Source organism: Salvelinus fontinalis, chromosome 30 (genome assembly GCF_029448725.1).
Source record: "Salvelinus fontinalis isolate EN_2023a chromosome 30, ASM2944872v1, whole genome shotgun sequence".
Classification (NCBI taxonomy): Eukaryota; Metazoa; Chordata; class Actinopteri; order Salmoniformes; family Salmonidae; genus Salvelinus; species Salvelinus fontinalis.
The window spans coordinates 26,089,798-26,161,886 of record NC_074694.1 but is presented as its reverse complement, the minus strand read 5'-3'; the positions used below and the strand labels follow the sequence as shown (position 1 = coordinate 26,161,886).

General features: G+C 42.6%; 1 long non-coding RNA gene across 1 annotated transcript; it reads right to left on the bottom strand.

Annotated features, from left to right (window-relative positions):
* Positions 1-28,881: 28,881 nt before the first annotated feature.
* On the bottom strand, positions 28,882-38,556 carry LOC129828481 (uncharacterized). The gene is made up of 3 exons (XR_008755246.1): positions 38,482-38,556; positions 29,804-30,071; positions 28,882-29,235 (listed from the first exon to the last, which is right to left on the bottom strand). It is a non-coding gene; the product is annotated as an uncharacterized LOC129828481 (long non-coding RNA).
* Positions 38,557-72,089: the final 33,533 nt, after the last annotated feature.

The window sequence follows — 72,089 nt, the reverse complement described above, 5'->3', positions numbered from 1 at the left end:
AATTCTTGCGCTCCTTTTCTTCGTGTTGCGCTGTTGGCGGTAGACACACTTGATTCAGAAGCCCTGCACACCGGGTAAGCAAAGTGTTCCTATTCTGAACCTTTTAATTTGTTTGAAAAGACAAACTCTGCCTACCAGGCAATCCGGGAGATCTGTGGCTAACTCGAGTGTGCCTACTGCGCTTCCACGATTGATACTATAGCCTACGTAAGATTTAATAACTTTTAAAACCATACCCACAGAGAGACTATCAAAGAATACAGAAAATAGCTGCTGTTTTTAAGAGTGAGTTCATGTAAAACTTTTTATTCAGCATTGTCAACTCTGTTTTTATTCAACGCTATTACAAAACACGCTTCTCGTTTTTTTCCAGAGTTCCCAGTTGTCTTGAAAGCACCATGACCATCAGATGCAGGTAAATCAAAAGCAAATTATTTCATTTATGTGCAGCTGTGCCTCGCAAGTGCTACACCATCGGATCTATTTTGTAATCAAAGCTTGGGCTTTGAAATATAATATGGTCTGAGAAGATATTGGCAGGCCAGGAATATAGCCAATATGCTGTAATAATCTATTAGGCCTGCTGCCGAAAAAAATTGTTCTGTAAGAATTAAGTTAAGTCATATTCTCAGCGGTAGACCTCGGGATGCTTTTTAACTGCGAAAGTGATCATGACTCTGCAGTGGTGACCACTGCTCTACTGCAGCTTCCATTCCTGTCAAGTTTCAGGCCTACGGTACACTCAAGTTTACTCCAAATATGCAGTGTAAATATGTCGTTCCAAAGGCTAGCTACGTACAATAGCTACGAACAACAATACGAAAGGTCACTGGGTGGGGCTACAGATGATCCTTTCAGGGTCATCATATGAAGCCATAACTGATGGTGTGTTCAGGACAACAAGGAACTAGGGAAAAAAACATTCTCTGACTGGGAAAAATAGTTTTGAACTGTCATCCAACTCGAGCTCTGACTTCTCTGACCTGAAGATCACCGAAATCTAGATTTTTCCTAGTCTGAGCTTGTTTTGTTTCCAATTTCCCAGTTGTCTTGAACACACCAAAAGTAGTATGTTTCAGTCGTGGTATAGTGCATACGTTTTACTGAACAGTATGTGACAAGTAGTACGATTAGTACACAGCATCCAGTTTAAGTAGTAGGCAAGTCAGATTTCGGACACGGCCAGTGACTATGTGTGTACTGTATGTGGTCACAGATACCTGTATGGAGCCAGCACTTGGGAGACTTGAAAGATGATGTGATGGAGTCCAGACTGACAGACGGCCTTGATGCTGATGTCTCTGAATGGAGAGAGACCTTGCACTCAGCAATAAAATGATACAAGACACATTTATTACTTTTTTTTATAATCAATTGTTATTATTTCATCTAATGGGGGGTGGGGGGGGGGGGGACCTATGTATTCTTCAAACATATCAGGGAACTCCTGTCTTATGCTATATGGTGTCATACAGGACGACTGAAATGTTTGGTAATGTAGCCCCAGCACCACCAGACAAAATGCAGATAGGTACAGTTTATGTATCGCCTGTGAATGACAATAAAAGATGACAGACAAGTGCAATATTTCCACATTGTTAAATTAGCAGAACACGGCTTCTGCAGTATTATGTGAAGGATGATTTATTCTTACATTACATGTAACTGTTGAAATTGAAAGTTATCAAAACACATTGTTTAGAATATTTACAGTACATACATTCAGCAATTGCATTCTCATATTACTCTGTAGTGCCATCCTCTCACATCTGCCTGTAGTTATTGCCTGCTGGACCCATGAGGCAAACTGTCATAACAAGGATGGAGTGTCATGCACTCCACTCCTCCTGCCACTTGACTGTACCTGTCCATTACCTGTAATACATTACATAGATGAAAGGGGCTTCATCACCCAATGGAGACTTGAACATAGAACCCAACCCAGAGCTGTTTGTCAGTGTGTTAGCAAAATCCTTAGATTTGGGCAAATGGACCATTGAAATAAATGTTATTCTAGTTCAAATAAAATTGGATTTGTCACATACTTCGTAAAAAACAGGTGTACACCCAACAATGTAGAGAGAAAGAAAGAAAGAATACACAATAAGTAATGATAACTTGGCTATATAAACGGGGTACCAGTATCGAGGTAGATATGTACATATACAGTACACTGAGTATACAAAACATTAAGAGCACCTGCTCTTTCATGACATAGACTGCCAGGTGAAAGCTATGATCCCTTATCAATGTCACTTGTTAAATGCACTTCAATCAGTGTAGATGAAGGGGAAGATACAGGTTAAAGAAGGATTTTTAAGCTTTGAGACAATTCCGACATAGATTGTGTATGTGTGCCTTTCAGAGGGTGAATGGACAAGACAAAACGGTGTGGTACTAGGTTCCAGGCGCACCGGTTTGTGTCAAGAACTGCAACAGCGTATATCAAGAATGGTCCACCACCTAAAGGACATCCAGCCAACTTGACTCAATTGTGGGAAGTATTGGAGTCAATATGGGCCAGCATCCTTGTGGAACACTTTTGACACCATGTAGAGTCCGTGCTCCAACAAATTGAGGCTGTTCTAAGAGGACAAAAGGGGGGTGAAACTCAATTAGGAAGGTGTTCCTAATATTTGGTATACTCAGTGTAGATATTGGGGCAGACCAGGGGGTTTGGTCAAGACGTTTACACAGACCAGACACTGACAGAGTATGATTAGCTCGGTTTCAAGGCTGTTTATTTAAATAATAAATCAAAAAGAAAAGGATAGGTCTCCCCCATGAGACCCTCTCTGGGATACCGTCTTCTGGGCACCGGGTCTTGCTGTATCCTGTCGGGATCAAAACTGCACACACTCTGGTTACCTCTGTAACCGTCCCCAACTATACGGGAGTCCTTTCTTCCCCCACTCTTCCCTATGTACTGCCCTTCTGGCTGCTTTATGGGCCTTACACAGCTGGTGAGAAATCAGTCCTTGATTACTCACCAACTCCCAATCAGCCCCAATTAGTCCGGGCCGGAGAACCCGTCGACACCTGGCCCGTCCATCGCCTCGTGATGTATACACCGTCTGTCACCAGAACTCGACGAGTCTCCCCCTGGTGGCTGACCTGCTGTACGCCACAATATGAATAAAGTGACTAGGCAACAGGATAGATAATAAACAGTAAAAGCTACTCATTTAATGAGTTAAAATACTTAGTGCAAAAAGAGTCCATGCAGATAGTCCAGATAGCTATTGCTTAACTATTTAACTAACTATTTATCAGTGTTATGGCTTTGGGGTGCAAGCTGTTCAGGGTTCTGTTGGTTCAGGGTTCTGTTGGTTCCAGACTTGGTGCATTGGTACTGCTTGCCGTGGGGTAGCAGAGAGAACAGTCTAATACTTGGGTGACTGGAGTCTTTGACAATTTTTAGGGCCTTCCTCTGACACAGCCTGGTAGAGATGTCCTGGATGGCAGGGAGCTCAACCCCAGTAATGTATTGGGCCGTACGCACTACCCTCTGTAGCGCCTTGCAGTCTGATGCCAAACAGTTACCATACCAAGCGGTGATGCAGCCAGTCAAGATGCTCTCAATGGTGCAGCTGTAGACCTTTTTGAGTATCTGACGGCACATGACAAATCTTTTCAGCCTCCTGAGGGGGAAGAGGCGTTGTCGTGCCTTCTTCACGACTGTGTTGGTGTGTGTGGACCCTGATAATTCCTTAGTGATGTGGACATCCAGGAACTTGAAGCTCTCGACCTGCTCCACTACAGCCCTGTGGATGTGGACGTGCTAGGCCCTACGTTTCCTCTAGTCCATGATCTGCTGCTTTGTCTTGCTGATGTTGAGGGAGAGATTGTTGTCCTGGCACCACACTGCCAGGTCTCTGACCTCCTGCATGTAGGATGTCTCATCATCGTCGGTGATCAGACCTACCACCATCGTGTTGTCGTAAAACTTTTTTGTTGTTTTATATTTTTTTTATTTTTTATTATTTATTACAAAAAACACAAGGAAGGGGTAACATTAAAGTATTAGAACATGATGGACAAACAATACAGCATCAAAACACTTTCAAACGTGTCAGTCTTTCCGCAACGGAGCCATCCTTATGTGTGAGGGGGTGTGTGCATGATAGTGATATAAAATATATGTCATAGTTTCCTTTTTCATGATCACAATCTTGTGAAACCCAAACCCTCCAAGATCCCCCCCACAGTACCCCAATAGCTGCCCCTCAACCAATCGAGACCCTTCCCACAGTCCCCCTCCCCCGGAAGAAAAAAAATACAATAAATTCCATTCCCCACCACCAAGAACACCCCAATGCACCAACAACCAAGAGAATGAACTAAAAAGAAAAAAGGAAAAGACAGAAGAAAACAGCAAACAACAATGCAATTTATTTATTAAAAAAATTATAACAAAGGACATCAAGGTCAACTGAAATCATAACAGCAATGCCTACTTTATATGTTAGTGTGCATGTCTGGCACTATTACATGTATGTGTGTGTTCTTGTATGTGTTTATTTGAATGAGAGTGTGTGTATATGCATGTGTACAAACACCTGTACGGCATCAGCCTCAGGCAAACCGGCATTAGTTGTAAAAACACTGCCACTTAGTGTCATTCAAATGTACTTTTATTATGTTTTATTTTGACTTTTTTCCCCCTTTATCTTTTGACCATCATTCTCTCTCTCACACAGCACCTCCACACCCACTTGTCTCCAATTCCACCAACCCTCACCTTCCCTCAGCCCATCCCATCTATCTCTGCTGGCCACCCAATTCGTTTTTTCTACGCAACACATATCTTTCAACTATGCTATGATGTTTAACGTACAATTTCAATCTATCTAATCGAATAGAATCTACTGATTGCGTGTTGAAGATAAATACTTTTATTAAGAGTATTAGTATATTAGCAATTGACTGACCCGGTCTCTCCAGATCTCCTAACATTACTATTTCTAGGGTCAATTTTAGATCCATGCTATGCATTTTCAGCCATTCCTGAACCTGAGACCAGAAACAGGCTACCTGAGGGCAATACCAAAATAAATGGTCTGTCGTCTGAAAACGTAATTATGGTGTTGGAGTTGTGCAGGCCACGCAGTCGTGGGTGACTAGAGAATACAGGAGGGGAACTAAGCACGCACCCCCGAGGGACCCCAGTGTTGAGGGTCAGTGTGGAGGATGTGTTGTTGCCTACCCTCACCACCTGGATCAGGAAGTCCAGAATCCAGTTCCAGAGGTAGGTGTTTAATCCCAGGGTCCTCAAATCAAATTTTATTGGTCACATACACATGGTTAGCAGATGTTATTGCAAGTGTAGTGAAATGCTTATGCTTCTAGATCCAACAGTGCAGCAGTATCTAACAGGTCATATCTAACAATTCCACAACAAAACCTAATATCTAACAATTCCACAACAAAACCTAATATCTAACAATTCCACAACAAAACCTAATATCTAACAATTCCACAACAAAACCTAATACACACAATCTAGTAAAGGAATGAGATGAGAATATATAAGTATACAATATATAGAGGAGCAGTGACAGAGGGGATAAGATGCAATAGATAGTAAAGAATAGATAGTGAAGGATACAGTATACAGCATATACGTATGAGATGAGTAATGTGAGATGTGTAAACATTCTTAAAGTGCCATTATTAAAGTTACTAGTGTTCCATTTATTAAAGTAGCCAATGATTTCAAGTCTGTAGGTAGGCAGCCACCTCTCTGTTCTAGTGGTGGCTGTTTAACAATCTGATGGCCTGTCCCAGCGTTGATGCACCTGCACTGACCTCGCCTTCTGGATGGAAGCAGGGTAAACAGGTGGTGGCTTAGGTGGTTAATGTCCTTGATGATCTTTTTTGCCTTCCTGTGACATCGGGTGTTGTAGGTGTTCTGGAAGGCAGGTAGTTTGCCCCCGGTGGTGTGTTGTGCAGACCGCACCACCCACTGGAGAGCTCTGCGGTTGCGGGCGGTGCAGTTGCCGTACCAGGTGGTGATACAGCCCGACAGGATGCTCTCAATTGTACACCTGTAAAAGTTAGTGAGGGTTTTTGGTGACAAGCCACATTTTTTCAGCCTCCTGAGGTTGAAGAGGCGCTGTTGCGCCTTCTTCACCACACTGTCTGTGTGCGTGCACCATTTCAGTTTGCTGGTGATATGTACATCGATGAACTTAAAACTTTCCACCTTCTCCACTGATGTCCCGTTGATGTAGATAGAGGGGTGCTCTCTTTGCTGTTTCCTCTAGTCCACGATCTGCTGCTTAGTGATGAGCTTGGAGGGAACTATTGTGTTGAACGCTGAGCTGTAGTCAATGAACAGCATTCTCACGTACTGTAGGTGTTCCTTTTGTCCAGATGGGAAAGGGCAGTTTCGAGTGCAATAGAGATTGCATCATCTATGGATCTGTAGTTGGAGTGGGTCCACTCACTGCAGCAGGATCGTCTTGATGTGAGCCAAGATCATCCTTTCATAGCATTGAATGGCTACAGAGGTGAGTGCTACAGGGCGATAGTCATTTAGAAAGGTTACCTTGGCTTTTTGGGGCACAGGGTCTATGGTGGTCTGCTTGAAACATGTAGGCATTACAGACTGTGTCAGGCAGAGGTGAAAATGTCAGTGAAGACACTTGACAGCTTGTCAGGGCATGCTTTGAGTCAGCGTCCTAGTAATCAGTCTGGCCCTGTGGCCTTGTGAATGTTAACCTGTTTAAAGGTCTTACTCACATTGGTTATGAAGAGCGTGATTACACAGTCGTCCGGACAGCTGTTGCTCTTATGCATGGTTCAGTGTTGCTTGCCTCGAAGCGAGCTTAGAAGGTATTTTGCTCATCTTGTAGGCTCGCATCACTGGACAGCTCGTGACTGGGTTTGCCTTTGTAATCCATGATCATTTGCAAGCCCTGCCATATCCGATGAGCATCAGAGCCAGTGTAGAAGGACTGGTCCCCTATTGATGCTTTGCTTGTTTGAGGAGGTAACGTGATTTATTATAAGTGTCCAGATTAGTGTCCCGCTCCTTGAAAGTGGCAGCTCTAGCCTTTAACTCAGTGCGGCTGTTGCATGTAATCCATGGCTTCTGGATGGGATATGTATGTACGGTCACTGTGGGGACAACGTCATCGATACACTTTGCGCTACACGGAACACCTCGCCAACAGCCAATGAAATTGCAGGGCGCAAAATTCAATCAACAGAAATCTCATAATTCAAATTTCTCAAACATACAAGTATTAGACACCATTTTAAAAATAAACTTCTCGTTAATCCAACCACGGTGTCCGATTTCAAAAAGGCTTTTCGGCAAAAGCAGAACATATCATTATGTTAGGTCAGCAACTAGTCACAGAAAGCATACAGCCATTTTCCAACCAAAGAGAGGAGTCACAAAAAGCAGAAATAGAGATAAAATGAATCACTAACCTTTGATATTCCTCATCAGATGACATTCCCGGGACAACATGTTACACAATACATGTATGTTTTGTTCGATCAAGTTCATATTTATATCCAAAAACCTCAGTTTACATTTGGCTTTGCCTCCAAAACATCCCGTGAATTTGCACGGAGCCACATCAATTTACAGAAATACTCATAATAAACATTGATAAAAGATACAAGTGTTATTAACAGAATTAAATATATACTTCTCCTTAATGCAACCGCTGTGTCAGATTTAAAAAAAACTTTACGGAAAAAGCAAACCATGCAATAGTCTGAGTACGGCGCTCAGACAACAGATATCCGCCATTGTGGAGTCAACAGAAGTCAGAAATACGATTATAAATATTCACTTACCTTTGATGATCTTCATCAGAATGCACTCCCAGGAATCCCAGTTCCACAATAAATGTTTGATTTGTTCGATAAAGTTCATCTTTATGTCCAAACACCTCCTTTTTGTTCGCGCGTTTAGCCCAGTAATCACAATTCATGTCGCGTGATCACTAAGTGCAGACGAAAAGTCAAAAAGTTCCGTTACAGTCCGTAGAAACATGTCAAACGAAGTATAGAATCAATCTTTAGGATGTTTTTACCATGAATCTTCAATAATGTTCCAACCAGAGAAATCCTTTGTCTTCAGAAATGCAATGGAACTCAAGCTAACTATCACGTGGTCAGCTCATGGCACTCTGGGAGAGACCTTACTCAATCCCCTCTCATTCGCCCCCACTTCACAGTAGAAGCATCAAACATGTTTCTAAAGATGGTTGACATCTAGTGGAAGCCTTAGGAAGTGCAATATGACCCCATAGACACTGTGTATTCGATAGGCCAAGAGTTTAAAAACTACAAACCTCAGATTTCCCACTTCCTGGTTGGATTATTCTCAGGTTTTCGCCTGCCATATGAGTTCTGTTATATTTACAGACATCATTCAAACCGTTTTAGAAACATCAGAGTGTTTTCTATCTAAATATACTAATAATGTGCATATATTATCAACTGGGACTGAGTAGCAGGCAGTTTACTCTGGGCATGCTTTTCATACAAACGTGAAAATGCTGCCCCCTAGCCCAAACAGGTTTAATGAAGCCGGTGACTGATGTGGTAAACTCCTCAATACCATATTCCAGTTTGTGCTAGCTAAACAGTCCTGTATCTTAGCATCCGCTTCATCGGACCTTGTAAGCAGGAATCAAGAGTATAGAGTTATGGTCAGATTTGCCAAATGAAGGATGAGGCAGAGCATTGTACAGTATGCGTCTCTGTGTGTGGAGTGAAGGTGTGTGGAGTGAAGGTGTCTAGAGTTTTCTTTCACCTCTAGTTGCACAGGTGACATGCTGGTAGAAATGAGGTAAAACAGATTTCAGTTTTCCTGCATTAAAGTCACTGGCCACTAAGAGTGCCGCCTCTGTGTGAGCATTTTCTTGTTTGCTTAATGTCCTATACAGCTCGTTGAGTGTGGTCTTAGTGCCAGCATCGGTTTGTGGTGGTAAATAGACAGCTACGAAAAACATAGGTGAAAACTCTCCTAGTAAATAGTATGGTCTAGTTCTGTTTAGACAGCTGTACTCTACTGTACACACAACTTATTTTAATTTGTTAGGTAAAGTGTAGGCACTCTGTCTTTATAAGCACATCAATATTATATTTAGAGAAGAAAATGTTTTGTCTTTGTAACACGAACACATCCATTGATTTTTTGTTGATGTATATATACTCAAGCTGGGCAATATTCGTGCAATGTCCACATGTAGCCTACACCTGTAGGGATATTAGTTCTGGGATTTGTCTCCTGGGAAAGATCTAACAGCGGACATAAATATAGACGAAACTGTTGAGCTGACTCATGACCGCAGACATTCAACTCACAATAGTTGATATCATTTCCACAGTAACATGCATTTACATGACGTGATGAAATATTTAAACTAAGTTGCAAGCTACTTTTGTAGCAAGGCGATGTAAAGCAAGTGTCTTATGAAACAAATTCCAGACACTGGCACTTGCTATCTTTCCCTGATTTATTTGACAGAAAAACATAATCTAGATAGAATAGCCAGCTGCAGCTATCACAAAGCTAAACTATCTAGCTGCTGTTAGCATGGCTAAACACAAGGTCAGCGCAGGCTTTAAACTACACTTAGAACTGAATTAACTACACTTAGAACTGAATTAACTACACATAGAACTGAATTAACTACACATAGAACTGAATTAACTACACATAGAACTGAATTAACTACACATAGAACTGAATTAACTACACATAGAACTGAATTAACTACACATAGAACTGAATTAACTACACATAGAACTGAATTAACTACACATAGAACTGAATTAACTACACATAGAACTGAATTAACTACACATAGAACTGAATTAGCTACACATAGAACTGAATTAACTACACATAGAACTGAATTAGCTACACATAGAACTGAATTAACTACACATAGAACTGAATTAACTACACATAGAACTGAATTAACTCCACATAGAACTGAATTAACTCCACATAGAACTGAATTAACTACACATAGAACTGAATTAACTCCACATAGAACTGAATTAACTACACATAGAACTGAATGAACTACACATAGAACTGAATGAACTACACATAGAACTGAATGAACTACACATAGAACTGAATTAACTACACATAGAACTGAAATAGCTACACATAGAACTGAATTAACTACACATAGAACTGAATTAGCTACACATAGAACTGAATTAACTACACATAGAACTGAATTAACTACACATAGAACTGAAATAACTACACATAGAACTGAATTAACTACACATAGAACTGAATGAACTACACATAGAACTGAATTAACTACACATAGAACTGAATTAACTATACATAGAACTGAATTAGCTACACATAGAACTGAATTAACTACACATAGAACTGAATTAGCTACACATAGAACTGAATTAACTACACATAGAACTGAATTAGCTACACATAGAACTGAATTAACTACACATAGAACTGAATTAACTACACATAGAACTGAATTAACTACACATAGAACTGAATTAGCTACACATAGAACTGAATTAACTACACATAGAACTGAATTAACTACACATAGAACTGAATTAACTACACATAGAACTGAATTAGCTACACATAGAACTGAATTAACTACACATAGAACTGAATTAGCTACACATAGAACTGAATTAGCTACACATAGAACTGAATTAACTACACATAGAACTGAATTAACTACACATAGAACTAAATTAACTACACATAGAACTGAATTAACTACACATAGAACTGAATTAGCTACACATAGAACTGAATCAGCTACACATAGAACTGAATTAACTACACATAGAACTGAATTAACTACACATAGAACTGAATTAACTACACATAGAACTGAATTAACTACACATAGAACTGAATTAACTACACATAGAACTGAATTAACTACACATAGAACTGAATTAACTACACATAGAACTGAATTAGCTACACATAGAACTGAATTAGCTACACATAGAACTGAATTAACTACACATAGAACTGAATTAACTACACATAGAACTGAATTAACTACACATAGAACTGAATTAACTACACATAGAACTGAATTAGCTACACATAGAACTGAATTAACTACACATAGAACTGAATTAACTACACATAGAACTGAATTAACTACACATAGAACTGAATTAACTACACAGAACTGAATTAACTACACATAGAACTGAATTAACTACACATAGAACTGAATTAGCTGACCATCTTGAGATGGCGAGTCAGTCAGGAGGGGAGAAGTCCTCAACTTCAACACTTTGTTCTCTCCATAGCAAAGTTAGCTTAGCTTACCTCGCTGACTTACTACTGCACTTGTTTGTTGTGATTGAATGGCAAAGACACACCCAAGAAATACCCACATCAAACCACACCCACAAGACAACTCTCATTTGCCTTCAGTCACGGGCGTTAGCATTTCTTAATGAGCATTGATGAAAAACGAGACCAAATCAACCACCTGGCTTACGTTAGCATTAGCCACCTAGCTAACGTTAGCCACAACAAATAACAATTTGTAACATATCATATGTATTGCAAATACGTAACATGTTGTACGAATTGCAATTCCTATCATATCACACCAATTGTAATTCCTAACATATCATACTAAACGTTGGTAGACAGATTTACATTTACTATGTTGCATCTACCCCTGAGTCCAGGTTGCATGAAAGGACCTAGTAATAAGTAACTAAATGAATGATGGAGTTTGTGTATGTGTGAAAGAAGACGAGAGACAACACAAGAAAAGGACAGAGAGAGGCTACAGACAGGAAGGATTCAATGCCATTTTCATCATCAACTCAGTAAAAATCCCTTCAACATATCTGACACTAGGATGACATTACTAAAACATCCCTGCAGCAATCTAAGACCTTGATTCTAGCATCATGTCGCTCCGTCACGTCATTCATTAGTGTAATGACCCATCTATTCTGCATTTACGTAACAAAACAAAAAGATGGCTTTGTCCCAAATTGCACCCTAATCCATGGTCAAAAGTAGTGCACTAGATACTTTCAACCAGGGCCCTGGAATATAAGAAATAGGGTGCCATTTGGGAAGCATCCAAGCTCTAATATTGAAAGTGGCCATTTGCCAAGCCAATCACTCAGAGAATAGAGAAGCCAGGGTGGCTGTGCATCCTGGAGACAGGAAGTGATTAAACAGACTTGGAACAGAGGAGCGTTATATTTCTCCTTTCACACTCTGCTAGCTAAAACAAGTTGGAACCTGCTTAGAAGTACAGTGGTTCCTCCTTTAAAAGTTGCAAGCTTACACCGCGGGACTTAGAGGCACCCAGTGTCACGGCTTCATTGCTCCAGACCACCACAAGGGGGAGTAAGAGCACTCATTATGCTTTTGGTCCCAAGGTTTTTATATGACCAATCATATCGAATGATAGTTCACCTAAGCGCAAACCAGATGGGATGGCGTATTGCTGCAGAATGCTGTGGTAGCCATGCTGGTAAAGTGTGCCTTGAATTCTAAATAAATCACTGACAGTGTCACCAAAAAAGCACCCCAACACCATCACACCTCCTCTGCCTTGCTTCACAGTGGGAACTATACATGCAAAGATCAATTGTTCACCTACTCGGTGTCTCACAAAGACAAGGTGGTTGGAACCAAAAATCACAAATTTGGACTCATCAGACCAAAGGACAGACTTCCACCAGTCTAATGTCCATTGCTCGTGTTTCTTGGCCCAAGCAAGACTTTTATTTTAATTGGTGTCCTTTAGTGGTGGTTTCTTTGCAGCAATTTGACCATGAAGGCCTGATTCATGCAGTCTCCTCTGAACAGTTGATGTTGAGATGTGTCTGTTACTTGAACTCTGTGAAGCATTTATTTGGGCTGCAGTTTCTGAGGATGGCAACTCTAATGGACTTATCCTCTGAAGCAGAGGTAACTCTGGGTCTTCCTTTCCTGTGGCGGTCCTCATGATAGCCAGTTTCATCATAGACCTTGAATGTTTTTGCGACTGCACTTGAAGAAACTTACAAAGTTCTTGAAATTTTCCAGATTGACAGACCTTCATGTCTTAAAGTAATGATGGACTGTCATTTCTCTTTGCTTATTTGAGCTGTTCTAGCTATAATAGGTACTTGGTATTTTACCAATTAGGGCTATCTTCTGTATACCACCCCTATCTTGTCACAACACAATTGACTGGCTCAAACACATTAAGAAGGAAAGAAATTCCACAAATTAACTTATAACAGGGCACACCTGTTAATTTAAATGCATTCCAGGGGACTACCTCATGAAGCTGGTTGAGAGAATGCCAAGAGTGTGCAAAGCTGTCATCGAGGCAAATGGTGGCTACTTTGATTTGTTTATCACCTTTTTGGTTACTACATGATTCCATATGTGTTATTTTATAGTGTTGATGTCTTCACTACTATTCTACAATGTAGAAAATAGTACAAATAAAGAAAAACCTTTGAATGAGTAGGTGTCTCCAAACTTTTGACCGGTGGTGTACATTTAAATTTAGTTAATTTAGCAGACACACTTATCACACCATAGTGCCGTCAGATTTTTGATATCAATGTAGGGTGAAAGAGGGCCACAACATTTTTAAACGCCAAAAAGAAATGGCTGTCACGATCGTCTTTAGGTGAATGAGAGGACCAAGGCGCAGCGTGATATGAATACATCTTCTTTTATTTGAAGATGAAAACGAACACGAACACTAATTCAAACTAGACAAAAAAAAAAAAAAACGACCGTGAAGCTACAAAACGAAAGTGCAGACACAAGCAACTAACGTCAAGACATAGACAAAAACACACAAACATCCCCCATTTTACACCCTGACCTAACTAAAATAATTTAAAAAAAAAGATAACTAAGGCCAGGGCGTGACAGTACCCCCCCCAAAGGTGCGGACTCCGGCCGCAAAACCTGACACAGAAGGGGAGGGTCCGGGTGGGCCTTCTTATGGCGGCGGCTCGGGTGCGGGACGTGGACCCCACTCTACCATAGTCAATACCCGCTTTGGTGGCGCCTCTGGAACGGCGACCCTTGCAGCGAGTCCCGGACTGAAGACCATCCCAGAGGGCGCCACTGGACGGAGGGGCGGCTCCGGACGGAGGGGCGGCTCCGGACGGAGGGGCGGCTCCGGACTGGGGGGGCGGCTCCGGACTGGGGGGGCGGCTCCGGACTGGGGGGGCGGCTCCGGACTGGGGGGTGGCTCTGGCAGCTCCTGACTGGCGGGCGGCACTGGCAGCTCCTGATTGGCGGGCGGCTCTGGCAGCTCCTGACTGGCGGGCGGATCTGGCAGCTCCTGATTGGCGGGCGGCTCTGGCAGCTCCTGACTGGCTGGCGGCTCTGGCAGCTCCTGACTGACGGACGGCTCTAGCGGCTCCTGACTGACGGACGGCTCTGACGGCTCGGGACAGACGGGCGGCTCTGACGGTTCGAGACAGACGGACGGCTCTGACGGCTCGGGACAGGCAGGCAGCTGAGATAGCGCTGGGCAGGCAGGCAGCTCAGACGACGCTGGGCAGATGGCAGACTCTGGCCGGCTGAGGCGCACAGTAGGCCTGGTGCGTGGTGCCGGAACTGGAGGTACCGGGCTAAGGACACGCACCTCAAGGCTAGTGCGGGGAGCAGCAACAGGGCGCACAGGACTCTGGAGACGCACAGGAGGCTTGGTGCGTGGTGCTGGAAATGGTGGTACTGGGCTGGAGACACGCACCACAGGGCGAGTACGTGGAGGAGGAACAGGGCTCTGGAGACACACTGGAAGCCTGGTGCGTGGTGTTGGCACGCACCAAGTGGTGGTACTGGGCTGGGGTGGGGAGGTGGCGCCAGATATACCGGACCGTGTAGGCGTACTGGCTCCCTTGAGCACCGAACCTGCCCAACCTTACCTGGTTGAATGCTCCCCGTAGCCCGACCAGTGCGGGGAGGTGGAATAACCCGCACTGGGCTGTGTTGGCGAACCGGGGACACCATGCGTAAGGCTGGTGCCATGTATGCCGGCCCGAGGAGACACACTGGAGACCAGACGCGTTGAGCCGGCTTCATGGCACCTGGCTCAATGCTCAATCTAGCCCGGCCGATATGTGGAGCTGGAATGTACCGCACCGGGCTGAGCACACGTACAGGAGACACCGTGCGCTCTACCGCATAACACGGTGTCTGCCCGTACTCTCGCTCTCCACGGTAAGCACGGGGAGTTGGCGCAGGTCTCCTACCTGACTTCGCCACACTCCCTTGTAGCCCCACCCCCAAGAAACTTTTGGGCTTGACTCTCAGGCTTCCAGCTTCGCTTCCGTGCTGCCTCCTCATACCGCCTCCTCTTGGCTTTAGCTGCCTCCAGCTCTTCACGAGGGAGGCGATATTCTCCCGGTTGTGCCCAAGGTCCCTTCCCGTCCAGTATTTCTTCCCAAGTCCATGAATCCTGTGTTCGCTGCTCCTGCTGCTGCTTATTACGCTGCTTGGTCCTGGTATGGTGGGTAATTCTGTCACGATCGTCTTTAAGTGAATGAGAGGACCAAGGCGCAGCGTGATATGAATACATCTTCTTTTATTTGAAGATGAAAACGAACGCGAACACTAATACAAACTAGACAAAAAAAACAAACGACCGTTAAGCTACAAAACGAAAGTGCAGACACAAGCAACTAACGTCAAGACATAAACAAAAGCACAAAAACATCCCCCATGTCACACCCTGACCTAACTAAAATAATAAAGAAAACAAAGATAACTAAGGCCAGGGCGTGACAATGGCATAGAAAAGGATTTTGGATTTTGAAAATACAAATTACAGCTTTCAAAAGTACATTACTTGACCAAAAGTATGTGGACATCTGCTTGTCGAAATCTATTTTTAAAATCATGGGCATTATTATGGAGTTGTTACCCCCTTTGCTGCTATAACAGCCTGCACTCTTCTGGGAAGGCTTTCCACTAGATGTTGGATCATTGCTGCAGGGACTTGCCTCCCTTCAGCCACAAGAGCATTAGTGAGGTCGTGCACTGATGCTGGGCGATTAGGCCTGGCTCGCAGTCGGTGTTCCAATTCATCCTAAAGGTGTTCGATAGGCTTGAGGTCAGGGCTCTGTGCAGGCCAGTCAACTTCTTCCACACCGATCTTGACAAAGCATTTCTGTATGGACGTCGCATTGTGCACGGGGTCATTGTCATGTTGAAACAGGAAAGGGCCTTCCCCAAACTGTTACCACAAAGTTGGAAGCACAGAATAATCTAGAATGTCACTGTATGCAGTAGCATTAAGATTTCCCTTCACTCAAACTAAGGGGCATAGACTGAACCATGAAAAACAGCCCAGACCATTATTCCTTCCGCTTCAGCACTCTGCGGTACCGTTCTGTGAGCTTGTGTGGCCTACCACTTCCCGTCTGAGCCGTTGTTGCTGCTAGATGATTCTACTTCACAATAACAGCACTTACAGTTGACTGGGGCAGCTCTAGCAGGGAAGAAATGTTACGAACTGACTTGTTGGAAAGGTGGCATCCTAGGATGGTGACACGTTGAATGTAATGCCATTCTACTGCCAATGTTTGTCTATGTAGATTGCATGGCTGTGTGCTCGATTTTATACACCTGTCAGCAACGGGTGTGGCTGAAATAGACTAATCCACTAATATGAAGGGGTGTCCACATACTTTTGTATTTAAAGTGTATCTACAAAATACATTGGAGTGTAGTTCAGCCTATTGTAACACAACATGCATAATACTCAGAAGTAATTAAAATACATATTTCAAATATATAACAGAAATACTGTCCATCTCTGCAGTGCGTGCATAAAGTGCATGCCTGTGCGGGTGTGTTTTGCCTGTGCGGGTGTGTTTGTGCAGAACAGATGGCGGACGGCAAGGGGAAAGCAAACGATGGACTTGGCAGTGGGATCGGTACTATTCTGGGAGAGTGTTCGCATTTGAGGAATCACTTTCCAATATAAACAGCTTGAAATCTCTGCTCGTCCCTGTGGGTTGGCTTTGCTCACCTGTGGGAGGTCTGTCTCCAAATGTTTTTTATATTCTCTCTGATGTCATCTGCCTGCGCCCTATGTCCAAGCTGATCCAGAGACTAATAACCAGTCACCTACTAACCTTTGTAATCATTCCCTCTCCCAAGGCTTTATAAATTGATCCATGTCCTGGTCCACTCTACTCTGGACTGGTCCCAACTTCCCCCTCCTCCCCCACCAACCCCATGTAGGACTCAGCTACCACACTCCCAGTATGAGCTTGTAACTGGTCCATCTATTTCTGGATGGATACATCTGCCAATTTGGGCCGTTTAGCAGGCACCTGTCGCAGGCCATTGGTTTCCATATGGACAGACAGTGTGCGTGTTTGCTCTTCCAAGACATTCCCAGCCAGCCCAGCCAGCCCTCCATCAAGCAGCTGCATTTAAAAGTGAATGAGTCAATTTGATCGTGGGTGTGGTTGAGGGTTTATGTGAACTTGCATGCCATATTGACTCAGAAGCAATTGTCCATGATTCCTTTCCTCCAAATTGGATTTGGAGGGTTTTGAAGGGCATCCTTGGCAAATGAATGCCAATGCATTGAGTTAATTGAAAAGGGCAAATACATTTATTTGTCTGTTGATATTAGATGAAATAGGCCTATATTTCCACACAAAAAAGTAAACGACACACTCTTCTGCATGCAGAACCATTTTTCAGACCAATTAGGAACCAAAGCCTGGGGTTTGATCTGTATGAGATGGAGGAGCAGGTGTCTCAGCTTCCCTAGACACCTTGTACAAACACTTGGCCTTCTTCCTCATCTATCTTCTGTCCTTCTCCCATGTCTTGGGGTGGTTTAAAAATGAATACTAAAGTTTAAATGTTAGGCCAGCCTCGGCAGTACCAACAACCCTAAACAATGATGTTTTTCCCAGACCTTGGTTGAAGTACTATTTGAAACCATTTCAAAAACTTTATTTGGGCTAGATTGAGTTTGCCTGGTGCAATGAAGCAGTTAGAATTGTTGCAAAAGTGCAAATGCCACCCATCTGGCACTCCAGTCAGACTAGAGCAAACGCTAACAGTATTTTAATTATTTCAAACAGTATTTGAACCCAGCTCTGGTTTGTCCCTCCATTCATCCTGCAGTCTGCTCCAGCTTTAACATATTGGCATTTCTGAGGTGTTTGGCGGTAATTGTCAGCTGCATGGCGTCTCCTCGTTTGTTTCGCTGACATTTTGCCTTTGCTTGATTGTGTATTTAACGGGGGAAAGAAAGCAAAATTAATTGGAGAGAGGCCTAATCTGTCTGCTTGAAATGTCACCCCTGTACTGCGATGCCTGCACAGTGGCACATGAAACTGACAGGGAGGGAGAGGAAAGGAGAGTGGGTGCTGAAGACTGAGAGGGAGAGAAAGAGAGAAGAAATTAAGTTTGAGACCGTGCATTTAGAAAGTATTCAGACCCCTTCCCCTTTCCCACAATTTGTTAGGTTCAGTGGTGTAAAGTACTCTAGTAAAAAATACTTTAAAATAATAAGTAGTATTTCAAAGTATTTTTACTTAAGTACTTTACACCACTGAACCTAACAAATTGTGGATATAAATAAATAAATATAATTTTAAGTAAATAAACTTTAAAATAATACTTAAGTAGTTTTTTGGGGTATCTGTACTTTACTTTACTATTTATATTTTTGCCAACTTTTACTGTTACTTCACTGCATTCCTAAAGAAAATAATGTACTTTTTAATCCATACATTTCCCCTGACACCCAAATGTCCTCGTTACATTTTGACAGGAAAATAGTCTGATTCACACACTTATAAAGAGAACATCCCTGGTCATCCCTACTGTCTCTGATCTGGCGGACTCACTAAACACATATGCTTAATTTGTCAATTATGTTGGTGTGCCCCTGGAAATCTTTTTTTTTTTACTTTTAGAAATGAATTATATTTCAAACCAATTACTTTTAGACTTTTACTCAAGTAGTATTTTACTGGGTGACTTTCACTTTTACTTGAGAAATGTTCTATTAAGGTATATTTACTTTTACTCAAGTATGACAATTGAGTACTTTTTCCATCACTGGTTAGTTTACAGCCTTATTTGAAAATGGATTAAATATTATTTAAAAAATTATCAATCTACACACAATACCCCATAATGTCAAAGAGAAAAAAGTTTTCGGGAAATTTTTGCTAATTTATTAAAATTAAAACAGAAATATTTTATTTACATAAGTACTCAGACCCTGTGTTATGAGACTCGAAATTGAGCTCAGGTGCATTTTGTTTCCAGTTAATCACCCTTGAGATGTTTCTACCTTGATTGAAGTCCACCTGTGGTAATTTCAATTGATTTCACATGATTTAGAAAAGCACAGACCTGTCTATGTAAGGTCCCACAGTTGACACTGCATGTCAGAGCAAAAACCAAGCCATGAGGTAGAAGAAATTGTCCGTAGAGCTCCGAGACAGGATTGTGTCGAGGCAAAGATATGGAGAAGGCTACCAAAAAATGTCTGCAGCATTGAAGATCCCCAAAAACACGATGGCCTCCATCATTCTTAAATGGAAGAAGTTTTGGACCACCAAGACTCTTCCTAGAGCTGGCCTCCCGGCCAAACTGAGCAATCGGGGGAGAAGGGCCTTGGTCAGGGAAGTGACCAAGAACCCGATGGTCACTCTGACAGTGCTCCAGAGCTCTTCTGTGGAGATGGGAGAACCTTCCAGAAAGACAACTATCTCTGCAGCACTCCACCAATCAGGCCTTTATGGTAGAGTGGCCAGACGGAAGCCACTCCTCAGTAAAAGGCACATGACAGCCCACTTGGAGTTTGCCAAAAGGCACCTAAAGACTCTCAGACCATGAGAAAGAAGATTCTCTGGTCTGATGAAACCGAGATTGAACTCTTCGGCCTGAATGCCAAGCGTCACGTCTGGAGGAAACCTGGCACCATCCCTACGGTGATGAGCATGGTGGGGGAAACATCATGCTGAGGGGATGTTTTTCAGCGGCAGGGACTGGGAGACAAGTCAAGATCAAGGGAAAGGTGAACAGAGCAAAATACAGCGAGATCCTTGATGAAAACCTGCTCCAGAGTGCTCAGGACCTCAGACTGGGGCGAAGGTTGAACTTCCAACAGGACAATGACCCTAGGCACACAGCCAAGACAAAGCAGGAGTGGCTTCAGGACAAGTCTCTGAATGCTGTTGAGTGGCCCAGCCAGAGCCCGGACTTGAACCCAATCGAACATCTCTGGAGAGACCTGAAAATAGCTGTGCAGTGACACTCCCCATCCAACCTGACACATCTTGAGAGGATCTGCAGAGAACAATGGGACAACTCCCCAAATACAGGTGTGGCAAGCTTGTAGCATCATACCCAAGAAGACTTGAGGCTTTAATCGCTGCCAAAGGGGCTTCAACATTGTACTGAGTAAAGGGTCTGAATAGTTATGTAAATGTGATACTTCAGTTTTTATTTTTAACAAATTAGCAAAATGTATAAAACCTGTTTTTGCTTTGTCATTATGGGGTATTGTGTGTAGATTGATGAAGTAAAAAAACGATTTAATCAATTTTAGAAAAAGGCTGGAACGTAACAAAAATGTGGGAAAAGTAAAGGGGTCTTAATACTTTCCGATTGCACTGTAAATGTTCTCTCACACAACATTAGAATGCAAGATTAAACATGATAGTCATCTATTTTCCAGTCAGTTTCCAACCAGGAGTACACCTATATCTCGTAAGTGTTCAGATTTGAAACACTAGTGTTTACTTTTCCATCATCCTGTGTAGAGTGCATTTAGTCATTAGAAACTGATCTTACTTACCATGCCTTTCATTCAGATTAGTGTTAGGAATGTCTCTCACTTTGCACTGTAACAAGAATCTGTAATTTACACTGTAAGTTGAGGTATTATCAACCATATAAAACTGAAATGTTTTACTGCTGCATATAAATTGTTGTGCATTGTGGGAAAATTGCTGTATTTAGAATGGTACTGTAATTCCTCCATACAGAATACAGTACTGTATCTTTAGATGGCCAAAACCCTTTTGACCACTACAAAACAAAGGAGCTGATAGGGAGCTGATCGTAGACTTCAGGAAAAAGCAGAGGGAGCACGCCCCTATCCACATTGACGGGACCGCAGTGGAGAAGGTGGAAAACTTCAAGTTCCTAAGCGTACACATCCCTGACGATCTGAAATGGGCCACCCACACAGAGAGTGTGGTGAAGAAGACCTCAGGAGGCTGAAGAAATTTGGCTTGGTCCCTAAGACCCACACAAATTTTACAGATGCACAATTCAGAGCATCCTGCAGGGCTGTATCACCTCCTGGTACGGCAACTGCACGGCCCGCAACCGCAGGGCTCTCCAGAGGCTGGTGCGGTCTGCCCAACGTTTAAACAGGGGCATACTGCCTGCCCTCCAGGACACCTACAGCACCCGATGATCATCAAATACACCAACCAACAGAGCCACGGCCTGTTCACCACGGCCTGTTCACCAAGGCCTGTTCACCACGGCCTGTTCACCAAGGCCTGTTCACCAAGGCCTGTTCACCACACTATCATCCTGTAGGCGAGGTCAGTACAAGTGCATCAAAGTTTCGACCGAGAGACTGAAGAACAGCTTCTATCTCAAGGCCATCAGACTGTTAAATAGCCATCACTAGCCGGCTACCACCCAGTTACTCAAACCTGCACCTTAGAGGCCGCTGCCCTATGTACATAGACATAGAATCACTGGTCACTATAATAATGGAAAACAAGTCACTTTAATAATGTTTACATATTGCTTTACTCATTGCATATGTATGTACAGTATTCTATTCTACTGCATTTTAGTCAATGCCACTCCGACAATGCTCATCCTAATATTTATATATTTCTTAATTCCATTATTTTACTTTTATATTTGTGTGTATTGTTGTGAATTGTTAGATATTAGTGCACTGGATGTAACCCACATCCGGCGCCGACAGAGATAGCCGCCTCGCTTCGCGTTCCTAGGAAACTACGCAGTATTTAGTTTTTTATGTATTATTTCTTACATTGTTACCCCAGGAAATCTTAAGTTTTATTATATACAGCCGGGAGGAACTATTGGATATAAGAGCAACGTCAACTTACCAACATTACGACCAGGTATACGACTTTCCCGAAGCGGATCCTCTGTTTGGTCCACCACCCAGGACAATGGATCAGATCCCAGCCGGCGCCGCAGGAAGGGCAGAAGAAGCTGTCTTCTGGTCAGGCTCTGTAGACGTCCCCATCGTGCACCGCTCCCGAGGTTACTACTTGCCAACGTCCAGTCTCTTGACAACAAGGTAGACGAAATCTGAGCAAGGGTTGCCTTCCAGAGAGACATCAGAGATTGTAACATTCTTTGCTTCATGGAAACATGGCTCACTCGGGATACGCTATCGGAGTCGGTACAGCCACCTGGTTTCTTCACGCATCGCGCCGACAGAAACAAACATCTCTCTGGTAAGAAGAAGGGCGGGGGGGTATGCCTTATGATTAACGAGACGTGGTGTGATCATAACAACATACAGGAAGTCCTTTTGCTCACCTGACCTAGAATTCCTTACACCAAATGTCGACCGCATTATCTAGCAAGAGAATTCTCTTCGATCATAATCACAGCCGTATATAACCCCCCCAAGCAGACATATCGATGGCCCTGAATAAACTTAATTGGACTCTATGTAAACTGGAAACCACATATTCTGAGGCTGCATTTATTGTAGCTGGGGATTTTAACAAGGCTAGTCTGAAAACAAGACTCCCTAAATTTTATCAGCATTTTGAATGCGCTTCCCGGGCGGAAAAAATCCTGGACCATTGTTACTCTAACTTCCGCGACACATACAAAGCCCTGCCTCGCCCTCCTTTCGGAAAAGCTGACCACGACTCCATTTTGTTGCTCCCAGCATATAAGCAGAACCTGAAACAGGAAACGCCTGTGCTCAGGTCTGTTCAACGCTGGTCCAACCAATCGGATTCCACGCTTCAAGATTGCTTCGATCACGTACGTGGACTGGGATATGTTCCGCATCGCGTCGGACAATAACATTGATGAATACGCTGACTCGGTGAGCGAGTTTATTAGCAAATGCATCGGTGATGTTGTACCCACAGCAACTATTAAAACCTTCCCCAACCAGAAATCGTGGATTAATGGCAGCATTCGTGCAAAACTGAAAGCGCGAACCACTGCTTTTAATCAGGGCAAGGCGACCGGAAACATGACCGGAACATGGTCGGAACTAGAAGCACAAGCATTTCGCTACACTCGCATTAACATCTGCTAACCATGTGTATGTGACAAATAAAATTTGATTTGATTTGACTGTTGGAGCAAGGAACACAAGCATTTCGCTACACCGGCAATAACATTTTTAAATACGTGTATGTGACTAATCCAATTTGATTTGATTTGGGTGCATGGTATTGTTGTTTCTGGCTAATTAACATAGTATGACGCATGCCTTGTAAAGAGGCTATATTTGTTACACCTGTGAATGAGAATGCTGCACAAACTTAACTCCTATGTGGTTACAGTGCCCCATCAATTTAAAATGTATGGGGACAGATTGGAGTGGCAGCAAGTCTTAATCCGGACCCTCCTCCCACCTTCACCAATTCCATCACCCTTTATCCCACCACCCAGTCAGTACAGGGGGCCACCAGGCAGTCCGTGGGGAGGTGGGTCAAGACCCATGGACAGCCAAGAACCACCCAACAACACCAATGACCCGCTGAAGAACCTCATTCACATCCGCAACGGAATGATCAACCCTGGACCCGGACACTCACCCAATAACCCATTATCATGACCCTGAAAATATCCCCAGAGGACAGACCACAGAAAGACGGAATTTGGAGAACATTCCATGACTGCCTCCCCTTCACACCTCTCCATAGACGACACAAGGTATGTACAGAGAACTGCCCCAAGGACGCACTCATTGAACATACCTACCAACTTTTTTGTGTGTGTTCTGTGGCCAGAAAGGTTTAGGCCATGTTTGTTCTCTCTGTTCTCCAGCCTCCAGCCTTGCTGCCACATTACTGCTTCTCGAGCACCAGACCCAGTCCAAGTCCCAGCACCAGAACACCAGGCGAGGCACGGATAGCGGGATCATTTTCGTCTACATCCGGTGAATTGCAGAGTGCCAAATTCAAATTAAATTACTAAAAACATTGAATTTTCATGAAATCACAAGTGCAATACACCAAAACACAGTTTAACTTGTTGTTAATCCAGCCGGAGTGTCATATTTCAAAAAGGCTTTACGGTGAAAGCCAACCATGCGATTATGTGACGACAGCTCTCAGCAGACAAAACATTACAAACAGCTAGCAGCAAAGTAGATTGGTCACGAAAGTCAGAAAAGCAATAAAATGAATCACTTACATATGATCTTCATATGTTTGCACTCACGAGACTCCCAGTTACACACTAAATGTTTGTTTTGTTCGATAAAGATTCTCTTTATATCCAAAAACCTCCATTTGGTTGGCGCATTTTGTTCAGTAATCCACAGGCTCGTGCAGTCACGACAGGCAGACGAAAATTCCAAATAGTATCCGTAAAGTTCGTAGAAACATGTCAAACAATCCTCAGGTTGTTTTTACAATAAATAATCGATAATATTTCAACCGGACGGTAGCCTCTTCAAAAGAAGAGAGAAAGAAAAGGTCTCGCTCCCTGCGCAGGCGCATGCACAACTCTGAGGACATCTTGCTATCCACTGATGCGATGTGATCATTCTCGCTCATTTTTCAGAATAAAAGCCTGAAACTATGTCTAAAGACTGTTCACACCTTGTGGAAGCCATAGGGAAAGGAATCTAGTTGTCACGTTCCTGACCTTATTTCCTTTATTTTGTCTTTGTTTAGTATGGTCAGGACGTGAGCTGGGTCGGCATTCTATGCTATGTGTTTCTATGTTCGGTTCTTTTCAATTAGCCTGATATGGTTCTCAATCAGGGGCAGGTGTTTTACATTTCCTCTGATTGAGAACCATATTAAGGTAGGCTGTTCACACTGTTTGTTTGTGGATGATTGTTGCTGTGTCTGTGTTTGTTGCACCACACGGTACTGTCTCGTTTCGTTTCTTTCGTTCTTTCCTGTTCGTGCGTTCATTGTTTTATGTTCTCAAGTTCAGGTCTGTTTACGTCGTTTGTTATTTTGTAGTTTGTTCAAGGGTTTTTCGTCTTCGTTTAAATAAATAATTATGTCTTTATACCTCGCTGCATATTGGTCCGATCCTTGTTTCTCCTCAGACGAGGAGGAAAACGAACGTTACACTAGTTAACATCCGTTTAAATGGAGGATAGGCTTGCAATGGAAAAGAGTCGTTTCAGAAAAACAGCACATCCTGGATGGATTTTCCTCAGGTTTTTGCCTGCCATATCAGTTCTGTTATACTCACAGACAATATTTTGACAGTTTTGGAAACTTTAGAGTGTTTTCTATCCTAATCTGCCAATTAAACTGCCTGAGAAATAGGCAGTTTACTTTGGGCACGTTTTTCATCCAAACATCAAAATACTGCACCCTAGCCTAAAGAGGATTTAACTGCCTTGTTCAGAATGACAGATTTTTACCTTGTCAGTTTAGGGATTTGATCTTGCAACCTTTGGGTACAAGTCCAACGCTCAAACCACTAAGGCTACCTGCCTCCAACCATGTCAAGGATAACTGAAGGTGTTATGAAATCTATAGTATGTGTTCATAAAATGTTTACTTCTCAATGATATACATTTTCCAAGGCAGTCACTTGGTGAAGGCTTCAGGACTAGAAGTGACGGAATGCAACAATCATGTCTCTGTCACTAACAAACACATTCACGGGTGGGTATGTCACATTAACTCAAAAGGCATGCTGGCTAATATGGAAATAAGTCTTTACACCCTACAGTGTTATAACAACAACCCCAGTGTTTAGTGTTTAAAACCTAAACACCTTGTGTTGAATAAACGTGTTCATGTGTTTAAAAGGTAATAAACATGTCCTGGTGTTAATAATCTAAACACTGTGGCATGTTTTCATTGAAATGTCCAATACTTTAACGCGTTTGACAAGTGTTACAGAAAAGTGTTAAGTTATGTGTTCAGATCCTAAACACCTGGTTTTACAGTGTAAGTGCTCAGAGACATAGCTGAACTCTCCTACTCCTCCCTGTGGTTCTTATCCTCCACAAATGTCAAAACCTGAATGTCTGTGGTGGTAGGAGCCAGTCAGAGTCTTCTCTGGACTGTTCTCTGCACCAGGTTGTGTGTGTGCAAATATTTAAGTTTAGGAGCTATTCTCTTTGAAGCTTTGCCTCTGTTTGTCAGTATCAGGGAAAAATAGGGATAATTTTTTAAGTAATAATGTATAATTTTTTTGTTTTTGCTCAATCTGATTGGGTGGGCCTTGCAGGGCCTTGCTCCCCTAAGGAGGCTGGGGCTGAAAGAGCTGTTCCAGAAAGAGCTTTTCCTTTCCCCTCCGTTCCTTTTTTCTTTGAGTCTTATGCTGTTCTTCAACACTTTAAGTGCGTTATCTGCCTCTGATGGTTTGGTCTATGAGGGTAGAGGGGAGTCACATGATGACATACATAGAAAAAAAGGTTTGCGTCACCATGGATGGGGACAGAAACAGGGGATTCTTTTTTCAACTTCTAATACATTGATAACTGGCAAGGGCTACATTACATACAGTGTACATTGCTGTGTAGTTAAGCTCTTCTATTCCTCCATCGTTTCCAAGTTTATTACAACAATCAATCCACCATTACTGCTCTGCAAAACACAGACTTGTGTTGGCACTCTCAATCACAGACTTGTGTTGGCAATCTCAATCACAGACTTGTGTTGGCACTCTCAATCACAGAAATGTTTGTGAGTCATACAACTATTTTCATACAACTCTTTTCACATCTGTCTGGGGAACACTAGCTTGGTAGGTTTTGTCTCCCCTCCTGTCCAGTCTGTCAGGGGATTTGGTTAAATCTGTCACTATGATCTCCCCTCCTGTCCAGTCTGTCAGGGGATTTGGTTAAATCTGTCACTATGATCTCCCCTCCTGTCCAGTCTGTCAGGGGATTTGGTTAAATCTGTCACTATGATCTCCCCTCCTGTCCAGTCTGTCAGGGGATTTGGTTAAATCTGTCACTATGATCTCCCCTCCTGTCCAGTCTGTCAGGGGATTTGGTTAAATCTGTCACTATGATCTCCCCTCCTGTCCAGTCTGTCAGGGGATTTGGTTAAATCTGTCACTATGATCTCCCCTCCTGTCCAGTCTGTCAGGGGATTTGGTTAAATCTGTCACTATGATCTCCCCTCCTGTCCAGTCTGTCAGGGGATTTGGTTAAATCTGTCACTATGATCTCCCCTCCTGTCCAGTCTGTCAGGGGATTTGGTTAAATCTGTCACTATGATCTCCCCTCCTGTCCAGTCTGTCAGGGGATTTGGTTAAATCTGTCACTATGATCTCCCCTCCTGTCCAGTCTGTCAGGGGATTTGGTTAAATCTGTCACTATGATCTCCCCTCCTGTCCAGTCTGTCAGGGGATTTGGTTAAATCTGTCACTATGATCTCCCCTCCTGTCCAGTCTGTCAGGGGATTTGGTTAAATCTGTCACTATGATCTCCCCTCCTGTCCAGTCTGTCAGGGGATTTGGTTAAATCTGTCACTATGATCTCCCCTCCTGTCCAGTCTGTCAGGGGATTTGGTTAAATCTGTCACTATGATCTCCCCTCCTGTCCAGTCTGTCAGGGGATTTGGTTGAATCTGTCACTATGATCTCCCCTCCTGTCCAGTCTGTCAGGGGATTTGGTTGAATCTGTCACTATGATCTCCCCTCCTGTCCAGTCTGTCAGGGGATTTGGTTAAATCTGTCACTATGATCTCCCCTCCTGTCCAGTCTGTCAGGGGATTTGGTTAAATCTGTCACTATGATCTCCCCTCCTGTCCAGTCTGTCAGGGGATTTGGTTAAATCTGTCACTATGATCTCCCCTCCTGTCCAGTCTGTCAGGGGATTTGGTTGAATCTGTCACTATGATCTCCCCTCCTGTCCAGTCTGTCAGGGGATTTGGTTGAATCTGTCACTATGATCTCCCCTCCTGTCCAGTCTGTCAGGGGATTTGGTTAAATCTGTCACTATGATCTCCCCTCCTGTCCAGTCTGTCAGGGGATTTGGTTAAATCTGTCACTATGATCTCCCCTCCTGTCCAGTCTGTCAGGGGATTTGGTTAAATCTGTCACTATGATCTCCCCTCCTGTCCAGTCTGTCAGGGGATTTGGTTAAATCTGTCACTATGATCTCCCCTCCTGTCCAGTCTGTCAGGGGATTTGGTTAAATCTGTCACTATGATCTCCCCTCCTGTCCAGTCTGTCAGGGGATTTGGTTAAATCTGTCACTATGATCTCCCCTCTGACTTCAGATGCACTGCTGTTAATAACATCCTTCAGAAAGTAGAGCCCAGGAACATTCACTGCCACCACTCTCTTCTCTCCCCTCCCTCTCTCCTGTCTCCCTCTACTTCAGAAAGTAGAGCCCAGGAACATTCACTGCCACCACTCTCTTCTCTCCCCTCCCTCTCTCCTGTCTCCCTCTCCTCTCTTCTCCTTGTTCCATTCTCTTCTCTATTCTTCTGCTCTTCTCGCCTCTTCTCCTTCCAATCAAAGGTGTACTGTCAAGTTGTACCTTTCCCACCATTTACTAACAGTTAGAAGCTGGTAAAGTTACCTTCTACATTACTTTGATTTTCATTTCGTATATTCAATCTGGGGTGGAATGTGAAGCGTTCCCACTACCAACGTGATAGTTAAGAATAAAACATTTCCACTTTTTGAAAGTGTTTTTTTTAATCACCTAATGGAACAGCCAAATAGTATCCAAACTACTGTATGACAAATACTAAGAAACATTTAGAGAAAATAGAAAATATATAGTTTACAGAACACTGCACAGTGGAGAATGTACAGTAGCTTACAATACTTTGCACAATTATATCCAAGGACAATAAAGAGTATGAAAGGTTCATTTTGTTTCACTTCCATATTGTTTGTGTTGGTGGTGGTTGAGATTCCAAGGAAAACATGAGAGGAGAAATGTATTCCTTTGCTTACATACTCTTCTTTAATGTATGTCAAAGCATTGATGTGTTTCTCTCTCTGTGGTCTAGGAGAATATATCAAATAGTTGTCCTTTGAGAAAAGATGGTTGGACTCTGTAAAAGATAAGAAATGTCAAATCAACCTTCTGAAAAGTAAGAGAATGAATCCACATTCTTATAGCTGCTACTAGTGGCGTAATGGACATTAAGTGGTGTGAGTTGAGTGGAAAGTAGACAGCTAGCCTTTACATTGGATTGGAATGACATTGTAGTCTGTCTTTAGTTCAGATGGAATAAATAATAGCATGTGGGTGGAATTTAATCTCAGAGAAAGAACACAATTTAAACACATTTTCACTTTTGTCTGTCAAGGTCTGTCAAGCTTTTTTCAGATATAAATCACAGCATGTACCCAATAAACGGTTCATTTCTTCGTTTCAAGGTGGAAAACATGCCATGGATAGAAGAGGCAATAGAGGGACAGTTCTACACATTATACATTTACAATTGTTACTGAGTTGACTATCCTGACAAAATAAAGATGAACATAATTTAATTCAACTTCTTTTTCTTTTTCTTAGGTTACCCATTAGGTGTTGAAAAAGCAGCACCTATTCTTCCTGGGGTTCACACAAAACATAGATCATAAGAAATTACAGAACACTAATGGACAAGAACTTACATGTCCACATGCCAATGCACATGCCGCACATTGCGATGACCTGGGAGATGTGTAGTGCACGGCCACACTCAGGACTCATGATACAGTTCTTGGTCCTGATGCAGCACTTCTTACAGCCGTTCTCTCCTGAGTCAGAGCCTGAGCGGTGTTTGTCTGAGTCTGTGTTGGGTTTTCGCTTCTCTGGTTGGGACTGTGTGGTGTCTGGGTGCTTCTCTTGCCAATCAAAGTCACTGGCTCCTTTTCCCATGATGAACAGAATGCAGGCTCACTGAAGAATGAGGAAAAAGAAAGCTGGTTGAACAAAATGGAAGAGGTAGATTTTGTTCTGGTGTCTGGAGAAAGGGTAAAGAGGTGATATGTGAGTTTTATCATTTCACGTATTCAATGTAAGAAAGAGGGAATAAGAGAGCTTTCAAGTTTAGTGATTCACTATAGCTAATTAACTAACTCTTGTCAAATATTAACGTTGAAAGAAATCTCACAGAAAATCAGGGAGGAGTATAAAATGGAGAATGTGAGCTACCCATACTCTCTGAAAAGAGACAGACTTCCAAGCGTTACTGGGTATGACGTTGTGTTATATACAGTAGGTAAATTAAATGATCATTGTCATACTGGTGAACAAATGAGAGCCTTGTCTTAAAAGACCACAGGAGCCACGTCATAACACTGCCATTTGTGTTTTTATGAGTTTACAATGAGCAGCTAAAGACATTATTATTTTTTTTTTTTTTTACTTCTGGTCTTTGCATCCAGTTGACTGTATTGCAACCATTTTCCCTCTCACCATTGATTTGCATACTTAATACACCAGTGACATTCCTGACTAAGTCACTAAACCACATGTGCAACTATTTTGTCACTGGAACAAATTCCTGTGAGTGGTGGCATTTCTTTGTTTAAGTTACTATGCCTCAGGGTATGAGACAGGAGGAGCGGGTTGTGGAGGTGACGACAACAGAACACGCTGAAGAACAACAACAGCATCTTATAACTGGGAGGGTTTCGCACAGAGATTAATACAACGTATACACCTAACACAATACATGATTTCATCCCATATATCAAGTCTTTAGGAATGCATATAGGGGGTCTAAGGTAATGTGTTACCTATAAATCTGTTAATCCAAAAATGATAAGGAAAACTCTCACACTGAAACTCCAAAATGAAGAGTACCATCAACCATCAACACCTTATCTTCTTAAGTCCCATTGTTCAAGATCCATTTGACAGATTGACAAGACTGCTTAACTGTAATGAATACATCCTCCTTGTTTTAACTGTCGGAAGCAATTCCTTTCCGCTGGTATTATCAGATATTACAGTTGTTTTCAATTGCTAACATGCATTGGTCAAAACGGAAGTCACATTGTCAAAACTCTTTACACAGTCAGCGAAAAAGAAGTGTATGTGGACCAAACTGTGAACAACTTTTCATTGCTTCGGAATGATTTAGTTTGGAAACATGGATCAAGGAAGACAGGTTGGTGGGGAAAGAAGAGTGGCAGGGAGCGGGCGAACGCGTGGAGGACAAAGGAGAGGAAGACCAAGAACGGTGGTCTCTGATGAGACAAGGGCCACAGTTATTGACCATGTTGTAAACCATGGTCTCTCTTTCAGAGAGGCCGGTTTAACTTCTTTGGGACTGGGGGGGCAGTATTGAGTAGCTTGGATAATATGGTGCCCAGAGTAAACAGCCTGCTACTCAGACCCAAAAGCTAGAATATGCATATAATTATTAGATTTGGATAGAAAACACCCTGAAGTTTCTAAAACTTTTTGAATGATGTCTGTGAGTATAACAGAACTCATACAGCGGGCAAAAACCTGAGAAAAAAATCCAACCAGGAAGTGGGAAATCTGAGGTTTGTAGTTTTTCAAGTCATTGCCTATCGAATATACAGTGTCTATGGGGTCATATTGCACTTCCTAAGGCTTCCACTAGATGTCAAAAGTCTTTAGAACCTTGTTTGAGGCTTCTACTGTGAAGGAGGAGAGAATGAGAGCTGTTTCAACCAGATGTCTGGCAGAATGCCATGAGCTCAGTTTCGCGTGCGCCCGTGAGAGTTAGCTGCGTTCCATTGCATTTCTAAAGACAAAGGAATTCTCCGGTTCAAACATTATTGAAGATTTATGATAAAAACATTCTAAAGATTGATTCTATACATCGTTTGACATGTTTCTACGAACTGCAATATGACTTTTCGTCTGAACTTTCGCCTGGACTTGCCCGCATCTGAGTTTGAATTTGTGTACTAAACGCACAAACAAAAAGGAGGTATTTGGACATAAATGTTGGACTTTATTGAACAAAACAAACATTTATTGTGGAACTGGGATTCCTGGGAGTGCATTCTGATGAAGATCATTAAAGGTAAGTGAATATTTATAATGCTATTTCTGACTTTTGTGACACCTCTCCTTCTTTGGAAAATGGCTGTATGTTTTTCTGTGACTTGGCGCTGACCAAACATAATCACAAGGTGTGCTTTCGCCGTAAAGCGTTTTTGAAATCTGACACAGCGGTTGCATTAATTAAGGAGAAGTTTATCTATATTTCCATGAATAACACTTGTATCTTTTATCAATGTTTATGATGAGTATTTCTGTTATTTGATGTGGCTCTCTGCACTTTCACCGGATGTTTGTTTGAGACAATGCATTTCTGACCATAACACACCAATTTCAAATTAGGTTTTTGGACATAAAGATTAACTTTATCGAACAAAACACACATTTATTGTGTAACATGAAGTCCTGTGAGTGCCAGCTGATGAAGATCATCAACGGTTAGTGATTAATTTATTCGCTATTTCTGACTTTTGTGAGGGCTCTCCTTGGCTGGAAAATGGCTTTATGGTTTTCTGTGACTAGGTGCTGACCTAACAATCGTTTGGTGTGCTTTCGCCGTAAAGCCTATTTGAAATCGGACACTGTGGCTGGATTTACAAGAAGTTTATCTTTAAAATGGTGTAAAATACTTGTATGTTTGAGGAATTGTTTTCAGTAGGATCCAAAGGTTGCCTCCCACAGGAGGGAGAGGCGGAATATTATCTGATGTGCAGGAAATTGCCATTGTTAACATGGTAATTGCCAATAATGCAAAAAAACTGTGGGATATTTGGGACAGAATGCTGGCAGATAGCACTTCTGGGAATGTGAATACGGTCAGCACAATGACAATTGCCAGAGTCCTAGAGAAACATAAAATAAGAATGAAGCAGTTGTACAGTTTACTCTTTGAGAGAAACGGTGAACGTGTGAAAGAACTCCAGTATCAATATGTCCAGGTAAGATGTTCAATAACCAAACCAGGGATTGTGACCAAATAACCCCTATTACTGTTCAACCTCTCTTTCGTATCGTCTGAGATCCCCAAAGATTAGAAAGCTGCCATGGTCATCCCCCTCTTCAAAGGGGGAGACACTCTAGCCCCAAACTCGTAAAGACCTATATCCATCCTGCCCTACTGTTCTAAAATCTTCGAAAGCCAAGTTAACAAACAGATCACCAACCATTTCGAATCCCACCGTACCTTCTCCACAATGCAATCCGGTTTCCGAGCTGGTCACGGGTGTACCTCAGCCACTCTCAAGGTCCTAAACGATATCATAATCGCCATCGATAAAAGACAGTACTGTGCAGCAGTCTTCATCACCTCATTCTTATCGACAGCCTTGGTTTCTCAAATGACTGCCTCGCCTGGTTCACCAACTACTTCTCAGATAGAGTTCAGTGTGTCAAATCTGAGTGCGGGTTGTCCGGACCTCTGGCAGTCTCTTTTGGCGTGCCACAGGGTTAACGTTTTGGGCCTACTCTCTTCTCTGTACACATCAATGATGTCGCTCTTGCTGCTGGTGATTCTCTGCGCAGACAACACCATTCTGTATACATCTGGCCCTTCTTTGGACACTGTGTTAACTTCTCTAGGATAGGGGGCAGCATTTTCACGTTTGGATGAAAAGCATACCCAAACTCAACTGCCAGCTACTCATCCCCAGAAGATAAGATACGCATATTGTTAGTAGATTCGAATAGAAAACACTCTGAAGTTTCTAAAACTGTTTGAATAATGTCTGTGAGTTTAACAGAACTTATTTAGCAGGCGAAACCCAGAGGACAAACCATTCATATATATTTTTTTGAGGTCACTTCCTTTTCAATGAATTTTCATTGGGAATACAGATTTCTAATTGACCTTCTTGCAGTTTCTACCGCTTCCACTGGATGTCAACAGTCTTCAGAAATTAGTTGAGGGTTTTCCTTTGTGTAATGAAGAAGTACGGCCATTTTGAATCAGAGTCACTTGAAGTGTCCTGTTAGATAGAGGCGCATGACCAGAAAGCATGCTTCTGTCATGTTCCTGACCTGTTTTCTGTTGTTTTGTATGTGTGTGATGGTCAGGGCGTGAGTTTTGGGTGGGCAGTCTATGTTTTCTGTTTCTATGTTGGTTTTGGGTTGCCTGGTATGGCTCTCAATTAGAGGCAGGTGTTTTGCGTTTTCCTCTAATTGAGAGTCATATTAAGGTAGGTTGTTCTCACTGTTTGTTTGTGGGTGATTGTCGCTGTGTCTGTGTTTGTTGTACCACACGGTACTGTCTCGTCTCGTTCGTTCGGTCGTTCCTGTTCATGTGTTCTTCGTTTCATGTAAGTTCGTAGTTTAGGTCTGTCTAGTTCGTTTTGTTATTTTGTAAATTAGTCAAGTGTATTTCGTGTCTGTTCTTCGTCTTGCAATAAAGTCATTATGTATTCACAACCCGCTGCGCCTTGGTCTACTAACTCACCGAAAGACAGCCGTTACAGCTACAGATTGTTTTAATCCTGTACTGAACACAGATCATCCCATCTTCAATTTTATCGATTATTTACGTAAAAAAATACCTAAAGTTGTATTACAACAGTAGTTTGAAATGTTCTGGCAAAGTTTACAGGTAACTTTTGAGATATTTTGTAGTCATGTTTCACAAGTTGGAACCAGTGTTTTTCTGGATCAAATGCGCCAAATAAATGGACATTTTGGATATATATCGACAGAATTAATCGAACATAAGGACCAAATGTGATGTTTATGGGACACATTGGAGTGCAACCAACAGAAGCTCGTCAAAGGTAAGGCATGAATTATATTTTTATTGCTGCGTTTTGTGTCGCGCCTGCAGGGTTGAAAAATGCTTATCTCTCTTTGTTTACAATGGTGCTAACTCAGATAATAGCATCGTTTGCTTTCGCCGAAAAGCCTAATTGAATTCAGACATGTTGGCTGTATTCACAACCAGTGTAGCTTTAATTTGGTATCTTTCATGTGTGATTTAATGAAAGTTCGATTTTTATAGTAATTTTTATAGTAATTAATTTCAATTTGGCGCTCTGCATTTTCTCTGGCTTTTTGTCAAGTGAGACAGTAGCGTCTCACCTGAACTCAGATTTTTCGATATAAATATGAATTTTACCGAACAAAACATACATGTATTGTGTAACATGAAGTCCTATGAGTGTCTTCTGATGAAGATCATCAAAGGTTATTGATTAATTTTATCTCTATTTCTGCTTTTTGTTACTCCTCTCTTTGGCTGGAAAAATGGCTGTGTTTTTCTGTGGCTATGTACTGACCTAACATAATCGTTCAGTGTGCTTTCGCCGTAAATCCTTTTTGAAATCAGACATGTTGGCTGGATTCACAACAAGTGTAGCTTTAATTTGGTGTCTTTCATGTGTGATTTCATGAAAGTTAGATTTTTATAGTAATATATTTGAATTTGGCGCTCTGCATTTTTACTAGCTTTTGCCCAAGTGGGACGTTAGTGTCCCACATATCCTAGAGAAGTTACCTAACCTCCAAATGAGCTTCAATGCCATAAAAACACTCCTTCCGTGGCCTCCAACTGCTTTTAAATGCTAGTAAAACTAAATGCATGCTCTTCAACCGATTGCTTCCCGCCCGATTAGCATCACTACTCTGGACGGTTCTGACTTGTGGACAACTACAAATACCTAGGTGTCTGGTAAACTGTAAACTCTCCTACCAGACTCATATTAATCCTCTCCAATCCAAAATTAAATCTAGAATCGGCTTCCTATTTCGCAACAAAGAGTCCTTCACTCATGCTGCCAAACATACCCTCGTAAAACTGACTATCCTACCGATCCTTGACTTCGGGGTTGTCATTTACAAAATTTCCTCCAACACTCTACTCGGCAAATTGGATGTAGTCTATCACAGTGCCATCCGTTCTGTCACCAATTCCCCTTATACCACCCACCACTGTGACATGCATGCTCTCATTGGCTGGCCTTCGCTACGTATTCGTTGCCAAACCCAATGGCTCCAGGTCATCTAAGTCTTTGCTAGGTAAAGCCCCGCCTTATCTCAGCTCACTGGTCACCATAGCAACACCCACCCATTAGCACGAGCTCCAGCAGGTATATTTCAATGATCATCCCCAAAGCCAACACCTCCTTTGGCCGCCTTTCCTTCCAGTTCTCTGCTGCCAATCACTGGAAATAATTGCAAAAATCACTGAAGCTGGAAACTTATATCTCCCTCTCTAGCTTTAAGCATCAGCTGTCAGAGCAGCTTACTGATCACTGTACCTGTACACAGCCCATCTGTAAATAGCACACCCAACTACCTAATCCCCATATTGTAATTTTTATTTTATTTTTTTGCTCTTTTGCACCCCAGTATCTCTACTTGCACATCATCATCTGCACATCTGTCACTCCAGTGTTAATGCTAATTTGTATTGATTTCGCCTCTATGGCCTATTTATTGCCTTACCTCCCTAATCTTACCTCATTTGCACACACTGTATATACATTTTTCTATTGTGTTATTGACTGTACGTTTGTTTATGTGTAACTCTGTTGTTTTTGTTGCTGCTTTGATTTATCTTGGCCATGTCGCAGTTGTAAATGAGAACTTGTTCTCAACTGGCCTACCTGGTTAAATAAAGGTGAAATAAAAAACAGGGTACATACACAGCTATGCATAATGTAGGTACTGTAAAACTGTGGATTTACTGTATTTTAGAGAGTAATGGAGATGGAAGCCAGGCAAACTGCACATACATTTATCTTTGTGGATGAAGCTGGATTCAACCTGGCACAAACACGCCGCAGGGGAAGAAAAGTGATTGGACAGAGGGCAACCGTAGATGTCCCAGGCCAGAGAGGAGCTAACATCACAATGTGTGCAGCACTGTCCAATGATTGTTTGGTGTTACACAAACCACTCATTATCCCCTACAATACAGATGCTCATTTCTTTTCTTGATGATCTACATAATCGACTTGTGCCAGCGGAGGAGAGAGGGGCAATAAACTCCCCTACCTTCGTTGTTGTGTGGGATATTGTGGGATTCCACCACTCTGCTGCAGTCGCAGACTGGTTTGTTGCACATCCCAGGATGTCAGTACTATTCCTGTCTCCATACTCCCCCTTCCTAAACCCCATAGAGGAGTTTCTCGGCATGGAGGTGGAAGGTTTATGACCACCATCCACATGACCAGATGTCTTTACTGGACGCCATGAATGCAGGGTGTGGAGACACTTCTCCTGAAGACTGCCAGGGTGTGGAGACACTTCTCCTGAAGACTGCCAGGGTGTGGAGACACTTCTCCTGAATACTGCCAGGGTGTAGAGACACTTCTCCCGAAGACTGCCAGGGTTGGATTAGACATTCCAGAAGATACTTTCCAAGATGCATCGCCAGAGAAGACGTAAGATGTGATTTTGATGAGAACTTGTGGCCAAATGCAAGAGAAAGGGAGAACTAGAACCACAGTACTGTACAGTTTAAGTGATTATACTATACATGTTGATGAGAACTAGAACCCTCACAGTACTGTACAGTATGAGTGATTATACAATATATGTTTTTTTTTTTTATTATTGCAGCCCTGGAATTTCAGGAATTTGTTTTTTGTGTGAACTTTTTATTTATCACAAGTAAATTACTATATGCAAAGATATAGAAATAATAACGGCTTTTGAAGCAAATTGCTGCATTTCTGTTTCATTCTTGTTACATATACTTTAGTACAGTCAAGAAAGTGAAAAGGTGTTATTCTTATTCTATAATGAAATACTGATTTTATGTGAAAAATCATTAAAACTTCAAAGAGAAAAGTTCATATTTTATGTAATGCTCCCTGTTAGTGTTTTGTAGGTCAGTGTGTTATGAGTGACAACGTATGCTTTCTGAGGGAGAATTGTTGCCAGTGTTCTGATCGAATGAGATTATTTTGAGACATGTATGAAGTGTTTTGGTGGTTTGAATGAGTTTTGGAGGTGAGATTAACTGCTTGGCCAAGATGCATGTTGGTAATGCAGACTGTGAAGAGTTTTGAAAAGTGCCTTCACCATTGACCAATGCTTGTTAGCAATTGAAAAAAAAACAAAGTGACAACCTTGATGCTAGACTAACATCGTATCACCATCGTTTAGAGCTCTGCAATTCTTATCAATGACAGCAAATACGATGGCTTGCATCTGGCAAGGGACACTGGCATTTGGAGTGTACCCCTCCGTCTCCTCCCTCCCTCTTTAAATCCCATTGGTTTCTAATCATAAACAAAGAAATTCCATTATGGTCCTTAATTACAGTAGTGTATGAGACATGGGAGAAAGGAAGAGAGAGAGAAGGGACAGAAGAGAGGAAGAGGTGTAATGTTCTTACCTTCTTGGTTTTGAAATCCTTTTCTCTCTTCAGTGTGTTCTATCCTTGTTGGAGCTTGGACAGTGTATAAGGAAACTGGAGAGTAACAGCAGTGTGTGTCTGACTCACATTTACAAGACAGTTGTGTGATCGGGTTTTACCTGTTTGACTACATGTTACCGCCTGACACCATTTGCATCAGAGAACTATCTTTATTATTTTGCTCCTGCGTTGACTGAACACTATTGAACAGAAAATACTCCATAGAACAATCCAGGGTGACAACATGTTTTGGTGTTAAAGTGAGTCTTTGAGTTTGTCATCATGAAAAAAAAAATCTGGTTCTTTTTGACACAATGAAGAAGTCACTGAAATGAAAGTAGTGCTATTATCTTGTGCATGCTCATTGCAAATTAATACATTTTACTGGAACACAATTACATTATTGTCTGTTTATAAAATCACATGTTTTTCTCCTTCGTACCATCTCGACAAAACAGTTCCAGAAGGACATTTAATCAGAGCAGACTCCGCAAAAGATAATCAAATCCAATGAAACAATTACATCACGATCATTCAATTATACATCATATTCCATTACAAGACAAACAATGATTAATCAAAGAGAGCACTTTATTGAAACAATTAAAACAAAACTATGAAACCCTATAATTTATTCTGACAAAGTTAGTAAATGCAATGTCAACTTATCAGCTCTGTTATTCTTACTAAGAAGATTGACATCCATTTTTCAAGTGAGCCCTGTTTTTCTATTGTTAGAAGAAGGCATACAGACAAAGGTGACCCATCATTTAGGGCAGGTGGGGCAGTTTTGAGCCCCACCTGTTAAGCATTTTATATATATATATATATACAGTGCATTCGGAAAGTATTCAGACCCTTTGAATTGTTCCACATTTTGTTACGTTACAGCCTCATTCTAAAATGTATTACATCTTTTTTTACCTCATCAATCTAAACACAATACCCCATAATGACAAAGCAAAAACTGTTTTTTAGACATTTTTGCAAAAAAAATGAAATAAAATGAAATATCACATTTACATAAGTATTCAGACCCTTTACACAGTACTTTGTTGAAGGACCTTTGGCAGCAGCGATTACAGCCTCAATTCTTCTTGGGTATGACGCTGCAAGCTTGGCACACCTGTATTTGGGGAGTTTCTCCCGTTCTTCTCTGCAGATTCTCTCAAGCTCTGTCAGGTTGGATGTGGAGTGTCACTGCACAGCTATTTTTAGGTCTTTCCAGAGATGTTTGATCAGGTACAAGTTTGGGCTCTGGTTGGGCCGCTCAAGGACATTCAGAGACTTGTCCCAAAGCCACTCCAGCATTGTCTTGGTTGTGTGCTTAGGGTCGTTATACTGTTGAAAGGTAACCTTAGCCCCAGTCAGAGGTTTACTGAGGAGTGGCTTCCGTCTGGCCACTCTACAATAAATGCCGGATTGGTGGAGTGCTGCAGAGATGGTTGTCCTTCTGGAAGAAGAGGAGTTCTGTCAGAGTGACATTTGGGTTCTCTGACCAAGGCCCTTCTTCCACGATTGCTCAGTTTGGCCGGGTGGATAGCTCTCGGAAGAGTCTTGGTAGTTCCAAACTTCTTCCATTTAAGAATGATGGAGGCCACTGTGCTCTTGGGGATTTTCAATGCTGCAGGCATTTTTTGGTACCCTTCCCCAGATCTGTGCCTCTACACAATCCTGTCTTGGAGCTCTACGGACAATTCCTTTGCGCCCATGGCTTGGTTTTTGCTCTGTTAACCTTATATAGACAGGTGTGTGCCTTTTCTAATCATGTCCAAGAAATTGAATTTACAACAGGTGGACTCCAATCAAGCTGTACAAACCTCTCAAGGATGATCAATGGAAACAGGACGCACCTGAGCTCAATTTCAAGTCTCATAGCAAAGGGTCTGAATACTTATGTAAAGAAGGTATTTCTGTTTTTTTTACTTAATAAATTTGCTAAAAAATCTAAAAACCTGTTTTCGCTTTGTCATTATGGGGTATTGTGTGTAGATTGATGAGGTTCTGTAATTTATTTTAGAATAGGGCTGTAACGTAACAAAATATGGGAGAAGTCATAGAGTCTGAATACTTTTGAAATGCAGTGTATACAGGGGCGAAAATCTGAGATCAACCTTGGAGGGGACAATTACATTAAATTTTCTCAAGAGCAATTCCTGAGGGGGACACCAAAAGTAGTGCTGTAACACATAGCATACGTTGTTAAATGTATATTGAGGAACCATAATTCCTACAACTGGATAATTGATAGGTACAGTAGTTAACTGAAGGGTTTTCCCAACTTGTTCAAATGTTTAAATCATTATAATTCTACTACTAATAATAGTTATAGCAGTGCTCCTTACCAGTCCAGTATGTATGCAGGTATTCGTACTTACAACCAGCAATATCAAGAAAGGTCAGTAGGTGACAATGGTACTGTACACTGTATGGGTGTAGTTTTCATAAATACAATGAACATGGTGTGATCACATCTAAAAGAATCTCCATTGAGAACCATCACAAAGTTGGTCTCCGTATTGAATTGACCTTTTAATTGGACTTTTTCTGATACATTTATATAGTCATTAAATATGTCCACCTGGCCTGAGTCTACAATATCTTTGCAAGAACAAAAAGCTTAAAATAAGTAGTTCTAAAAGCAAAATAACTACTTCAATGAAAAACCCAAATAAATCAAACAAAATATCCTTCAGTGTCTCAACTCAGCCAGTGTCTCAACTCAGCCAGTGTCTCAACTCAGCCAGTGTCTCAACTCAGCCAGTGTCTCAACTCAGCCAGTGTCTCAACTCAGCCAGTGTCTCAACTCAGCCAGTGTCTCAACTCAGTCAGTGTCTCAACTCAGTCAGTGTCTCAACTCAGTCAGTGTCTCAACTCAGTCAGTGTCTCAACTCTTCAAACAGCAGCTATGGACAAGTATGTCGCACAAAGTAGGCCATTTTAAATAAAATAACATGAAATAAATCATTTGTAAGTGTCCTGAAAACTACTAAACAAAAGAACAAATATCAATTACACCAGGGGTTCTCAAACAGGGGTCCATGGACTAATTGCAAGGGGTCCGTGAAATAAAAAAGTGTAATGAATGTAGTCAGTACCACAAGGTTTCCAGTAAGTTTACATATAATATAGAGGGGGTGGAGGTCCCTGAGGACTGCTCAAAACCTTGCCTGCCTTGCCTCAAAATATGCAGGGGTTCCAGTACCCCAAAAAGGTTGAGAACCACTGCTATACACACTACTGAACAAAAGAACCGAGCATATGTTTGCGGGTTTCCTCAACAACACGTTGGCACTTTCGCAATGCCCTCGCCTGTTGTCTCCGACACCCTGTATAGCCCAATAAACTCCTTGTGAGGGACATGGTCATGGTCAACATAACGCTGATATGGTTTTGTGCCATCACTGTGGTAACTGGACAATGCTGTGCCACTGTCCCCTATACTGGTGCTGCTGGCAACAAGGGTGACACTTGGTCCTGCCGTGGCTGTGACACTGTCCTCTGAAGTCTCTCTTCCTGGCTCTTTCCCTTTCACCCCCCTAACTGACTCAGCCGGTCTCCTAGAAAATAAATAAGGTGTTTGCCGTACTCCTAACTACCGGTACCCAAAACTGCACAATTAATCACAACAGCAATACCATTGCCGTAAAAAAATCTTAGTTTAGTCACCAGTTTAAGTTGAGAGTGGGGGTATCCATGGCATTTTCCAATTATGTCCCTATTTTACAAGTCAAAAAAATTGAGAACCTTTCATAATGTTGCCAAACAAAGACTCAACAAACTTACCTGAGACTCCCTGTCTCTGCCAGTCTGTCCCTGCATATCTGTCCCCAGCTCTGCTGTCTGTGTGCCATCTGTTGCCTGCTCTGCCTAATGACATCATTGTGAAACATTTCCATTAGCATTTCACTTCTTTCTTATGAACATTTTATCAACTAGTCTTTGAGATATTAGGATACTAGAGTTCTTACTATGCGTTTTGGTGTACTGACAAATACTCTGATGTCCGTCTTCTTACTTTTTTCTGCCATTTTTCTACCTGGCTGGCTGGCTGGCCTAGCTGCACACACACACATTTACACAACACATGCTGCAACCTTTTGTAATTTAAATAGTTTGTTTCATATTGGCTGGCTTCCAACAATAGCTGAATTTGTAAAGCTAGCGAGCACCAATTCCGTTTCTGTGTGTTTGCTATAATCTTTGCTACCTGGTTAAATAAAGGTGAAATAAAATAAAATAAAAAAAGTTCACTAGCGACAATTTATCTTTTGCAACGAGACCATTATATGTATTTAAGACAATGGTAGAAGAGAGTGTAGTTCTGTTCTGTTCAGTTTGGACTTCAGTTTATTGCTAACCTTATCACAGGGACGTCGAAGCAGTACAGCTGCATGCTGATCTTGGAATAAACTGACGATAGCAAAGATTCCATCTTTGACGACGCCACATAAATGGAATAGGTACTAGCTAGCTTGATAGTTAATGTTTGCTTTAGTTTGCGCGCTAGCTCTGCAAATTCAACTAGTGTGTGAACCCTGCCAACATAAAAATAAATAAATAACATTGCTATGGACCTGCTATGGATTGACTGGATTAACCTCACGTCAGTTACGTACATGTCCCTTTCGGACAGTAGATACGAACCCTTTATTACCTTGCCAGCTAAAGAACTGGCAGTGGATCAAACAATTGTGAGGCAAAGGGCGGGGGGGGTCGCAATCTTTTGAAATTTAAATGCGCTATTAAGTGTCTATAATCAGCACAAGTGCTTTCATTGCGTATTATTAATATTATTGAAATTACATAGTTATGTTTACAGTGATATATTGGGGGGGACAAATCATATTTTTCCCAAGATGGGGGGGTCGTGTCCCCCCCGTCCCCCCTGGGATTTCCGCCTATGAGTGTATATACAGTATCAGTCAAAAGTTTGGACACACCTACTCATTCCAGTGTTTTTTTTTTATTTTAACAATTTTCTATATTGTATAATAATAGTGAAGACATCAAAACTATGAAATAACAGATATGTAATCATGTAGCAACCAAAAAAGTGTTAAACTAAATTGGGCTATCTTCTATATACCACCCTACCTTGTAACAGCAAATCTGATTGGCTCAAATGCATTAAGAAGGAAAGAAATTCCACAAAGGAACTTTTAACAAGGCAACATGTTAATGAAATGCATTCAAGGTGACTACCTCATGAAGCTGGTTGAGAGAATGCCAAGAGTGTGCAAAGCTGTCATCAAGGCAAAGGATGGCTACTTTGAAGAATCTCAAATATAAAATAAAATGTGATTTCATGTTTTTTCATAGTTTGTTGTTGCCTGTTTTGCATATTATTTTGGCATTAATACGTGTCACATATCAGTTTGCAAACAATGACATTTTTTAAATTGAGTTAATAAAGCCGCATACAAACATGGTCTCTTTTTTGCTTTCTTGAGTAAGGCAGCTCTAAAATGCAGGTGTTTTAGCCTAGCTCAGAGCTTTCTGTGGTGGTGGGGCAGCCAGCAGAAAATACGGAGTATAGGGGTTGGTAATGTTCTCTAGTTGTGTTCTCTGTAATTGGCTCAGTGTTCTGTCACTCATGGGGACACTTCGTCACCACAAAATCTAATGGGATAGCTCGAAAATTCAGGCCTCTGGGTGCTGCCATAGAGTTACATTATAAGTGCCCATCCAAGAAGGCTCAAGGTCATTGGCCACAGATAAAATTACGTCAAATCACATTATATCTACCGTAGCTTTGATTTGACTGATAATGTCAACAACATACATTCAAAATCTTAGCTAGCAATCTAGACAAGCAGTCATCATCATGAATCAAGTCGACAATCTACTGGCAAATCCTTTTCAATTGTCACTTCCTGACCATAGTTCTTGTGTGTTTTGCTTGTTTAGTGTTGGTCAGGACGTGAGCTGGGTGGGAATTCTATGTTGTGTGTCTAGTTTGTCTGTTTCTATGTTCAGCCTAATATGGTTCTCAATCAGAGGCAGCTGTCTATCGTTGTCCCTGATTGAGAATCATATATAGGTGGCTTATTTTGGGTTGGGGGTGTGGGTAATTGTCTATGTGATGTTGCATGTTTGCACTCAATGTTATAGCGGTCACGGTCGTTTTGTTATTTTGTATTGTTTGTTAAGTGTTCTTCATTATTAAAAGGAAGAATGTATTCTAATCACGCTGCACCTTGGTCTCCTCACTACGACATTCGTGACATCAATCCTTGTCATTTGAAGAGAAATTATAGATAAAACTTATCGTTGCTCATCGGCCATTGGACATAAACATTACACAACAAGTTGAAATTCGCAAATTCTACAATGAGTGGTTTGGAAGGAATCAATGGCTAACTACAAGCGTTGCAAAGGAATCATTAGCCTGCTATTCAGTTAGCCTTTTCTCAATAGGGGGTGCTGTTTGCACTTTAAAAATTTCGTTCCCAAATTAAACTGCCTAGTACTCAATTCTTGCTCGTACAATATGCATATTATTAGTACTATTGGATAGAAAACACTCTCTAGTTTCTAAAACCGTTTGAATTATATCTGTGAGTAAAACAGAACTCGAGTTGGAGCAATTTTCCTATGAGGAAGTGAGAAATCTGAAATCTGCAGGCTGTTCTGAGGTCAGTTTATTAATTTGCATGTCTTCTATTGGTTGAGATGCACTGCATATGCCTTCCCCTGGATGTCAGCAAATAGTGAGAATTTGAATGGCGTTGCTAGTCAGATCTGAGGCCTTATAAATGGGCTGGCAACGTGGGGTCCTCTCTTTCTTTCATTCGCCATGACGCAAGTCAGACCTCAGGATGGCGTTCTAGAAAGCTCCCGTTATAGCCCTTAGATATATCCGGCTCTGATTTTATTCGATATAGGTGTTAAAGACATCATAATGTTGTTATTTTAAACCGAGTTATATCAGTTTATATCAGTATATTGCGGTTTTCGGGTATTTATTTGTGCTGCGTTCTAGTGAGTTGGGCACGTCTGGGCCACATGGCTAATGTTTACTGCTAATTCCAAAGTTGAAGGCGACAATCTACAACCGAGCAACGATTCTTTTGGACAAAGGACAACTTGCCCAAGATTCTGATGGGAGCTCATCAAAAAGTAAGAACTATTTATGATGTTAATTCGTTGTTCTGTTGAAAAATGTAAAACTCATATTCCGCCATTCATTTCGGTGTGGTCTCGCTTTAACGCACGCTGTATGTCGTAGTAACGTTAATTTTAAAAATCTAACACAGCGATTGCATTAAGAACTAATGTATCTTTCATTTGCTGTCCAACCTGAATTTTTTAGTCAAGTTTATTACATTTACATTTACATTTAAGTCATTTAGCAGACGCTCTTATCCAGAGCGACTTACAAATTGGTGCATTCACCTTATGACATCCAGTGGAACAGCCACTTTACAATAGTGCATCTAACTCTTTTAAGGGGTGGAGTTAGAAGGATTACTTTATCCTATCCTAGGTATTCCTTGAAGAGGTGGGGTTTCAGGTGTCTCCGGAAGGTGGTGATTGACTCCGCTGTCCTGGCGTCGTGAGGGAGTTTGTTCCACCATTGGGGTGCCAGAGCAGCGAACAGTTTTGACTGGGCTGAGCGGGAACTGTACTTCCTCAGTGGTAGGGAGGCGAGCAGGCCAGAGGTGGATGAACGCAGTGCCCTTGTTTGGGTGTAGGGCCTGATCAGAGCCTGAAGGTACTGAGGTGCCGTTCCCCTCACAGCTCCGTAGGCAAGCACCATGGTCTTGTAGCGGATGCGAGCTTCAACTGGAAGCCAGTGGAGAGAGCGGAGGAGCGGGGTGACGTGAGAGAACTTGGGAAGGTTGAACACCAGACGGGCTGCGGCGTTCTGGATGAGTTGTAGGGGTTTAATGGCACAGGCAGGGAGCCCAGCCAACAGCGAGTTGCAGTAATCCAGACGGGAGATGACAAGTGCCTGGATTAGGACCTGCGCCGCTTCCTGTGTGAGGCATGGTCGTACTCTGCGGATGTTGTAGAGCATGAACCTACAGGAACGGGCCACCGCCTTGATGTTAGTTGAGAACGACAGGGTGTTGTCCAGGATCACGCCAAGGTTCTTAGCGCTCTGGGAGGAGGACACAATGGAGTTGTCAACCGTGATGGCGAGATCATGGAACGGGCAGTCCTTCCCCGGGAGGAAGAGCAGCTCCGTCTTGCCGAGGTTCAGCTTGAGGTGGTGATCCGTCATCCACACTGATATGTCTGCCAGACATGCAGAGATGCGATTCGCCACCTGGTCATCAGAAGGGGGAAAGGAGAAGATTAATTGTGTGTCGTCTGCATAGCAATGATAGGAGAGACCATGTGAGGTTATGACAGAGCCAAGTGACTTGGTGTATAGCGAGAATAGGAGAGGGCCTAGAACAGAGCCCTGGGGGACACCAGTGGTGAGAGCGCGTGGTGAGGAGACAGATTCTCGCCACGCCACCTGGTAGGAGCGACCTGTCAGGTAGGACGCAAACCAAGCGTGGGCCGCGCCGGAGATGCCCAACTCGGAGAGGGTGGAGAGGAGGATCTGATGGTTCACAGTATCGAAGGCAGCCGATAGGTCTAGAAGGATGAGAGCAGAGGAGAGAGAGTTAGCTTTAGCAGTGCGGAGCGCCTCCGTGATACAGAGAAGAGCAGTCTCAGTTGAGTGACTAGTCTTGAAACCTGACTGATTTGGATCAAGAAGGTCATTCTGAGAGAGATAGCAGGAGAGCTGGCCAAGGACGGCACGTTCAAGAGTTTTGGAGAGAAAAGAAAGAAGGGATACTGGTCTGTAGTTGTTGACATCGGAGGGATCGAGTGTAGGTTTTTTCAGAAGGGGTGCAACTCTCGCTCTCTTGAAGACGGAAGGGACGTAGCCAGCGGTCAAGGATGAGTTGATGAGCGAGGTGAGGTAAGGGAGAAGGTCTCCGGAAATGGTCTGGAGAAGAGAGGAGGGGATAGGTTCAAGCGGGCAGGTTGTTGGGCGGCCGGCCGTCACAAGACGCGAGATTTCATCTGGAGAGAGAGGGGAGAAAGAGGTCAGAGCACAGGGTAGGGCAGTGTGAGCAGAACCAGCGGTGTCGTTTGACAGCAAACGAGGATCGGATGTCGTCGACCTTCTTTTCGAAATGGTTGACGAAGTCGTCTGCAGAGAGGGAGGAGGGGGGGGGGGAGGGGGAGGAGGATTCAGGAGGGAGGAGAAGGTGGCAAAGAGCTTCCTAGGGTTAGAGGCAGATGCTGGGAATTTAGAGTGGTAGAAAGTGGCTTTAGCAGCAGAGACAGAAGAGGAAAATGTAGAGAGGAGGGAGTGAAAGGATGCCAGGTCCGCAGGGAGGCGAGTTTTCCTCCATTTCCGCTCGGCTGCCCGGAGCCCTGTTCTGTGAGCTCGCAATGAGTCGTCGAGCCACGGAGCGGGAGGGGAGGACCGAGCCGGCCTGGAGGATAGGGGACATAGAGAGTCAAAGGATGCAGAAAGGGAGGAGAGGAGGGATGAGGAGGCAGAATCAGGAGATAGGTTGGAGAAGGTTTGGGCAGAGGGAAGAGATGATAGGATGGAAGAGGAGAGAGTAGCGGGGGAGAGAGAGCAAAGGTTGGGACGGCGCGATACCATCCGAGTAGGGGCAGTGTGGGAAATGTTGGATGAGAGCGAGAGGGAAAAGGATACAAGGTAGTGGTCGGAGACTTGGAGGGGAGTTGCAATGAGGTTAGTGGAAGAACAGCATCTAGTAAAGATGAGGTCAAGCGTATTGCCTGCCTTGTGAGTAGGGGGGGAAGGTGAGAGGGTGAGGTCAAAAGAGGAGAGGAGTGGAAAGAAGGAGGCAGAGAGGAATGAGTCAAAGGTAGACATGGGGAGGTTAAAGTCACCCAGAACTGTGAGAGGTGAGCCGTCCTCAGGAAAGGAGCTTATCAAGGCATCAAGCTCATTGATGAACTCTCCAAGGGAACCTGGAGGACGATAAATGATAAGGATGTTAAGCTTGAAAGGGCTGGTAACTGTGACAGCATGGAATTCAAAGGAGGCGATAGACAGATGGGTAAGGGGAGAAAGAGAGAATGACCACTTGGGAGAGATGAGGATCCCGGTGCCACCACCCCGCTGACCAGAAGCTCTCGGGGTGTGCGAGAACACGTGGGCAGACGAAGAGAGAGCAGTAGGAGTAGCAGTGTTATCTGTGGTGAGCCTTGTTTCCGTCAGTGCCAAGAAGTCGAGGGACTGGAGGGACGCATAGGCTGAGATGAGCTCTGCCTTGTTGGCCGCAGATCGGCAGTTCCAGAGGCTACCGGAGACCTGGAACTCCACGTGGGTCGTGCGGGCTGGGACCACCAGGTTAGGGTGGGCGCGGCCACGCGGTGTGAAGCGTTTGTATGGTCTGTGCAGAGAGGAGAGAACAGGGATAGACAGACACATAGTTGACAGGCTACAGAAGAGGCTACGCTAATGCAAAGGAGATTAGAATGACAAGTGGACTACACGTCTCGAATGTTCAGAAAGTTAAGCTTACGTTGCAAAAAAAAAAAAAAAAAAAGATCTTATTGACTAAAATGATATAGTACTGCTGGCTGGTGAAGTAGCCTGGCTAGCAGTGGCTGCGTTGTTTTAAGTGAAGCTGGCTAGGTAACCTCGACAATTTCTCTAAATTTCTCTAAACTACACAATTATCATGGATACAAGGACAGCAAAGACAGCTAGCTAACACTACGCTAATCAAGTTGTTCCGTTGTAATGTAAGTTTCTACAGTGCTGCTATTCGGTAGAAGTTGGCTAGCTAGCAGTGTTAGCTAGCAGTGTTGGCTAGGTAGGAGGACGGCAGCGCGGCAGGCGAAAATAGCTGGCTAGCTAACCGATAATTACTCAAAGCTACACAATTATCTTAGATACAAAGATAGCAAAGAAAACTATGTAGCTAGCTAACACTACACAAATCAAGTCGTTCCGTTGTAATGTAATCGTTTCTACAGTGCTGCTAATCGGTGGCTAGCTGGCTAGCTAGCAGGGTTGACTACGTTGCGTTACGTTACGACGAGAATACCTGGCTAGCGAACCTCAGCGAACCTCGATAACTACACAATTATCTTTGATACAAAGACGGCTATGTAGCCAGCTAAGTAGCTAGCTAAGATCAAACAAATCAAAGATAGTAAAGACAACTGTGTAGCCAGCTAACACTACACTAATCAAGTCGTTCCGTTGTAATGCACTCGTTTCTACAATGCTGCTATTCGGTGGCTAGCTGGCTAGCTAGCAGTGTTGGCTACGTTGCGTTACGTTAGGACGAAAATAGCTGGCTAGGGAACCTCAATAACTACACAATTATGTTTGATACAAAGACGGCTATGTAGCTAGCTAAGATCAAACAAATCAAACCGTTGTACTGTAATGAAAATGAAAATCAAACCGTTGTACTATAATGAAATGTAATGAAAAGTTATACTACTATTCGGTAGACGGTGGACGTTTGCTAGCTGGCTAGCTGCTGGGCAGATAGCAGTGTGGACTACGATAGACGACGAAATACGATAATTACGCAATTATCTTTGATACACAGACGGCTATGTAGCTAGCTAAGAAGAAATTGCTAAGGTTAGACAAATCAAACCGTTGTACTATAATGAAATGTAATGAAAAGTTATACTACCTGCGGAGCGAATGCAAATGCGACCGCTCGCTCCAAACCGGATGAGTTGTTTAAGTTTATGATTAGTTACTGATTAGATCAGGTGCCTCTCCCAAGATTTCTCCCGACATATTGTTGGCAGCTTGGCTACTTTTCTCATTGTATAACCACGATTTGTGCCGCTAAATATGCACATTTTCGAACAAACTCTATATGTATTGTGTAATATGATGTTATAGGACGGTCATCTGAAGAAGTTTGAGAAGGTTAGTGAAAAATTATATTTCTTTGCCTGTTTGTTACGATCGCTAACCTTTGCTGCTGGTAAATGGTTTGTGTTTCTGGCTATTGTGGTAAGCTAATATAATGCTATATTGTGTTTTCGCTGTAAAACACTTAGAAAATCTGAAATATTGGCTGGATTCACAAGATCTTTGTCTTTCATTTGCTGTACGATGTGTATTTTTCAGAAATGTTTAATAATGAGTATTTGGGTAATACACGATGGTCTCTGTAGTTATTCTAGTTGCTTTGGTGAGAGTTGTGATGGTGGCTACAATGGTAAACTATGATTTATACCTGAAAAATGCACATTTTTCCAACAAAACATATGCTATACAATAAATATGTTATCAGATTGTCATCTGATTAAGTTGTTTCTTGGTTAGTGGCTATTTATATCTTTATTTGGTAGAAATTGTGATAGCTACCTATGCAGGAAAAAAATGGTGGGAAAAAAAAGTTGTGTCTTTTGCTATCGTGGTTAGCTAATAGATTTACATATTGTGTCTTCCCTGTAAAACATTTAAAAAATCAGATATGATGGCTGGATTCACAAGATGTGTATCTTTCATCTGTTGTCTTGGACTTGTGATTTAATGATATTTAGATGCTAGTATTTACTTGTGACGCTATGCTAGGCTATGCTTGTCAGCTTTTTTACTGATGGGGTGCTCCTGGATCCGGGATTGTGACCAAGTAGAAGTTTAAGAGGGTGTGTGGTCCAAGTCTGGGTTTAAGGGTCTCTTTTCTAATGGTAAATATTCAACACCATGGGCCAGAAAAGGTTGAATACATTGGGCATGCTGTTTATCCAGCATGATTTCTTCCGCGTTCAAAACAACTGGAAAATCTGACTTCAGAGTGTTCAAGACAACTAGGAACTCTGAATACAACGAGCTCTGACAGGGAAAATAAGGTATGGCCTGTCATCCAAGTCGGTAACTCGGGCCTCTTTCTAGAGCTCCAACCTGAAGATCACTGACGTCATGATTTAACCTTGTTTTTTTCCATGTTCCCAGTTGTCTTGAAGGCACCATAAATACAGAGAATGCCAGACTTTGATGCCAAAATTTGCCCTCAAGAAGGACCAACGCGCCACCTTCCTGTTCAAGTGAGCACAGCACAAGAGGTAAGACCTAAAAGGTATTGTATGCTGCTGCATAAATTATATAACACACCAGGGAGATATGTATTCAGTAGCTAAGAAAGTAATACTAAGAATATGTTGTGTAGTACGCTGTTAGTAGCCCATGTGCCTCACCCTAATAATTTGGTCCCTTTCCCACTCAATTTAGCCTACTGTTCTGACTTGGTGGTGCACATGTAGCCTATAACTTGTTTCAGAGAAATTTCATCATTGAATATTGTAAGAAGTTTCATTGTCTGCTTATTTGCACCCTTTTATTTATCCTACAGTTCTGACTTGATGTACAGGGAGAATACTGTAAGAACGGCCCTGAATTCTGTCGCTGTACATTTCAAAAGTGCTGAATAAATAGTTATTGACTACGTCCATTCTAGCTCGCTCATTAATAATGTCTAAATCGAAATTACGGATTGCCTCTTAACCACTCGTTGTCCCCTTATGGCATAGTTTGTACATCTCAATTGTCAGAAGAAAACACACACCACATTTGTGACCGACCGCCTTGATTCAGTCTTATGTAGCAAAATTTGAAAGTTTTTTTTTTACATTGGATAAAAGCAGACACAGAGCTACAAAATGGTTTATCATACTGTCACGATCGTCTATGTGTGAGAGAGAGGACCAAGACGCTGCGTGTGCAAAATACATTTTTCTTTTATTGAGAGAAAGGAGAAAAAAAAACACGAAACGAACACTGAATACAAACTAAACAAAACAACAAACGACCGTGAAGCCAAATAACGTAAGTGCACAGACAAGCAACAAACGTTCAACATAGACAATTACCCACAAAACCCAAAATGCCTATGGCTGCCTTAAATATGGCTCTCAATCAGAGACAATAAACCACAGCTGTCTCTAATTGAGAACCAATCTAGGCAGCCATAGACATACAAACACCTAGACAAGACACTGCCCCATTAAACGTAAAAACCCCTAGACAAACCAAAACACATACATCCCCATGTCACACCCTGACCTAACTAAAATAATAATGAAAACAAAGATAACTAAGGCCAGGGTGTGACACATACACTGCAGTTGAGGAACAATAGGAAAGTAATTCTGCTTTGAAAGTTGATAAACTTGTAACCCCACTTCTAAGAAAATGTCCCTTTAATATTTTGGCACACCTACTGGAGAGCTGATCTTTGTCTACACCCATTCAACATTGTTCACACCCTCTTAAGCCAGCCCCACCCATCTCTTTAAGGATTCACATATGACGTCATGTGCTAAACAGTGAGTAGTGTAGTAAAGATTATGACTAAGAGGTAAAAGTAGTAGTCTACAATAAGGAAACATTCCAGGTAAACAGAAAGTGTCCAGATACAAATATTTTATAAATATTAGTGACACACTTGTCTAAATTGATGGGTCATGTGAAAGAAATGTGATAACCCCCAGCCACATCTTGCTAAGTGAATGGGTCTCTGCAGGTGTAAACAGTACAGCCAAATGGTTACTTGCATAGTAGCAACATCAAAAATAGATAATGTCAATATAAAGAAAAACATAAGTGTAAATGCCATTAGAGAAAGAACAAATAATATGCAGTATGTACAAGAACAATATCAATAACGATATCAGTATCAGTATCAGGAATCAAAGTAAGACCCAAGTGCAGACTGTGTGAGGGTAACAATGTTTATTGTAACAACAGGGCAGGCAGACAACAGGTCAAGGCAGGCAGGGGTCGATAATCCAGAGCAGAGGCCAAGGTACAGGACTGCAGGCAGGCTCAGAGTCAGGTCAGGGAGAGGTTGGTAATCCAGATTAGAGGCCAAGGTACAGGACTGCAGGCAGGCTCAGGGTCAGGTCAGGCAGAGGTTGGTAATCCAGATTAGAGGCCAAGGTACAGGACTGCAGGCAGGCTCAGGGTCAGGTCAGGCAGAGGTTGGTAATCCAGATTAGAGGCCAAGGTACAGGACTGCAGGCAGGCTCAGGGTCAGGTCAGGCAGAGGTTGGTAATCCAGATTAGAGGCCAAGGTACAGGACTGCAGGCAGGCTCAGGGTCAGGTCAGGCAGAGGTCGGTAATCCAGATTAGAGGCCAAGGTACAGGACTGCAAGCAGGCTCAGGGTCAGGTCAGGCAGAGGTCAGTAATCCGGAGGTGGAGCAAAGGTACAGGATGGCAGGCAGGGACAGGCAGAGAGGTCAGGCGGGCGGGTACATGGTCAGGACAGGCTAGGGTCAAAACCAGGAGGACGAGAAAAAGAGAGACTGGGGAAGAACAGGAGCAGAGACAAAACGCTGGTTGACTTGAACAAACAAGACGAACTGGAACAGACAGACAGAAAACACAGGTATAAATACCCAGAGGATAAGTGGGGAAGATGGGCGACACCTGGAGGGGTTGGAGAAGAGTACAAGGACAGGTGAAACAAATCAGGATGTGACAATCAGTGATAGATGAGGTAGTTATGTGCATACAATCTGGGGTAAAGTGGATGAGCAGCAGGATAAAAAAATAAATAGTAGCAGCAAGGTATGGCGTGTTATGAGAGAGTCATGTGAATAGAGGCACTGCAGATAGGGCTGATGACTGGGAACTCGCCCCCAGTGATGAACTGGTCCGTCCGAACCACGCATGAACAAGGGAATCTATTTTCGGAGATCCTGTTTCTGTCCTGCCCTTGACTTTAGTGCAAGGCATGTGATGTCCATAGCCTCTTTGTTTTAAAACTGATCTTCTCAAAAATATAAGCTTGTCTAGCTGTGTCCTGTCCAGGTGGTGCTTGTACAGGCAGACCATCTATGGGAGGAAGGATGTCAGCATTGCGTAGCAGCTGAAACCAGGTCCTGACTGAGTCCGAACGCTCCTTGGAGACAACAACATCAGGCTCCAGAGCATCGAAGCTGAGAAACAGGAAATAACAAAACAAATTTAGAAGACATTACATCCCTGCATAACATCAGTTCACCTCCCAAGATAAGAAGAATAACCTTATACAATGCAATTAAAATTATTTTCAGCTGAAGTGCTGGTACTGCTTGATCTGTGGCAGCGGCCTGAAGTACAGAGTCAGGTGTTGTTGCCAGCCTTAGCTTTCCACCAGCACCGCACCATCCTCCAGTCCAACCAGCTGTGGGATGTTGACCCCTGTCACAGTGGTGTCCTTCACAACACCAGCAATCTCAGACAAAGTCTTCACTCTGGTCTTTCTGAAGCACTGCTTGATGAGGCCGAAGCACCAGTTGGGGCAAACTTGTTGTGGCCTGTGATCAGGAAGTGAAGGTCCAGACTGTGGTGGAGCTTGTGCATGGTCCACCAGGCACAATACCAGAGCACAAACTTGTTCTTGTTTTGGCCACTGCAGTTATCACAATTCAGGTCCACACGCGTTTCCCCAACTCCGTAGTTGGCGAAGAAATGGTGCATGTAGTTGATGACTGCGATGCTGCCTTTGCTGGATGGGCCAGCTCTCTTTTTGAGGGAGGCATTAGACCGTTATCCTTGTATGACGGTGGAGGAGAGTCAGGCATGTTCTACTCTACTGATGCTGAAAGACAAATTTGTGACTTGTAATATACACTTAGTTCCCTGAAACGAGTCACATTTGTTTAAGCAAGTCAGCCATATCAGCTATGTTTTTTTTGAAAGGCAGTAAATGAGGCTGAATGAACTGTTTTGCTGCCAGATAAGGCTCCGCTGACAGCCAGGTGTAGCAGTGGTAAAAAGAAATCTCTGCTTTTGGAACAGCTTTATGTCGGCCCTAACAGTTTGTGGAAAGGTTTGTCACCGTTATAGTGCAATTAATGTATTGTTTAGTGTTGTGTAGTGGCTTTGCTGGCATGAATCCCCCAAAAATGTGGGGAGTTTGCCCTACTAAGATTTACATGCTAAAATCGCCACTGCATAGCGCCAACAGAAGTGTCTGACCCCAGAGCCATTCCAGAACTAGCACACCGGATAAAACTTGTCAATTAACACTATAATAACACTGATGGAACCAGAATTACAAATCTTGTATGGTTCTTTATAGAACATTTCCCGATTAAGGTTCTGTGAAGAACCATTAAAAAAGGTTTTACCCTTACAGAAAAAACCCGATTGTGTAGTTTCATGTCAGCACATGTTACTCTACACGTTGTCACATGTTATCACATTACCTTCACATAAGATCACATGTGATCACATGAAATCATGTGTTTTTGGAACACTTCATGTGAAAAAAGTGTTGTAACAACAGCAGAACCCTTTTGCTGCTGTACAGAAACTTTATTTAGTAGTTTTTTATAGAACTTTAGTAACAGCTAATTTATAGTACCATGAATGTTCCATTTAGCACCTTATGAGCATGGTTCTCTAAAAAACATTTAAAAAAAGGGTTCTGTATAGCACCAAAAAGGGATCCGCTATGGTTACAAGCCTAAGAACCCTTATTTGGCACTATATAGAGGCATATGTTTTTAGTGTGTAGGTGGTGATCTAATCCAACACCTCATAATTATCATCATAAATAAACATCATTACCGTCACAAGAAGAACTTAAAGTCATATAATATAATTGGCTTGACAGCCAATGTTGCATTATTCAACATTGCTATTGAAATAGTACTTAAACAGGAATGGGTAATTATTTACAAGCTATCCCATAACGCCATCACTGAAAACCACATATCTTCTTCTGAGTCTTGCAGCGCAACAAATCCAATGGCTAAATAAATTTGAAGTGCTCTGCACACGCCAGCAGAAAGCCTCCTCTAGGAACCCTTTTTATCATTGAAACATTAAAGGTTCCTCCAAGAACCCCTAAACTAACCAAAGTTGCAAATATGAAACCTTTGACGTGCAATGGTTCTCATGAGGATCTACAGGGTTCTTCGAGTTCCTAATTCAAAGAGCGTATAGCGACCGTGGTGATGGACAAACACACAAAACTGTTTCTGCAGGTTAAAGACACTCAGCCTGTCCTCAGTGAAATAAGTATTTTACAGACATAGGTGTTTTGGAATACAATGTCTCAAATGTATCACCATAGTGAAGTGTGTGTGTGTGTATGTGCAAGGGTGTATGTGTGCGTGTGTACGTGTGTGTCCCTCCTAATGACCAAGTTGATCATAATAAGGCATAACTGAAAATAGTTTAGGTAATTTGTTTTCATTGCTGTGGGATAATGAAAGAGTACGTTGTTATTTGCTGCATTGATTGAATGAAAAATGTCACTTTTAATTGGAGATAAATCCTCCGGGTTTAAATTTGTGTATGTGCATACGTGTATGCATGTTTGTATTTATATGTGCATGTGTGTGCACGTGTGTATGTGCGTGTGTGTGTGTGTGTGTCTGACTGTGTGCGTGTGTGACCACTCATGCATGCGTTCATGCAGTGTGTGTATGAAAGTTTGACAGTGCGTGTAAACTGCAATCTATGAGGTGCACAGTGGGGTGCAGCAGACACTCACAGTGCAGGGGGGCTGTGTTGCGAGACATGTGCAGAGAGGTTAATGATGAGCACAGGGATGGAGACAGTTCATGAGACATCTCCTCCCTTCCCCTCCCCTCCCCGCCACAGTGCTCCAGCCCAGGCCGCTGTTAGCCCTGAGCCTGCACCACAGATCGGCCCTGTGTGGGGCCCTTGCACCGCCGGCGTGCCTCTTCCATCCCTCCCTCCCTCTCCACCACGCTCATTTCTCACACCAAGCATCAAGCACAGGGCCAGGCACTAGGGACCAAACACTGAAATTGAATAAAGAGAGGCACATTTTTCAACTCCAACCCCCCCAAAAAACTGCTGGTGGTGTTTCCCACCACATCCCACTGCTCTGCTGCTCCCCTAACTGAGCAGTGCTTGCACAACCATACAAAAAAGCTTTTAAAAGGCTGTTTTGCTTGTCTGACTTTGAGCCAATGACCATACTACCTCTTTTGTGTTTGAAATGTTTGAATAAAGGGAAGTATATATGGATGAGGAAACAGGAAATGGTCATCCAGATTTACCCTCTAACAATGGCAGCAATTCGATAATGGTTTTAATTATTCAATTTGAATTTACCGATCCTGGTGCCTCAATTGTGATATCTCAGATCCTCTAGGCCTACTGCTGTACCAGTGGATCTAGTTAAGATCCTGTGACACATTCCGATCATCTCACAGCAGGAGCATCTGCAAAAATGTTTATATTGTTCATAACATTTCCTCATTCATTGAGCTTTAGTCATATTAGCAAACAGGACCGATTGGGTGATGATTCACTTTGACTACATAGCCACAACGCATTCATGACACATCTATAAGCATTTCATGAACATGTTATGACAAGTCCTAACTGCATTTTTAAAGGTTAATGAAGTACATATATTGTTCATTCATGTCATGCTATGCAAGAGCTCATATTAACCATAGGTATATTAATAGATGCATCATTATAATGACAGTGTAGTGTCCTTCTTATTGCTGTTCTTAAAAGTGTGCTTCTGCCATACCAGTGTTGGGGAATAAGGCCAAACCACGTTTCGAAAATTATGCTGATATATAGCCTGTACTACGGAAATCTTCTTCTCACTGGGGTCAATGGTGCATGTAAATCCCCACAGCGTTGAATTCTCAGGGTAAATTGTACAGTTAAAATCGGGTGATATCATCTCTTTCATAACTCATTAACAGCCCTCCTCCACATGACAATTAAGTTGGTCATATTGGTCTATAGCACTCACACAAAAGGTCTGTCTATGAATTCTATGCCATCAAAGTACAGTCAAATCTCTTCTCTTTTCATGAAGCATTTATAAACATGCCCCACTTATCAAAAATAACACGGACACAACACAGAATGTTAAAGGAAATATGAACATTGTATTTACATTTTCCAGATGTAGCTAGCAAAGGAAAAAATGCTGAGGACATCGCAGAAGAATCCTACTATTGACATTTTTCAGTTTGACTTTTCTCAAAGTATTTCTGCCGTTTTGTTTCATAGCTGGTAAAATAATCGCACAAAGCCGAAGAACTACAATTCCTATACAGCCTATCACACCTCACGATGCAATACTGCCTGGCTGGGGACTGTGCGCAAGCGAAAGGCTGCGCACAGCCAAAAAAAGTGGGTCTAATTCATTGAAACTAAAGTCTACTGAAGTAAAGACGTTGTAGTTGTGTTTCTTGGCTATTTACATTGATTGTTCACAAGCTGGGTTGTTTTTCAATGTTTGAGTTTAAACTGCTAGGCAGGAGAAGATAGCGCTTCTACTAGTCAGACTCAGTCGCACAGGCACAAACATGACTGAGTCATGTTACCACAGTAACATCCCGCCCTTAAAGGGTCTGGTGAACATGTTTGTCTCGTTTGTGATATTTTGGTTAAAAGCCTCAGGTTTCAAAAAATGCAATAAAACAATATACCACATTACTTCTTACTAGTAATACATTTGTTGTTTAGAAACATAACAAAATATGCTCATCCTCTTTTTGATGTTTTGTTGGTGTAAATTTAGGGGAAAATATTTTGTCTGGAAAAAAATTGGATTGGCTACCTGCCACAGTGGCTGGTGGACCAAAAAGTACATTGTAGGCCCTTATTACGAACCTTTTACCAGCAGGACAAATTTAGATACAGAAACGTCATGACTTTCTTTCCATTTTGGCTACACAGTACACGGTTTCCACGAGATAACACAGCCTCAAACTGTCTATTTCGTAAAAATGTATAAAAAACAAATGTGCTCTTTGGTCTTCATTTAAGGTTAGGGGTTTGCATAAGGTTAGCAGTATGGTTAAGGTTAGGGTTAATGTTAAGGTTAGGTTTCAAATGAGATTTTTTTTAAAGACACTAGAAATAGGTAGGATTTATGACATTGTGGCTGTGTTAATTAGCGACAACCGAGGAGAATGAGAGAGGTCAGTGAAATGTCACTTCCTGGTGACCTCTCAATTCGACAAAAATCGTTTGGATTGCCCATTCACCCACTGAATGGCACAAATACAGAATCCATGTCTCAAATGTGACTCATTTCAGGAAACTAGGCATATGTCACGCTTCACTACTTCACAGGAGAGCCATTTAAACGTAAGAGTTTTTGGGAAGAAATGCCTTCTGAAACATTTGAAATTTCATGTGCCTTAATAACAAACTTGGATGCCATCTGTAAATAACAATAAAATTGTTAAATTACGAGTCTAGTTGGTTTAGCCACAGAAAAAAATCAGAAACCTTCCCGCTAGCCATGATTGGCTGAGATAATGAATGGGCTGGAAATGCCTAGAGATGAGTTCGGATTGGTCTGCCATGTAGCTCGCTTCTGTCTATTTGAGCTGGTTAGTATGTGTAGGTAATCCTTTCTAACACTGCTTTTTTTTTTTTTTTAAATATCACATAGTAGAACTGCATAAGTGTTACTCTCCACTTTCAGGAGGACGGAGTTTTGAAATCAGTGAAATTAGACTATGACAGCTAAGGGGATGGAGAAAACACCTGTCTCCGGATTATATCTTTAAACTAAGTGCAACAATGGCATCCGTGACAGAGAGGGAGAAGTGTCCATCCATGTATATGGGTAAGATAGTCTAGCTAGCTACATTTTCAGATATTACACGTTTCTAATATTGTCATAAAGTCGTTTTCATTTCAAGTTAAAGTGTACTGGTAGCTATCTACCTAAAGTTAGCTGTCTGGCTGGCTTTTAAATTGTTGCTAGCACCACAGTTTGTCAGGACTTCTAGAAGTAGTGGGTGGAGGAGTCAGGCGCAGAGAGCAGGGTAGTTTGATACTTGGATATATTCAAACAACAGTGTCGGTCAACGCCACACACACACGGGCGCTAAAAGACCCAGTCCAAAACAAACAGGACGAAACGGTTCGGGAAATAAAATCCACCAAAATAAACACACACCAATAACAGAAAAACAAACCCGCACAAAATCCGGCGGGCCTACCGGGTTTAAAAAGGCCAAAACCAAAACCCAAACAAGAAACAGGTGGACTAATCACACTAAATGAAACAGAAAAGGGGATCAGTGGCAGCTAGTAGGCCGGCGACGACGACCGCCGAGCGCCGCCCGAACAGGAAGAGGCACCATCTTCGGCAGGATTCGTGACACAGTTGCAGTCTCCAACGCTTTGGATAACAACAACATCATAACCAGCTCTGCTAGGGCGAGTAAAATGGTGAGAGTGAGCTGTTCTCTCATTTGTTTCTGGAAGTAGCTAGTAAGGTAGCCAACATTAGCCAATTAGCTTGGGTTCTTGACTTCTGTTGTTAGGACAGAACGCTCGGCTCAACCCTGCTCCTCGGCCTCACATGACAATCCTTAAAGAGATGGGTGGAGCCAAAGCTTAAAATGGTGTGAATGATGCTGAATGGGTGTAGACAAAGAAGAGCACTCCAGTAGGTGTACCAAAAAATATTTAAAGGTAATTTTCTCAAAAGTGAGGTTACAGGTTTATCAACTTTCAAAGCAGAATTACTTTCCCATTGTTCCTCAACTGTAGTGTATGATATACCATTTTCTAGCTCTGAGTCTCTACCTTGATCCAATGTAAAAAAACACAATTTCAAATTTTACTACATAACACCGAATCGAGCCGGTCGGTCACAAGTGTTTCAAGGCACATCATTCAAACAGTTTTAGAAACTTCAGAGTGTTTTTTATCCAAATCTACTAATACTATGCACATCTTAGCTTCTGGGCCTGAGTAGAAGGCAGTTAACTCTGGGCACCTTATTCATCCAAGCTACTCAATACTGCCCCCAGCCAAAAGAAATTAAAAATCCTTCTTTAACTCGTCTCGTCCCCTTCATCTACACTGATTGAAGTGGATTTAACAAGTGACATCAATAAGGGATCATAGCTTTCACCTGGATTCACATGGTCAGTCTATGTAATGGAAAGAGAAGGTGTTCCTAATGTTTTTTTTTTACACCCAGTGTATGCTACTTTTAGGGTTTTAGTGTGCTTGTAACAGAAACGCATACAGTTGAAGTCGGAAGTTTACATACACCTCAGCCAAATACATTTAAACTCAGTTTTTCACAATTCCTGACATTTAATCCAAGTAGAATTTCCCTGCCTTAGGTCAGTTAGGATCACCACTTAATTTTAAGAATGTGAAATGTCAGAATGATAGTAGAGAGAATGATTTGTTCAGCTTTTATTTCGTTCATCATATTCCCAGTGGGTCAGAAGTTTACATACACTCAATTAGTATTTGGTAGAATTTCCTTTAAATTGTTGAACTTGGGTCAAACATTTTGGGTAGGCTTCCACAAGCTTCCCACAATAAGTTTTAGGCTTCCACACGCTTCCCACAATATTCCTCCTGACAGAGCTGGTGTAACTGAGTCAGGTTTGTAGGCCTCCTTGCTCGCACACGCTTTTTCAGTTCTATCCAAAAAATTTCTTTAGGATTGAGGTCAGGGCTTTGTGATGGCCACTCCAATACCTTGACTTTGTTGTCCTTTGGAAGTATGCTTGGGTTCATTGTTCACTTGGAAGACCCATTTGCGACCAAGCTTTGACTTTCTGACTGATGTCTTGAGATGTTGCTTCAATATATCCACATAATTTTCCATCCTCATGATGCCATCTATTTTGTGAAGTGCACCAGTCCCCTCTGCAGCAAAGCACCCCCACAACATTATGCTGCCACCCCCGTGCTTTACGGTTGGAATGGTTCTTCGGCTTGCAAGCCTCCGCCTTTTCCTCCAAACATAACGATGGTCATTACAGTTCTGTTTTTGTTTCATCAGACCAGAGGACATTTCTCCAAAAAGACCGATCTTTGTCCCCATGTGCAGTTGCAAACCGTAGTCTGGCTTTTTTATGGTGGTTATGGAGCTGAGTGGCCTGTCAGGTTATGTCGATATAGGGCTCTTTTTATTATTGTGGATATAGATACTTTTGTACCTGTTTCCTCCAGCATCTTCACAAGGTCCTTTGCTGTTGTTCTGGGATTGATTTGCACTTTTTGCAGCAAAATACGTTCATCTCTAGGAGACAGAATGCATCTCCTTCCTGAGCGGTATGACGGCTGCGTGGTCCCATGATGTTTATACTTGCATACTATTGTTTGTACAGATGAACGTGGTACCTTCAGGCGTTTGGAAATTCCTCCCACATTTGTGGCCTGCTGGAGGTCATTTTGCAGGGCTCTGGCAGTGCACCTCCTTGCACAAAGGCGGAGGTAGCGGTCCTGCTGCTGGGTTGTTGCCCTCCTACGGCCTCCTCCACGTCTCCTGATGTACTGGCCTGTCTCCTGGTAGCGCCTCCATGCTCTGGACACTACGCTGACAGACACAGCAAACCTTTTTGCCACAGCTCGCATTGATGTGCCATCCTGGATGAACTACACTACCTGAGCCACTTGTGTGGGTTGTAGACTCCGTCTCATGCTACCACTAGAGTGAAAGCACCGCCAGCATTCAAAAGTGACCAAAACATCAGCCAGGAAGCATAGGAACTGAGAAGTGGTCTGTGGTCACCACCTGCAGAATCACTCCTTTTTTGGGGGTGTCTTACTAATTGCCTATAATTTCCACCTTTTGTCTATTCCATTTGCACAACAGCATGTGAAATTTATTGACAATCAGTGTTGCTTCCTAAGTGGACAGTTTGATTTCACAGAAGTGTGATTGACTTGGAGTTACATTGTGTTGTTTAAGTGTTCCCTTTATTTTTTTTGAGCAGTGTATATTGAAAAAACATACTTTACGATGATATGGTGACATGTATCAAATAAAATCAAAGCCGGAGATTGTAGTTGCCTATAACGGCAGCTAAACAAAAGGCAATACCACTGTCCAGTTCGTGCTCTTCAGAGTACCGAAAATGGTGGACACGTCATTCCAAGATGATGTGTTCCATCTCAGACCAAGATAATCACCTCATTTCTTCTCTCACAGCCTCTTGACACCCAGGGGAAGGTGTATGACGTCCATGTATACTAATAGGTCTCGTGCCCATTTATAGGCAGGAAGAAGAACAGAGCCTCGATTTCAGACTTTCCACTTCCTGGTCAGGAAGTTTGTGCCAAATTAGTTCTGTTTGACTCACAGATATAATTCAAACGGTTTTAGAAACTAGAGAGTGTTTTCTATCCAATAGTAATAATAATATGCATATTGTACGAGCAAGAATTGAGTACGAGACCGTTTGAAATGGGCACCTTTTATCAGAGCTACTCAATACTGCCCCTGTAGCCATAAAAAGTTAAGGAGAAGTTCATCTTTATTCGTATGTTTAACACTTGTATCATTTATCAATGTTTATGATGAGTATTTCTGTTATTTGCTGTGGCTCTCTGCACTTTCACCGGATGTTTGTTTGAGACAATGCATTTCTGAACAAAACGCGCCAATGTAAACTAAGATTTTTGGATACAAATATGAACTTTATCGAACAAAACATACATGTATTGTGTAACATGAAGTCCTATGAGTGCCATCTGATGAAGATCATCAAAGGTTAGTGATTAATTTAATCGCTATTTCTGACTTTTGTGAGCCCTCTCCTCGGCTGGAAAATGGCTGTATGGTTTTCTGTGACTAGGTGCTGACCTAACATAATCGCAAGGTGTGCTTTCGCCGTAAAGCCTTTTTGAAATCAGACACTGTGGCTGGATTAACGAGAAGTTTATCTTTAAAATGATGTAAAATACTTGTATGTTTGAGGAATTTTAATTATGAGATTTCTGTTGTTTTAGCGTCCCACTTGTACCAGAGAGGTTAACCTATCAAAAGCTTCTAAAGTCATGACCACATTTTCTGGAATTTTTCAAGCTGTTTAAAGCCACAGTCAACTTAGTGTATGTAAACTTCTGACCCACTGGAATTGTGATACAGTGAATTATAAGTGAAATAATCTGTAAAAAATGGTTGGGAAAATTACTTGTAATCATGCACAAAATAGATGTCCTAACCGACTTGACAAAACTATAGTTCGTTAACAAGAAATTTGTGGAGTTGTTGAAAAACGAGTTTTAATGACTCCAACCTAAGTGTATGTAAACTTCTGACTTCAACTGTATGTAATTCGACTCAACATACTCTCATTATTTTTCCCCTGCTCACCCCTGCTCTGTTAGATAGAGACACCACATTAACTGGTAGTGATTGCTGAGGGCATTTATCAGCCAGTGGTCCTCTCCTTCCCTCCCACTTTACTTCCACATCTTTCTATCTCTCCTCATCCCTCCCTGCCTACAACTCTCTCCCTCCCCCTACTCTCCCTCTTTCCTTCCCTTTTCTCTCTCCTGTGTGTGAGAAAGAGAGATGAGAGACAGGCACCAAGCAATGTGTCTCTCTCCTCTCAAATAGCTAGCTAATAGACTTGCTAAAAACAGCTTGTCGCCTTAGTAGTTAATCTCCGCTCACATGCGTAATTGAAATGCAGTCTCAATTGCTGCATATCAAACTGTTCCTAGGAACCTGAGGTTTAAATGTATAAAATTGTATTTTAGTTTGACCAGAGCGAGAGTGGAGATAGAGAGCACAACGAGAGCGAGCGAACATGCAGAACGCCCCACTCTCCTCAGTTAGCTAACTGTCACGACTTCCGCCGAAGTCGGTCCCTTTCCTTGTTTGGGCAGCATTCGGCAGTCGATGTCACCGGCTTTCTAGCCATTGCCTCTCCATTCTTCAATTATCCATTGGTTTTGTCTTGTTCCATTCACACCTGGTTTGCATTCCCCAATCACACCAATCACACTACATGTATTTATTCCTCTGTTCCCCCTCATGTCTTTGTGTGTAATTATTTTGTGTGTTACTCACCATGCTAGCGTTTGTTATTTTCCGTGTGTTTTCACGAAGCTTATTTTGTATTGCTATACATTTATGTTGTGTGACATTTGTGCGCGCTATACACTTTGCCTTGTTGGCTGGAGGTTTTTGACGCAGCTGCGTCCATCTGTATATCTCTCCTGCCGTAATAAAGTGTGCGCATGTTCACAATTCTCTGCTCTCCTGCACCTGACTTCACCACAAGTACGCACACGCCTGACACTAACAGCTAGCTACCTAAACAGCTTGTTAGCCACCTACTCGTGGTAAATCTGTGATCAATTCAACAATTCAGCATGAATTCTTAAAAGCATCACAGAAAAATTTACCCAAAAAATCTGATTTGTGCAGTTATATGTTTTTTTGCTTTGAGTCAAATGCACAGTATCTGGTCAAACAGTGTAGATGAAGGCTTGCTTACCTTTTCACTCATGCATTTTCTTTGCTTTCTCCACAAAACTCCTTCCAGTCAGTCAACTTATATACTTCAACTTGGTAGTCAACTTTTTCTATAATTGGACAAGATAACACCTCCCGAAATGGATGAATGTGAAAGCAGTATAATCATGAGAGCGGAAAAGTGGTTGTCAGAAGCGTCAAACCGATCTGGCTCCACTGATTGAGGGAGCGCCCCCATATCAGAGACATGCTCACGAATGGTTTATCAGACAACATTGACATTTACACAAGTTTTTCACAACATCTTAAAGCAATATATTTGTAAAAAAAACATTTTACTTTCATTCACAGTTGATCAGCATATCATGAATTATGAAATGAGCAGCAGAGTCAAACAGTAGAATTCTTGCTCGGCGTCCAGATTTTGTCACTTGACCTAACACCCTACCTTTAACATTGTGTTGTGTCTGTATTCTTTTTGATAAGTAAGGCATTTTTCTAAATGCTTCATGAATGGGAAAATAGAAATGACAGTATATACAGTGCACTCGGAAAGTATTCAGACCTTATTGACTTTTTCCACATTTTGCTATGTTACAGCCTTATTCTAAAATTGAACAAAGTTTTTTTCCCTCATCAATCTACACACAATATCCCATAATGACAAAGCAAAAACAGGTTTTATACATTTTAGCAAATTTATAAAAATGAAATATCACATTACATAAGTATTCAGACCCTTTACTCAGTACATTGTTGAAACACCTTTGGCAGCGATTACAGCATCGAATCTTCTTGGGTATGGCGCTACAAGCTTGGCACACCTGTATTTGGGGAATTTCTCTCATTCTACTCTGCAGATCTTCTCAAGCTCTGTCAGGTTGGATGGGGAGCGTTGTTGAATAGCTATTTTCAGGTCTCTCCAGAGATGTTTGATCAGGTTCAAGTCCGGGCTCTGGCTGGGCCACTCAAGGACATTCAGAGACTTGTCCCGAAGCCACTCCTGCTTTGTCTTGGCTGTGTGCTTAGGGCTGTTGTCCTGTTGGAAGTTCAACCTTCACCCCAGTCTGAGGTCCTGAGCAGGTTTTCATCAAAGATCTCTTTGTTTTTTGTTCCGTTCATCTATCTTTTGATCCCTTAATCCTGACTAGTTTCCCAGGCCCTGCCGCTGAAAAACATCCCCACAGCATGATGCTGCCACCACCATGCTTCACCGTAGGGATGGTGCTACCTGGGACCGGTGAACGGACGTGCCACTATAGAATTCATAGATAGACCTTTCATGTGTGGGTTAAACAATTAAACTAAATAACAAATAAATAAAATAAAAATAGATCCTCCAACTTGGTAAGTGTCATTTGGAATGTTGAGAAGAAATCATTTGACCGGGCGAAAGGCAATCAGAAGCAAGGTGATGATGAAGTTGCTGACATTGATGATGATGAAGTCATGACATTTTATTGGTGGGAACCTATCACAGTGGACCATCAACATCCCAGGCAACTGCATCCAAATAAAAAAAGTAGAACTTTACAATGAAACTCATGGGAAAGAGTGTTACCTTGCCTACTGGTTTTAATAGGAAAGCACAGACTGTTGTGTGGGTTTTAGGGTGTGGGTATCAATACTAAGCACCTAACATAGACAGAGCCCGATTTTTATTTTTTATTTTATTTCACCTTTATTTAACCAGGTAGGCTAGTTGAGAACAAGTTCTCATTTGCAACTGCGACCTGGCCAAGATAAAGCATAGCAGTGTGAACAGACAACAACACAGAGTTACACATGGAGTAAACAATAAACAAGTCAATAACATAGTAGGAAAAAAAAGAAAAAAAGAGAATCTATATACAATGTGTGCAAAAGGCATGAGGAGATAGGCAATAAATAGGCCATAGGAGCAAATAATTACAATTTAGCAGATTAACACTGGGGTGATAAATCATCAGATGATCATGTGCAAATAGAGATACTGGTGTGCAAAAGAGCAGAAAAGTAAATAAATGAAAACAGTATGGGGATGAGGTAGGTAAATTGGGTGGGCTATATACCGATGGACTATGTACAGCTGCAGCGATCGATTAGCTGCTCTGATAGCAGATGTTTAAAGTTGTTGAGGGAGGTGAATGCACCAATTTGTAAGTTGCTCTGGATAAGAGCGTCTGCTAAATGACTTAAATGTAAATGTAATAAAGTCTCCAACTTCAGAGATTTTTGCAATTCGTTCCAGTCGCAGGCAGCAGAGAACTGGAAGGAAAGGCGGCCAAATGAGGTTTTGGCTTTAGGAATGATCAGTGAGATACACCTGCTTGAGCGCGTACTACGGGTGGGTGTTGCCATCGTGACCAGTGAACTGAGATAAGGCGGCGCTTTACCTAGCATAGCCTTGTAGATGACCTGGAGCCAGTGGGTCTGACGACGAACATGCAGCGAGGGCCAGCCGACTAGAGCATACCGGTCGCAGTGGTGGGTGGTATAAGGTGCTTTAGTAACAAAACGGATGGCACTGTGATAAACTGCATCCAGTTTGCTGAGTAGAGTATTGGAAGCTATTTTGTAGATGACATCGCCGAAGTCGAGGATCGGTAGGATAGTCAGTTTTACTAGGGTAAGTTTGGCAGCGTGAGTGAGGAGGCTTTGTTGCGAAATAGAAAGCCGACTCTCGATTTGATTTTGAATTGGAGATGTTTGATATGAGTCTGGAAGGAGAGTTTGCAGTCTAGCCAGACACCTAGGTACTTATAGATGTCCACATATTCTAGGTCGGAACCATCCAGGGTGGTGTGCTAGTCGGGCGTGCGGGTGCAGGCAGCGACCGGTTGAAAAGCATGCATTTGGTTTTACTAGCGTTTAAGAGCAGTTGGAGGCCACGGAAGGAGTGTTGTATGGCATTGAAGCTCGTTTGGAGGTTAGATAGCAGAATGATATACAGAATGGTGTCGTCTGCGTAGAGGTGGATCAGGGAATCGCCCACAGCAAGAGCAACATCATTGATATATACAGAGAAAAGAGTCGGCCCGAGAATTGAACCCTGTGGTACCCCCATAGAGACTGCCAGAGGACCGGACAACATGCCCTCCGATTTGACACACTGAACTCTGTCTGCGAAGTAGTTGGTGAACCAGGCAAGGCAGTCAATAGAAAAACCGAGGCTACTGAGTCTGCCGATAAGAATATGGTGATTGACAGAGTCGAAAGGCTTGGCCAGGTCGATGAAGACGGCTGCACAGTACTGTCTTTTATCGATGGCGGTTATGATATTGTTTAGTACCTTGAGCGTGGCTGAGGTGCACCCGTGACCGGTTCGGAAACCGGATTGCACAGCGGAGAAGGTATGGTGGGATTCGAGATGGTCCGTGATCTGTTTGTTGACTTGGCCTTCGAAGACCTTAGATAGGCAGGGCAGGATGGATATAGGTCTGTAACAGTTTGGGTCCAGGGTGTCTCCCCCTTTGAAGAGGGGGATGACCGCGGCAGCTTTCCAATCCTTGGGGATCTCAGATGATACGAAGGAGAGGTTGAACAGGCTGGAAATAGGGGGTGCGACAATGGCGGCGGACAGTTTCAGAAATAGAGGGTCCAGATTGTCATGCCCAGCTGATTTGTATGGGTCCAGGTTTTGCAGCTCTTTCAGAACATCTGCTATCTGGATTTGGGTAAAAGAGAAGCTGGGGAGGCTTGGGCGAGTAGCAGCGGGGGGGGGGGGGGGGGGGGGGGCGGAGCTGTTGGCCAGGGTTGGAGTAGCCAGGAGGAAGGCATGGCCAGCCGTTGAGAAATGCTTGTTGAAGTCTTCGATTATCACAGATTTATCGGTGGTGACCGTGTTACCTAGCCTCAGTGCAGTGGGCAGCTTGGAGGAGGTGCTCTTGTTCTCCATGGACTTTACAGTGTCCCAGAACCTTTTGGAGTTAGAGCTACAGGATGCAAATTTCTGCTTGAAAAAGCTGGCCTTTGCTTTCCTGACTGACTGCGTGTATAGGTTCCTGACTTCCCTGAACAGTTGCATATCGCGGGGACTATTCGATGCTATTGCAGTTCGCCACAGGATGTTTTTGTGCTGGTCGAGGAAAGTCATGTCTGGAGTGAACCAAGGGCTATATCTGTTCTTAGTTCTGCATTTTTTGAACGGAGCATGCTTGTCTAAGATGGTGAGGAAGTTACTTTGAAAGAATGACCAGGCATCCTCAACTGACGGGATGAGGTCAATATCCTTCCAGGATACCCGGGCCAGGTCGATTAGAAAGGCCTGCTCGCAGAAGTGTTTTAGGGAGCGTTTGACAGTGATGAGGGGTGGTCGTTTGACCGCGGACCCGTATCGGATACAGGCAATGAGGCAGTGATCGCTGAGATCCTGATTGAAGACAGCAGAGGTGTATTTGGAGGGCAAGTTGGTCAGGATAATGTCTACTAGGGTGCCCATGTTTACGGATTTAGGGTTGTACCTGGTGGGTTCCTTGATGATTTGTGTGAGATTGAGGGCATCTAGCTTAGATTGTAGGACTGCCGGGGTGTTAAGCATATCCCAGTTTAGGTCACCTAACAGAACAAACTCTGAAGCTAGATGGGGGGCGATCAATTCACAGATGGTGTCCAGGGCACAGCTGGGAGCTGAGGGGGGTCGGTAGCAGGCGGCAACAGTGAGAGACTTATTTCTGGAGAGATTAATTTTTAAAATTAGAAGTTCGAACTGTTTGGGCATAGACCTGGAAAGTATGACAGAACTTTGCAGACTATCTCTGCAGTAGATTGCAACTCCTCCCCCTTTGGCAGTTCTATCTTGACGGAAAGTGTTATAGTTGGGTATGGAAATCTTTGAATTTTTGGTGGCCTTCCTAAGCCAGGATTCAGACACGGCAAGGACATCAGGGTTGGCAGAGTGTGCTAAATCAGTGAGTAAAACAATCTTAGGGAGGAGGCTTCTAATGTTGACATGCATGAAATCAAGGCTTTTTTGATCACAGAAGTCAACAAATGAGGGTGCCTGGGGACATGCAGGGCCTGGGTTTACCTCCACATCACCCGAGGAACAGAGGAGTAGTAGGATGAGGGTGCGGCTAAAGGCTATCAAAACTGGTCGCCTAGAGCGTTGGGGACAAGGAATAAAAGGAGCAGATTTATGGGCGTGATAGAATATTCAGGGCATAATGTGCAGACAGGGGTATGGTGGGGTGCGGGTACAGCGGAGGTAAGCCCAGGCACTGGGTGATGATAAGAGAGGTTGTATCCCTGGACATGCTGGTTATAATGGGTGAGGTCACCGCATGTGTCGGAGGTGGGACAAAGGAGGTATCAGAGGTATTAGGAGTGGAACTACGGGCTCCATTGTGAACTGAAACAATGATAACTAACCCGAACAACAGTATACAAGGCATATTGATATTCGAGAGAGACATATAGTAAGGCATAAAGTAATCGCAGGTCTTGATTGGGAGAGCTAGCTAAAACAACAGGTAAGACAACAGCAGCTAGTCAGCTAACACAACAACAGCAGGTAAAATGGCGATGACTAGGCAGAGAGAGTCGGATTAACTACACACAGAGCCTGAGTTCGCGGCTGGGGCTGACAGATAAACACAAATAAACAGAATGGAGTACCGTGATTAATGGACAGTCCAGCAGGCATCAGCTATGTAGCCAAGTGATCATAGTGTCCAGGGGGGAGCAGTGGATGGAGCAAGGAAGCCGTCACCACGCTAGCACGCGGCATTTAAAGTTAGTAGCCCGTGGGTGGTCTGCTCAGACGGAGGCCGGTTGAGGGCACAGCGGATGGAGTATTCGTCGGCAGACCAGACGTGGTGGTGTGGCGGGAAGCCGTGTCGACAGAGAATCCAAGCCAGATGGCAAAAGACGTATTGTAGAATTTTGTTTGCTAACTGGTGCTAGTTTCGTGGCAGTGGCGTTAGGGGATAGCTCTGGTACTGGGTGCCACGGAGGGTGCAAGCTAGCTGTGAGCTAGCAGCTACTTCTGATGTGAGGATCAGAAGTAGTGGCTCAGGGATTACGGCAGGAATCCGGCGTTGTTGTGGAGAGACAGTCCAATGCTGGTAGATTGGCGAGTAATATCCAGGCTAAGAACAGGGCTGGTGTCTGTGCAGAAGGTAAAAGTGACTAAATAGCTTGTAGCTGATTAGCTGGTTAGCTACTGGAGGTTCTTGAATGTGTTCCAAAGTTAAAAATAATAGCGATTCCGTATCACGGGTGAGGCAGGTTACCGGATGGTATAATCGAATTAAAAATCGAAAAGAGATAGAAAAAAATATATATATACAAAAAATACGAAAAATACAAAAGTACACGGGAGGACGGACAAAACACTGCTACACTGCTATGCCATCTTGGTTTAATTGAGCCAGATCACAGAAACACATCACAGAAACAAATTGTTTTACAACCTGGGTATATACCAATTTGAAGC